This window comes from Oncorhynchus clarkii, chromosome 13, assembly GCF_045791955.1.
Source record: "Oncorhynchus clarkii lewisi isolate Uvic-CL-2024 chromosome 13, UVic_Ocla_1.0, whole genome shotgun sequence".
NCBI lineage: Eukaryota > Metazoa > Chordata > Actinopteri > Salmoniformes > Salmonidae > Oncorhynchus > Oncorhynchus clarkii.
The window spans coordinates 51,662,705-51,734,793 of record NC_092159.1 but is presented as its reverse complement, the minus strand read 5'-3'; the positions used below and the strand labels follow the sequence as shown (position 1 = coordinate 51,734,793).

General features: G+C 44.5%; 1 protein-coding gene and 1 pseudogene across 2 annotated transcripts; both read left to right on the top strand.

The window, feature by feature from the left end:
• The window catches only part of LOC139365049 (GTPase IMAP family member 8-like), a 10,272-nt pseudogene extending 8,903 nt beyond the window's left edge, over nucleotides 1–1,369 (top strand).
• A 25,142-nt stretch (nucleotides 1,370–26,511) lies between these two features.
• LOC139365047 (tumor necrosis factor receptor superfamily member 16-like) lies at nucleotides 26,512–70,360 on the top strand. Of its 2 annotated transcripts, XM_071102392.1 has the most exons (7): nucleotides 26,512–26,748; nucleotides 26,900–26,949; nucleotides 31,447–31,609; nucleotides 41,750–42,112; nucleotides 59,661–59,898; nucleotides 61,366–61,553; nucleotides 66,557–70,360. In XM_071102392.1, exons 1-7 carry the CDS (start codon nucleotides 26,724–26,726, stop codon nucleotides 66,601–66,603), a joined length of 1,074 nt encoding a protein of 357 aa, XP_070958493.1. In that variant the 5' UTR covers nucleotides 26,512–26,723; the 3' UTR covers nucleotides 66,604–70,360. The 2 variants fall into 2 exon arrangements, with proteins under 2 accessions (XP_070958493.1, XP_070958492.1); XM_071102391.1 differs by having other exon boundaries at nucleotides 26,708–26,949.
• The last annotated feature ends 1,729 nt before the right edge of the window (nucleotides 70,361–72,089 follow it).

Sequence of the window (72,089 nt, the reverse complement as noted above, 5' to 3'; positions counted from 1 at the left end):
TTAGTTCATAGAGCTTTAAATCTGACAATGTGAATGAAACACTTTGTATTCATTCATTTTATGTCCACAGCAGACGTGTTATACATGACAGTATTCTTATTTGTTTGTGACAGGGGAGCTCTACTGTCCCTCAGAGCTGAGAATAATGCTGCTGAGTGGCCGCAACACAGGCAGGAGCTCTGCTGGAAACACCATCTTGGGCAGAGAGCACTTTAAAGTAGGGTGCCATGCTACTGACTGTGTGGAAGGACAAGGAAAGGTCAGGGGTAAGACTGTGACAGTTTTGGACCCACCAGGCTGGCTGTCAGTGGGTCCTGGCTCCCTGATGTCTCCCTCAGCCTCTGGGGTAACTGTGGTCCTGGTGGTTGTGAATGTGAGCTCCTCCTTCAGCCACACTGTCTGGAGAACAGCAGAAAAACACCTGGAGGCGCTCGGAGAGAAAGTATGGAATAGAACCATGATCCTATTTACCTTTGGGGACTGGCTGGGGGACACAACCATCGAGCAGCGCATTGAGAGTGAGGGAGAGCCCCTCCAGAGGCTTGTCGAGAAGTGTGGCAACAGATACCACGTGTTGGACAGTAAGAACCAGGGGACTGGTGCACAGGTCACTGACCTGCTACAGAAGATAGAGGAGATGCTGGTGGAGGAGAGGTTGGAGGTTATACGGAGAAGAGAACAGGTTGGGAAGAGTCTCACAGTGATGCAGGAGCCAGAGATGGATGGAGTGATGGGAGAAGGCAGAGAGGTCCTTGTAGCAAACCACACAGATGCTCCCTTTCATGATGGTAAGCAAGACTGATGCACATTAGATAGAACTTACAGTGCATCATTTCATGATGTATTTACTATTTATTCTGACAGAGCTCTCTTGTGTTGCAGCGTGTGAGGTGGCTAGTTCAAAAGACCTTCTAACCCCAGATGACTCAGGAGCCCCAGACTTTGGTGGACAGGAGTTGGCACTACCAGAGGCCAGCGGAGGACGGTGGACTGAAGCAAATCACTCCATCCTTGATGTGGAGGGGTTTCTGTCCAGCATGGCCAGTGTGCTTCAGGGGAATCAGGAGGGGCTGATGTGGAACATGGGGGGCAGACAGACGCTAGTGGTGACCCTCCCAGACTGTCTCTACACTGGATCTACTCAGAGCCATCATCTGAGATGGAATGGACAGAATGGTAGAAAACCAGTCACCCTGTTCTCTCCAGGACACCAAGCTCTCATCCTGGTCCAGCAACCCAAAGAACCAGAAAGAATGCTGGTGAAGAACCAGGAAGACATAGTGGATATACAGTCCCTTGGACACCCCAGGCTGAGGGACAGGACCCTCAAGGAGATTGCCAGAACAGGAGGCCTGCAGGCCTTGATTGACCAATGGGGGAACAGTAATTTGGAGGAGCTTGAATCCTTCATTGACTCCTATTTTGAAATGGTGTGGAAGAAAACCATGGGGTCTTTCATAGTAGAGGAGGAGGACTGTCTCACCAGCAACAGCCCAGAGCTGAATGATGTTGGGAAGGATCTTGTAAATAATGGTGACCAGGAGGTGCTGTCATCCATTGACAAGAAGCTGTCTAAGCTGGACATCCTGGAAGGCATGCAGAGAGACTTGCTGGACCTCAGACAGAGTCTGGATCGCAGCTGTGACATCATACAGGAACTCAGTGACAAAAGTGAAGCAACACAGAAGCCTGCTGTTCCCTCTGATGCAGGGGAGGCAGAAGTGGAGGAAAGTTGCTAGAGAAGAGATGTTCAACAATAACATAAATGATATAAATGAAGTTATAGATTGTTTTAAAAAAAAATCTAAATATGCCCTAACATCATTGTTCAGGTAACAACTAATTAACAGTATTGATTTATTGATGGAGTTAATGCTAATGGCGAGGCAGTATATTAACTTCATGATGTCATGTGTTTCCACAAGGGGGAGCCCTCTGATAAGCAATTGTGGGGGGTTGGTCTCCTGCATAGGTTACTGTATCTATTCACTACATGAAATATTTCACTCCATTATTATGCAAGATTACCAGTCATTTTAAATCAGTCATTGTTGATCATTTCCTAGATGATTATTTTATTTATCTTATGAGGCTTGTATAAAGACATATCAGGGTCCAGATGACAGCACATGTGTCATGCCATAAAAGTAACATATTATATATCATAAAACATATCATAGGGGCGAGTCTTTTTTTGTGTTTGCTCATGAGACTTGTTTGAGTCAATGTAAAAAGAATTGACAGCAACAAAGACTGAGAGCCGTGACCCTCTTAGGTGGTGGGTAAGCTGAGGATGAAAAACTGTCTGACTGTGCTGTGATGACTGTCTGCAGGTGCTGCAGCCCCAGCCTCAGCCCACTGGCTGATGACTCATCTCTCTACAGCAGAAGCAGAACATGTACAGTAGAACTGGGCTGATTCACAACTGGAAGGGAAATACTGTAGGTCTTCACATTGGGTAGTTACTGTTCATAAATAAGGGCATGGAGTTTTTCTGCTTCAGGTCACATGGTTAGAAAACACTTCAGGTGCTATTCATAATTGCTCTCCATCTTGCAACATGCTGAGGTGTGTGAGAATGAGAGAGAAAGAGAGTGAGAGAGAAAGGGGGAGGAATAGGGAGAGAGAGAGAGAGAGAGAGAGAGATGCAGAAACAGAGCATGTCCTAAATTGCCTTCAATCTCCAGTTAATGAAAAACAGGAAGTTGGTTCAGGCAGACCAGACATTGTGTTAGCTGAGAATACCATAAAGCTGGAAGGCTACATTTCTAAACCCTTTCAGAATTTGCCCAAGAGCCAGAGAGATGAGTCACACAGACACATACAGCGGCTAATAGATTTCTGGCTGGGTAAGTAAACACTTTGCAAAGCCTAGTGCAGTCAAGGTCAATCTCTATCTACTTTTAAAGCCAACATGTAAGAACCTAAAGTGTTTTTATAGGGCAATTTTTATTGAAATCCGAAAATGGGAAGATGTTTTTGCCAAACTATTATTTTTTTGACCCTCTATTTTTTGTTGACCCTCTGAACGAGGTTACAACGTTGACAGATTGATGAAAAATAGATGTTTTATTGTCACATACACCAGATAGGCAGTACTGTAAAAAATATTGATACTCAGACATTGTAGAATTGCTGAAACTTAGGCCAAAAACCAGCCAGACAATTGTACTTTCCTCTCAATACTGTTTTTTGTCAACCTCTAGTTTAGCTCTCTACATCCAATATTCACCTTTGTTAATAGCAACACTGGGCTATTTTAGAGTAAAGAAATCCCACAGCCACAAAGTGAGGCTCTTGGGGCATAAATGTACTTGTTTTATTTTTGACACATAGCCTCGTCATCCAGTCTCTTCCCTGGCCTGGTGTGTTTTTCCCTACTCAGACTAGAAGTTCCATTCTGGGAGCATGCATTATGCAGAGATCCCCAGAGTGCTTGGAGAGAGTGAGGAGGGTCCCACCTGGTGTGTTCAGAGTGCATCTCCCCACCGCCCACCTTACTGGCCAATGGGAGAGAGGGTTGTGACTGCCATCCCAGCATAGCCTGGACTGGAGAGAAAGGAGAGTAAGTACAAAATGGTAAACAGAGAGGATATGGGATGTTTTAATATGTTGTAAAATACTCCATCCCTGTAAAGCAGTTGTTAGTGTGTTCTGGTGACGCAGCATAGGATAGTCCTCCAGTCACTAGTCTTCTTCTCTCTATCCCCCCCCCCCCCCCAATCTTACAGCTCCAGTTGTGAGTCTCAACCCTCCCCACTCATTAAAAAAGATTTGCAGCTTGGACGGAAGCTGGAGAGAAATGGATCTCTCAGCGTGATGGCGGTGCAGTGGCCGTTTGGCCCAGGAGACAGTCCTGAGCCCACATTCATCTCCATTAGTAGGACAGCCCAGCGCCCCCCCCCCCCACACACACACACATACGGGATCACGTTTCACCGCCTGCTATTTTTTCAGGTGGAGAGAGAGGATGGGAAAAGGAGGTAGGGAGAGAAGCAGGCATGGAGGGAGGGAGAGAGAGGGATGATTTAGACTTCGTGAAAAATAATCAGCCATCCTTCCCCTCTCCACGCTACAATGTCATGACCCCCCAAGGGGTCGATGTTTGTATGAGGTGGTACACTGTAGATCAGGGGAGGCATGAACTTCTATACCCCATAAAGAGTGTATCTTATTATGCTCTCTGATTTCATATGAATAAAAACAAGCTGTTTTTAAAAAGCTGCTGGACACAGCTGTCATAATGTTTATCTACTTTGTGTTGGCGATGAATCAAGTTGTGTGTTGGCGATGAATCAGCTGTGATTGGTTGGCACCTGGCCTGAAACAGACTGCTTGGCTTACCCAAGAATGCAATGGTAACTGAACTAAATGACTATCGCCCAGCAGCACTCACTTCTGTCATAATGAAATGCTTTGAGAGACTAGTCAAGGATCATAACACCTCCACCTTACCTGTCTCCCATGACCCACTGCAATTTGCTTACCACCCTAATAGGTCCACAGATGATGCAATTGTCATCACACTGCACACTGCCCTATCCCATCTGGACAAGGGGAATAGCTGTGTAAGAATGCTGTTCATTGATTATAGCTCAGCATTCAACACCACAGTACCCTCCAAGCTCATCATTAAGCTTGAGCGTTCTCAGGCCCCTCCAGTACTCCCTGTTCACCCATGACTGCGTGGCCATGCACGCCTCCAACTCAATCATCAAATTTGCAGACGACACAACAGTAGTAGGCTTGATTACCAACAACGAGACAGCCTAAAGGGAGGAAGTGAGGACACTCAACGTCAACAAAACAAAGGAGATGATCGTGGACTTCAGGAAACTGCAGAGGGAGCAACCCCCTATCCACATCGACGGGACAGCAGTGGAGAAGATGGAACGTTTTAAGTTCCTTGGCGTACACATCACGGACAAACTGAAATGGTCCACCCACACAGACAGTGTGGTGAAGAAGGTGCGACAGAAATGTGGCTTGTCACCTAAAACCTTCACAAACTTTTACAGATGCACAATTGAGAGCATCCTGTCGGGCTGTATCACCGCCTGGTATGGCAACTGCAACTGCACCGCCCTCAACCACATGGCTCTCCAGAGGGTGGTGCGGTCTGTACAACACATCACCGGAGCCAAACTTCCTGCCCTCCAGGACACCTACAGCACCCGATGTCACAGGAAGGCCAAAAAGATCATCAAGGACAACAACCACCCGAGCCACTGCCTGTTCACCCCGCTACCATCCAGAAGGCGAGGTCAGTACAGGTGCATCAAAGCGGAGACAGAGAGACTGAAAAACAGCTTCTATCTCAAGGCCATCAGACTGTTAAACAGCCATAATTAACACAGAGAGGCTTCTGCCTACATACAGACTTGAAATCATTGGCCACTTTAATAAATGGATCACTAGACACTTTAATAATGACACGTTAATAATGTTTACATATCTTGCATTACTCATCTCATATGTACAGTTGAAGTCGGAAGTTTACATACACTTAGTGTCACGACTTCCGCCGAAGTTGGTCCCTCTCCTTGTTTGGGCGGTGTTCGGCGGTAGAAGTCACCGACCTTCTAGCCATCGCTGATCCTCTTTTCATTTTCCTTTGGTTTTGTCTTGTCTTCACACCTGGTTCCAATACCATCAATTACATGTTGTGTATTTAACACTCTGTTCCCCCTCATGTCGGTGATTGTTTATTGTAAGTGCTTGTGCACCTCTTTCCTGGTGTGCGTTGGGTTATGCACCCATTTATTTTATTATTCTGTTTTCCGTTGGGTTTCGTTAATAAACTGCGTCGTTGGAAACACAGTTATTTCTCTCCTGCGTCTAACTTCTCTGCCTCCAGTTCGCACCCCTTACACTTAGGTTGGAGTCATTAAAACTCGTTTTTCAACCACTCCACAAATTTCTTGTTAACAAACTATAGTTTTGCCAAGTCGGTTAGGACATCTACTTTGTGCATGACACAAGTTATTTTTCCAACAATTGTTTACAGACAGATTATTTCTCTAAATCACAATTCCAGAAAATTATGTCATGGCTTTAGAAGCTTCTGATAGGCTTATTGACATCATTTGAGTCAATTGGAGGTGAGGATGTATTTCAAGGCCTACCTTCAAACTCAGTGCCTCTTTGTTTGACATCTGTCAATGGCGTGCGTACTAAAAGCGGGGTCAGGTGCAGGAGAGCAGAGAGTTGTGAACAGGCGCACACTTTATTTAGGCAGGAGAAACCAACAGACGGACGCCACTGCGTCGATACCTCCAGCCAAAGCAAAAGTGCAAACGCCAAACAGTCACAGTAATATTGTATAAACACAATAACATACCTCGTGAAATAAAACGCATACCAGTAAAGCGCGTCAACATAGACACGTAACACAAAACAATCTCACACAAAGACATGAGGGGAACAGAGGAATAAATACATTTAGTGTGATTGGGGAATGAATACCAGGTGTGCAGGGAACAAGACAAAACAAATGGATAAATGAAAAATGGAGCGGCGATGGCTAGAAAGCCGGTGACGTCGACTGCCGAACGCTGCCCGAACAAGGAGAGGGGCCGACTTCGGCGGAAGTCGTGACAACATCATGGGAAAATCAAAAGAAATCAGCCAAGACCTCAGAAAAACAATTGTAGATCTCCACACGTCTGGTTCATCCTTGGGAGCAATTTCCAAACGCCTGAAGGTACCATGTTCATCTGTACAAATAATAGTACGCAAGTATAATCACCATTGGACCACGCAGCCGTCATACTTTTCAGGAAGGAGACGCGTTCTGTCTCCTAGAGATTAACATACTTTGGTGAGAAAAGTGCAAATCAATCCCAGAACAACAGCAAAGGACCCTGTGAAGATGCTGGAGGAAACAGGTCCAAAAGTATCTATATCCACAGTTAAACAAGTCCTATATCGACATAACCTTCAAAGGACGCTCAGCAAGGAAGAAGGCACTGCTCCAAAACCGCCATAAAAAAGCCAAACTACGGTTTGCAACTGCACATGGGGGACAAAGATCATACTTTTTGAAGAAATGTCCTCTGGTCTGATGGCCATAATGACCATCGTTATGTTTGGAGGAAAAAGGGGGAGGCTTGCAAGCCGAAGAACACCAACCCAATGTGAAGCACGGGGGTGGCAGCATCATGTTGAGGGGGTGCTTTGCTGCAGGAGGGACTGGTGCACTTCACAAAATAGATGGCTTCATGAGGGAGGAAAATTATGTGGATATATTGAAGTAACATCTCAAGACATCAGTCACGAAGTTAAAGCTTGGTCGCAAATGGGTCTTCCAAATGGACAATGACCCCAAGCGTACTTCCAAAGTTGTGGCAAAATAGCTTAAGGACAACAAAGTCAAGGTATTGGAGTGGCCATCACAAAGCCCTGACCTCAATCCTATAGGAAATCTGTGGGCAGAACTGAAAAAAGCGTGTGTGAGCAAGGAGGCCTACAAACCTGACTCAGTTACACCAGCTCTGTCAGGAGAAATGATTCACCCAACTTATTGTGGGAAACTTGTGGAAGGCTACCCAAAACGTTTGGCCCAAGTTAAATATTTTAAAGGCAATGCTACCAAATACTAATTGAGTGTATGTAAACTTCTGACCCACTGGGAATATGATGAAAGAAATAAAAGCTGAAATAAATCATTCTCTCTACTATTATTCTGACATTTCACATTTTTAAAATAAAGTGGTGATCCTAACTGACCTAAGACAGGGAAATGTTACTAGGATTAAAGTCAGGAATTGTGAAAAACTGAGTTTAAATGTATTTGGCTAAGGTGTATGTAAACTTCCGACTTCAACTGTATATACTGTATTTTATACAATCTATTGCATCTTGTCTATGCCGCTCTGTCATCTGCTCATCTGTATATTTATATGTTCTTATTCCATTCCTTTACTTAGATTTGTGTGTTTTTGTGAAATTGTTAGATTACTTGTTAGATATTGCTGCACTGTCAGAACTAGAAACACAAGAATTTCGCTACCCTCGCAATAACATCTGCTAACCATGTGTATGTGCCCAATAAAAAATATATATATATATTTTTACTATCCAGCTTTTCAAGAACTGAACCTTCCCCAGCCCATCCTGTCCCCCCTACCCCCACCTGCAAATCCCAGTTCGAGGGAAACCTCAAGTAAAAAGTTGCAGGAAACAATTAAGGCTAATAATTGGGCACCAGTGAAATTGAGTTCCAGTTCATTTTGAATCTGCGTCTGTTTCTCAGGGATTGGTACCTGCTAAATCATGAACCTCAACCACTGCTCTGCAACATGCTGTACATTAACAACTTATGACAGGGTTGATGCTACAAATCCACTGAGAAGAAGGCTATGAGAAGACCTTCTCCTAGCCGACGAGGACTGGGTTTACCTCTTTCTGACCCTGAGCTCTATTGAACCTTCATACATTTTAATAAACTCTTCTCATCATATAAACTACTTCTCATGTGTTGCTGGATGAAGATGCAGTGGGATGGAACAACTTTCCCTGTTGCCTCAAGAGCTGTGGCCACAGATAGAGTGCTCTTATAAATAACCTAATACAAATAACCAAATAACCTTACAAATAACTTAATATATATTCCTTCCTGTTATGAAATGGCATGTCTGGATATTTCTGTGATTGTTGTTGGACGGTCTTTTTCACCTGTAAACAATTCTGATACGGATGGGGTTTGTATAGAGTGGGCACTGTGATGATATAACAGCAAGGCTATTGCTTTGTGGCTGGAATGATAAGGGACACAAAGAGCAGTATATATATAGCCTGTAGGGATGCAGTATGTAAGGTTGTCTATGATGAGGTTTATTGGGCTGCTGATTGGAGAGATATATGATGAAAATACAGCAAGTTAGAGAGAGGAGGAGAAAGGAGGAAGAGAAAGGGGAAAGAGTTAAAGTGCAAATTCTAGCATCCATTTGCAAAAACATAGAGACATAAGCATGCCACACACTGCCATAAACACATCCTGTATACACACTTGCATGGCACGTAATGTACAAACACACGCAAACACATCCACACGCACACAAACACACACACACCCTTGCAAACGCACACACACACACACAGAACATTTATTTTCTTCTTGTTTGCTTGTTGTGGATTTCTAGGACATTAGTTTGAAGCCATGTGTGCTGCTTGACTGAACCTGTCCCAGCCACACAAGGTTAAAGGCTTTGATCACTGCCAATGAGGCAAACAATATGGTCAGACTGACCCGTGCAAATAAGCATATGCACAACACAGACAGACACAAGCACACTTTTATCTTTCCACATCTGACCTGGGTGGTAAGTAAAATTACACACAAACAAACTAAATACATATTGAAGCACACACATCAACATAATGTAGGCTTCATAAGTAAGCATTCTTTGGATTGCCATTTCACAATTGGTGTATTATTTATTTATATGGTTTATTTAATTGGATCAGGCACACACTTTCATTATCCTACTAAATGTAATAATTCATGAGTAAATATTATTCAATAGAATGGAGCTGAGGAAGTCCTGTGCCTGCAGAGTTCAATGAGAGCCTGAGCTCAGATCACATTGTGGAAGGGAAGGAAGCAGGGAGGAAGAGAGAGGAGATCAGGTTATCACTGATGGCTATTCAATACCAGGCCACCAACCAATCAGATTAGACCCTCTCTGTGCCTGGCTGTCAATACTCATCACTAAGATCGTCTGTGTTAACAGTTCTCCTTTCCTCCTTCCCTCGTTTGCTTTTTCTTTCAGTTCCTCTCCTCTCCTCTCCTCTCCTCTCCTCTCCTCCCTGGTGCTGTCCATTTAACAGATACGAAGAAGACATCCAGTGGAGGTCTTGGTCTCAGTGGTTGTTAAGGATCCCAGGACACTCATACAGAGGATGAGAGGTTTAAACGATGATCTCCTGGCTTAGTTCCCATGCACTCTCACATACACTAAGACACTTTGATAATTTTACTGTTTGATATGCTGAATACATGACTAGCTGCGTGTGTCCAGAACAAAATAGCTCCAATGCCTTAACCCCCCCTGTAAAAGGTCTGGGTGTAGCTGGTGCAGAGGAGTCAGGTGCAGGACAGCAGAGATGAGTAATAAAAGTATCAAATACATGTAGTAATACCAAGCCCACACAATAGGACCGAAATACATAAAACAAACACATACAAAAACCATGGGGAAAACAGGGTTAAATAATGAACATGTAATTGGGGAATTGAAACCAGGTGTGTAAAACAAAGACAAAACAAATGGAAAATGAAAAGTAGATTGGCGATGGCTAGAAGGCCTATGACGTCGACCGCCGTACCGAACGTGACACCACCCCCTCCCCTCAATACATATTGTATATATTGCGAGATATAAATGAAACCATATCATAGTGCAAATAGCAAACTACTGATACTGATATACTCATAGTAAAATACATTACTGACCTCAACATTACTGACCTGACCTCGACCAGCACAAAAACATCCTGTGGCGGACTGCAATAGCATCGAATAGTCCCCACGATATGCAACTGTTCAGGGAAGTCAGGAAAGCAAAGGCCAGCTTCTTCAGGCAGAAATTTGCATCCTGTAGCTCTAACTCCAAAAATTTCTGGGACACTGTGAAGTCCATGGAGAACAAGAGCACCTCCTCCCAGCTGCCCACTGCACTGAGGCTAGGTAACACGGTCACCACCGATAAATCCATGATTATCGAAAATTTCAACAAGCATTTCTCAACGGCTGGCCATGCCTTCCTCCTGGCTACTCCAACCTTGGCCAACAGTTCTGCCCCCCCCCCCCCCCCCCCCCCCCCCGCAGCTACTCGCCCAAGCCTCTCCAGGTTCTCCTTTAACCAAATCCATATAGCAGATGTTCTGAAAGAGCTGCAAAACCTGGACCCGTACAAATCAGCTGGGCTTGACAATCTGGACCCTCTATTTCTGAAACTATCCGCCGCCATTGTCGCAACCCCTATTACCAGCCTGTTCAACCTCTCTTTCATAACATCTGAGATCCCCAAGGATTGGAAAACTGCCGCAGTCATCCCCCTCTTCAAAGGGGGAAACACCCTGGACCCAAACTGTTACAGACCTATATCTATCCTGCCCTGCCTATCTAAGGTCTTCGAAAGCCAAGTCAACAAACAGGTCACTGACCATCTCGAATCCCACCGTACCTTCTCCGCTGTGCAATCTGGTTTCTGAGCCGGTCACGGGTGCACCTCAGCCACGCTCAAGGTACTAAACGATATCATAACCGCCATCGATAAAAGACAGTACTGTGTAGCCGTCTTCATCGACCTTGCCAAGGCTTTCGACTCTGTCAATCACCATATTCTTATCGGCAGACTCAGTAGCCTCGGTTTTTCTGATGACTGCCTTGCCTGGTTCACCAACTACTTTGCAGACAGAGTTCAGTGTGTCAAATCGGAGGGCATGCTGTCCGGTCCTCTGGCAGTCTCTATGGGGGTGCCACAGGGTTCAATTCTCGGGCCGACTCTTTTCTCTGTATATATCAATGATGTTGCTCTTGCTGTGGCCGATTCCCTGATCCACCTCTACGCAGACGACACCATTCTGTATACTTCCGGCCCGTCCTTGGACACTGTGCTATCTAACCTCCAAACGAGCTTCAATGCCATACAACACTCCTTCCGTGGCCTCCAACTGCTCTTAAACGCTAGTAAAACCAAATGCATGCTTTTCAACCGTTCGCTGCCTGCACCCGCATGCCCGACTAGCATCACCACCCTGGATGGTTCCGACCTAGAATATGTGGACATCTATAAGTACCTAGGTGTCTGGCTAGACTGTAAACTCTCCTTCCAGACTCATATCAAACATCTCCAATCTAAAATCAAATCTAGAATCGGCTTTCTATTCCGCAACAAAGCCTCCTTCACTCACGCCGCCAAACTTACCCTAGTAAAACTGACTATCCTACCGATCCTCGACTTCGGCGATGTCATCTACAAAATAGCTTCCAATACTCTACTCAGCAAACTGGATGCAGTTTATCACAGTGCCATTCGTTTTGTTACTAAAGCACCTTATACCACCCACCACTGCGACCTGTATGCTCTAGTTGGCTGGCCCTCGCTACATATTCGTCGCCAGACCCACTGGCTCCAGGTCATCTACAAGTCCATGCTAGGTAAAGCTCCGCCTTATCTCAGTTCACTGGTCACGATGGCAACACCCACCCGTAGCACGCGCTCCAGCAGGTGTATCTCACTGATCATCCCTAAAGCCAACACCTCATTTGGCCGCCTTTCGTTCCAGTTCTCTGCTGCAAAAATCGCTGAAGTTGGAGACTTTTATCTCCCTCACCAACTTCAAACATCTGCTATCTGAGCAGCTAACCGATCGCTGCAGCTGTACATAGTCTATCGGTAAATAGCCCACCCAATTTTACCTACCTTATCCCCATACTGTTTATATTTATTTACTTTTCTGCTCTTTTGCACACCAATATCTCTACCTGTACATGACCATCTGATAATTTATCACTCCAGTGTTAATCTGCAAAATTGTAATTATTCGCCTACCTCCTCATGCCTTTTGCACACAATGTATATAGACTCTCTTTTTTTCTACTGTGTTATTGACTTGTTAATTGTTTACTCCATGTGTAACTCTGTGTTGTCTGTTCACACTGCTATGCTTTATCTTGGCCAGGTCAAGATAAACTTGTTCTCAACTAGCCTACCTGGTTAAATAAAGGTGAAATAAAAAAATAAAAAAATAAAATGTTCTTGAAATGTTATACACACCATTTTACACAATACAATAGTAACAGTATTGTGGCGGAAAATTCTAATTCTGCCACAACAATAGGCAATAATAATCTCCCTCCCCCCGAGAAGACCCCAGGGGAGGTTTCAAGGTCCCCACCTCCCAACATCATCAATATTCACCCAGAGCAAACCATCCATTTAGCTGATTAGATCTAGTAGCTCAACCAGACTGATTAGAATGGGAGGGGAGAGCAGGAGGGAGACTAAAGAGAATCACTCCTCTCTTTTCTGTGGCCAGTATGTGGTGGTGAGTGTCCAGTTGCAAAATACTGCTATGCATCCATCCACCAGGTTGGGTTCCTACATGTGCCCCCATGTGCTCTACGACACTCTGGGCACAGACGTCAAATCAACATCTATTCCACATTGGTTCAAAGTAATTCAATTTTAATGACATGGGAAACAACGTTGATTCAACCAGCGTGTTCCCAGTGGGGAGTTTTCAATTCTAGTCTACACACACAACATGAACAACCTAGCATCTATCCCACCAGTGGAAACGGGATGCTGTGTTTATTAGCTGACCTGCATGCTTACAGACAACATCCTTCTCACATCTGGGGGATGTCAGGGGCACACTGGACTTCCATCCTGTTTGCTGAATTCTCAGATCACATCCTCAGGGCCAATAGAGGACCACCATGTCTTTATTTGTCTGACACCCTCTCACTCCTCAATGCTCTCATGGCCAGATAAACCATACTGTAATAGACAGGTCTGTCTCTATCACCTGTACAAATACAGGGAGCCATGGCTACTTCCCTGTGACATCCTCAGGATCATCCCCTCTAACAGGTCAGGTGCTTTACAACCTGGTCTCCCCAGCCGCAGTGCACCTTGCCACAACCCTGACCACTGATTCTGTTTGGCTTTGTGCTGCTGCCTTACGAGATGACCGCAGGGGAGCAGGCCTGAGCCGGAAGGGTGACACGGGCCTGTCGCCAGCCTTGTAACCAGGAACAGGGTCGAGGGACTTTACAACCACTCAGTACCATTACATAACACCTGCCCATTGTTTATGTTAGTATTGTGGGTGCTGGGTTAGTGAGCTGAGAAAGGTGGTGTTAGTGGGTGCGTGGGTCGAGTCAGTGTAAACACATTGCACCATCACGGGCTGTGTGGAGACAGTGGTTGGGCTTGGACAGTGGTTGGCCCGTGGTTTCCCTTGTCTCTTCCCAGATAGAATGAGCATCTCAGGGAGCTATAATATGACCCATAACTGCACTAGCTTTCCCTTCTGAGCCACAGTCAAGGGGTAGATTGGGTCAATGTCTGGTCATGGTTAGTGCCTCCTACCAGCCCCAGCCCAACTCCCACTGGCCTCAAAGATGTCAGAGGAGGACTGTGACTCGAGACATGAGGTATGAGTTTACACTTTGAAGATACAGTATAGCCACACAATGCATGACGAGGGGTGCTGTATAACATGCTGTATGCGTTTAGCTTTTTCCCTTTGATTTTATACAGAGCTGTCATTTGAATTCACTGTCCATGTCAGTTAGAGGAATTCAGCATAGTACAAAGCATAGTAAACATGACTCAATCTAGCAAAAACACTCACAGGGGAGAGTTATGCATGCACACACATAACTAGAACAAAGGATTGTTCCCTAAAACACTCACAGGGGAGAGTTATGCATGCACACACATAACTAGAACAAAGGATTGTTCCCTAAAACACTCACAGGGGAGAGTTATGCATGCACACACATAACTAGAACAAAGGATTGTTCCCTAAAACACTCACAGGGGAGAGTTATACATGCACACACATAACTAGAACAAAGGATTGTTCCCTAAAACACTCACAGGGGAGAGTTATGCATGCACACACATAACTACAACAAAGGATTGTTCCCTAAAACACTCACAGGGGAGAGTTATGCATGCACACATAACTAGAACAAAGGATTGTTCCCTAAAACACTCACAGGGGAGAGTTATGCATGCACACACATAACTAGAACAAAGGATTGTTCCCTAAAACACTCACAGGGGAGAGTTATGCATGCACACACATAACTAGAACAAAGGATTGTTCCCTAAAACACTCACAGGGGAGAGTTATGCATGCACACACATAACTAGAACAAAGGATTGTTCCCTAAAACACTCACAGGGGAGAGTTATGCATGCACACACATAACTAGAACAAAGGATTGTTCCCTAAAACACTCACAGGGAGAGTTATGCATGCACACACATAACTAGAACAAAGGATTGTTCCCTAAAAGAAACAGGCAGAGATTACAGTCATCTAAATAAAGGTAAATAAATAAAGGTGAAATCTGTGATGTTGGACTTGTTGCCCGCAGGCCCCAAAACAGCATGGATATCATTAGTCAGCCCATTAACGAGAGAGCTAATTAACACATAACTAATGCACTTAGCATCACATAATGAGTGAGGGGGGAGCATGGAGTCTTGCACGGAGTTCCCCCCCATAACCTGATGTTCTAATGAAAACAGATTTCAGAACGATGCAGAATCTTCAGGTTTCTAAGCAATCAACAACTCCACCTGAATGTGGTTCCTATAATAACACTTTAAGGGGGAGAGGGGGCATTTATATAATGGTCCTGATGGGATCATCATTTTGTGCATCCTTTTTCTTCATCCTCTTTGAACCCTTGACATCCAATCTGAACACAGAACTCCATCAACCTGTCAGGGTTACGGTAAATGCCAAAGTTAATGTGACAACACAAAGATGGCTGGCCAATGAAAAATGCTCCCCTGCTGCCGTCCACATTTTAACATTTCCCCCCCGCCTATCTATACTTACAAACTATTTGAACCGCCGCTCTTTTATGTCAGGGAACCATATTTCTTGTTTTTAGATGTTGGTCTTTTCTGTAACCATTCTCAGGTGATAACCTATTCCCTTAGCAATAGATACATGCATGTGGTGTCCACTCTCTCCACTCCATGCTGAAATGCACACCAGGCTGTGACCTCATAAGGAACAGTCCAACTCTTAGATCAGCCTCTACCTGCCCGGTCCCAGCCTCAGTGCACACTGTGCTGATTGGCCCTAACTCATCATTTGTCTGTTAATGTTCTATATTATGTCATGTTTCATGTTTTGTGTAGACCCCAGGAAGAGTAGCTGCTGCTTTCTCAACAGCTAATGGGGATCTTAATAAAATATAAACAATTCTAAATACTGTGCTGATAGGCTCTAACTCCAGTATACTGTGCTGATAGGCTCTAACTCCAGTATACTGTGCTGATAGGCCCTAACTCCAGTACACACGGTGCTGATAGGCTCTAACTCAAGTACACTGTGCTGATAGGCTCTAACTCAAGTACACTGTGCTGATAGGCTCTAACTCCAGTACACTGTGCTGATAGGCCCTAACTCCAGTACACTGTGCTGATAGGCCCTAACTCCAGTACACACTGTGCTGATAGGCTCTAACTCTAGTACACTGTGCTGATAGGCCCTAACTCCAGTACACACTGTGCTGATAGGCTCTAACTCCAGTACATTGTGCTGATAGGCTCTAACTCCAGTACACTGTGCTTATAGGATCTAACTCCAGTACACTGTGCTGATAGGCTCTAACTCCAGTACACTGTGCTGATAGGCTCTAACTCTAGTACACTGTGCTGATAGGCCCTAACTCCAGTACACTGTGCTGATAGGCCCTAACTCCAGTGCACTGTGCTGATAGGCCCTAACTTCAGTACACACTGTGCTCATAGGCTCTGACTCAGGTACACACTGTTCTGATAGGATCTAACTCCAGTACACTGTGCTGATAGGCTCTAACTCCAGTACACTCAAATCAAAATCAAATCAAATTTATTTATATAGCCCTTCGTACATCAGCTGATATCTCAAAGTGCTGTACAGAAACCCAGCCTAAAACCCCAAACAGCAAGCAATGCAGGTGTAGAAGCACGGTGGCTAGGAAAAACTCCCTAGAAAGGCCAAAACCTAGGAAGAAACCTAGAGAGGAACCAGGCTATGTGGGGTGGCCAGTCCTCTTCTGGCTGTGCCGGGTGGAGATTATAACAAAACATGGTCAAGATGTTCAAATGTTCATAAATGACCAGCATGGTCGAATTATAATAAGGCAGAATAGTTGAAACTGGAGCAGCAGCACAGTCAGGTGGACTGGGGACAGCAAGGAGTCATCATGTCAGGTATTCCTGGGGCATGGTCCTATGGCTCAGGTCAGTTGAAACTGGAGCAGCAGCACAGCCAGGTGGACTGGGGACAGCAAGGAGTCATCATGTCAGGTAGTCCTGGGGCATGGTCCTAGGGCTCAGGTCCTCCGAGAGAGAGAAAGAGAGAAGGAGAGAATTAGAGAACGCACACTTAGATTCACACAGGACACCGAATAGGACAGGAGAAGTACTCCAGATATAACAAACTGACCCTAGCCCCCCGACACATAAACTACTGCAGCATAAATACTGGAGGCTGAGACAGGAGGGGTCAGGAGACACTGTGGCCCCATCCGAGGACACCCCCGGACAGGGCCAAACAGGAAGGATATAACCCCACCCACTTTGCCAAAGCACAGCCCCCACAACACTAGAGGGATATCTTCAACCACCAACTTACCATCCTGAGACAAGGCTGAGTATAGCCCACAAAGACCTCCGCCACGGCACAACCCAAGGGGGGGGGGGGGCGCCAACCCAGACAGGATGACCACATCAGTGACTCAACCCACTCAGGTGACGCACCCCCTCCAGGGACGGCATGAGAGAGCCCCAGTAAGGCCAGTGACTCAGCCCCTGTAATAGGGTTAGAGGCAGAGAATCCCAGTGGAAAGAGGGGAACCGGCCAGGCAGAGACAGCAAGGGCGGTTCGTTGCTCCAGAGCCTTTCCGTTCACCCTCCCACTCCTGGGCCAGACTACACTCAATCATATGACCCACTGAAGAGATGAGTCTTCAGTAGAGACTTAAAGGTTGAGACCGAGTTTGCGTCTCTGACATGGGTAGGCAGACCGTTCCATAAAAATGGAGCTCTATAGGAGAAAGCCCTGCCTCCAGCTGTTTGCTTAAAAATTCTAGGGACAATTAGGAGGCCTGCGTCTTGTGACCGTAGCGTACGTGTAGGTATGTACGGCAGGACCAAATCAGAGAGATAGGTAGGAGCAAGCCCATGTAATGCTTTGTAGGTTAGCAGTAAAACCTTGAAATCAGCCCTTGCTTTGACAGGAAGCCAGTGTAGAGAGGCTAGCACTGGAGTAATATGATCAAATTTTTTGGTTCTAGTCAGGATTCTAGCAGCCGTATTTAGCACTAACTGAAGTTTATTTAGTGCTTTATCCGGGTAGCCGGAAAGTAGAGCATTGCAGTAGTCTAACCTGGAAGTGACAAAAGCATGGATTAATTTTTCTGCATCATTTTTGGACAGAAAGTTTCTGATTTTTGCAATGTTACGTAGATGGAAAAAAGCTGTCCTTGAAATGGTCTTGATATGTTCTTCAAAAGAGAGATCAGGGTCCAGAGTAACGCCGAGGTCCTTCACAGTTTTATTTGAGACGACTGTACAACCATTAAGATTAATTGTCAGATTCAACAGAAGATCTCTTTGTTTCTTGGGACCTAGAACAAGCATCTCTGTTTTGTCCGAGTTTAAAAGTAGAAAGTTTGCAGCCATCCACTTCCTTATGTCTGAAACACATTCTTCTAGCAAGGGCAATTTTGGGGCTTCACCATGTTTAATTGAAATGTACAGCTGTGTGTCATCCGCATAGCAGTGAAAGTTAACATTATGTTTTCGAATGACATCCCCAAGAGGTAAAATATATAGTGAAAACAATAGTGGTCCTAAAACGGAACCTTGAGGAACACCGAAATTTACAGTTGATTTGTCAGAGGACAAACCATTCACAGAGACAAACTGATATCTTTCCGACAGATAAGATCTAAACCAGGCCAGAACTTGTCCGTGTAGACCAATTTGGGTTTCCAATCTCTCCAAAAGAATGTGGTGATCGATGGTATCAAAAGCAGCACTAAGGTCTAGGAGCACGAGGACAGATGCAGAGCCTCGGTCCGATGCCATTAAAATGTCATTTACCACCTTCACAAGTGCCGTCTCAGTGCTATGATGGGGTCTAAAACCAGACTGAAGCATTTCGTATACATTGTTTGTCTTCAGGAAGGCAGTGAGTTGTTGCGCAACAGCCTTTTCTAAAATTTTTGAGAGGAATGGAAGATTCGATATAGGCCGATAGTTTTTTATATTTTCTGGGTCAAGGTTTGGCTTTTTCAAGAGAGGCTTTATTACTGCCACTTTTAGTGAGTTTGGTACACATCCGGTGGATAGAGAGCCGGTTATTATGTTCAACATAGGAGGGCCAAGCACAGGAAGCAGCTCTTTCAGTAGTTTAGTTGGAATAGGGTCCAGTATGCAGCTTGAAGGTTTAGAGGCCATGATTATTTTCATCATTGTGTCAAGAGATATAGTACTAAAACACTTGAGCGTCTCTCTTGATCCTAGGTCCTGGCAGAGTTGTGCAGACTCAGGACAACTGAGCTTTGAAGGAATACACAGATTTAAGGAGGAGTCCGTAATTTGCTTTCTAATAATCAAAATCTTTTCCTCAAAGAAGTTCATGAATTTATCACTGCTAAAGTGAAAGTCATCCTCTCTTGGGGAATGCTGCTTTTTAGTTAGCTTTGCGACAGTATCAAAAAGGAATTTCGGATTGTTCTTATTTTCCTCAATTAAGTTAGAAAAATAGGATGATCGAGCAGCAGTAAGGGCTCTTCGGTACTGCACAGTACTGTCTTTCCAAGCTAGTCGGAAGACTTCCAGTTTGGTGTGGCGCCATTTCCGTTCCAATTTTCTGGAAGCTTGCTTCAGAGCTCGGGTATTTTCTGTGTACCAGGGAGCTAGTTTCTTATGAGAAATGTTTTTAGTTTTTAGGGGTGCAACTGCATCAAGGGTATTGCGCAAGGTTAAGTTGAGTTCCTCAGTTAGGTGGTTAACTGATTTTTGTCCTCTGGCGTCCTTGGGTAGACAGAGGGAATCTGGAAGGACATCAAGGAATCTTTGTGTTGTCTGTGAATTTATAGCACGACTTTTGATGATCCTTGGTTGGGGTCTGAGCAGATTATTTGTTGCAATTGCAAACGTAATAAAATGGTGGTCCGATAGTCCAGGATTATGAGGAAAAACATTAAGATCCACAACATTTATTCCATGGGACAAAACTAGGTCCAGCGTATGACTGTGACAGTGAGTGGGTCCAGAGACATGTTGGACAAAACCCACTGAGTCGATGATGGCTCCGAAAGCCTTTTGGAGTGGGTCTGTGGACTTTTCCATGTGAATATTAAAGTCACCAAAGATTAGAATATTATCCGCTATGACTACAAGGTCCGATAGGAATTCAGGGAACTCAGTGAGGAACACTGTATATGGCCCAGGAGGCCTGTAAACAGTAGCTATAAAAAGTGATTGAGTAGGCTGCATAGATTTCATGACTAGAAGCTCAAAAGACGAAAACGTCATTTTTTTTTTTGTAAATTGAAATTTGCTATCGTAAATGTTAGCAACACCTCCGCCTTTGCGGGATGCACGGGGGATATGGTCACTAGTGTAGCCAGGAGGTGAGGCCTCATTTAACACAGTACACTGTGCTGATAGGCTCTAACTCCAGTACACTGTGCTGATAGGCCCTAACTCCAGTACACTATGCTGATAGGCTCTAACTCCAGTACACTGTGCTGATAGGCTCTAACTCCAGTACACTGTGCTGATAGGCTCTAACTCCAGTACACTGTGCTGATAGGCCCTAACTTCAGTACACACTGTGCTCATAGGCTCTAACTCAGGTACACACTGTTCTGATAGGCTCTAACTCCAGTACACTGTGCTGATAGGCTCTAACTCCAGTACACTGTGCTGATAGGCTCTAACTCCAGTACACTGTGCTGATAGGCCCTAACTCCAGTACACTATGCTGATAGGCTCTAACTCCAGTACACTGTGTTGATAGGCTCTAACTCCAGTACACTGTGCTGATAGGCTCTAACTCCAGTACACTGTGCTGATAGGCTCTAAATCCACTAGATGTTGGAACTTTGCCACGGGGACTTGGTCGGTCACTGATGTTGGGTGATTAGGCCTGGCTCACAGTCGGCGTTCCAATTCATCCCAAAGTTGTTAGAAGGGGTTGAGGTCAAGGCTCTGCGCAGGCCAGTCAAGACCTTCCACGCTGATCTCTTCAAGCCATTTCTGCACGGGGGCATTGTCAGGCTGAAACAGGATAGGGCCTTCCCCAAAACGTTGCCACAAAGTTGGAAGCACAGAATTGTCTAGAATGCCATTGTATTCTGTAGCATTAAGGGGCCTAGCCCAAACCATGATAAACAGCCCCAGACCACTATTCCGTCTCCACCGTATTTTACAGTTGGCACTACGCAATGGGACAGATAGCGTTCTCCTAGCATCCGCGAATGCCAGATTCATCAGTCGGACTGCCAGATGTGAAGCGTGATTTATCACTCCACAGAGCGCGTTTCCACGACTCCAGAGTCGAATTGCGGCAAGCTTTACACCACTCCAGCCAACGCTTGGCATAGCGCATGGTGATCTTAGTCTTGTGTGGGGCTGCTCGGACATGGAAACCCACTTCATGAAGCTCACCACGGACAGTTATTGTGCTGATGTTGCTGCCAGTGGCAGTTTGGAATGTCGTAGTGAGTGTTTCAACTGAGGACAGACGATTTTTAGGAGTTACACACTACAGCATTCGGGGGTCCTGTTCTGTGAGCTTGTGTGGCCTACCACTTCACGGCTGAGCCATTGTTGCTCCTAGATATTTCCACTTCACAATGACAGCACTTACAGTTGACTGGGGCAGCTCTAGCAGGGCAGAAATTTGACAAACTGACTTGTTGGAAAGGTAGCAACCTATGATGGTGACACGTTGAAAGTCACTGAACTCTTCAGTACCGGCCATCCTACTGCCGCTGTCTTTTTATGGAGATTGCATGGCTGTGTGCTCGATTTTATACATCTGTCAGCAACGGGTGTGGCTGAAATAGGTGAATCCACTAACTTGAAAGGTTGTCCACATACATTTGGCCATCTAGTGTAGCTCTATATTATTGATGGGAGTTCAATGTTCTGACTGCTGCGGGATAAAACACTGAAAGAAGTAATTGGATAGATGGGAGGGGTTATTGATTATTGTTTCTGCACATTTGGAGGTGTGCTTGGTGTACAGAAAGCTCACAGAGGGAAGGTCCCAAGACAGCCAGAAATCTTTGAGGCTTTCCACACAACCCTCTCTAGTCTCTTCTTAGTGAGACTGTCCATGTTACCATACCAAACTGTAACAGACTGTATGAGGCAAAGATACAGGTACTTTAAGAAACTTATCATGTTTCATTACTTATTCTAATGAATAGGACATTCAGCTACTTCACCATTCAGCTACTTTACCAATTCAAACCTTTAAAACGTTTAGCCCCATCAAATCTTTATCAAGACTATATTTTATGAGTGACCTTGCCGAGTGGAATGACATTGGCTTACAGTATGCTGACTAATCACAAGGACAGGAACATGATATGTGGGGAGAGAATAATGTATGACTCATAGACGGCCTTGTCAGCACACCAGCAGCATATACATAACACTACTTAAAGAGCTCTCATTCACTGGCTATTTGCTATCTATGGCCAGTTGGATAGATACATTTCAGCAAGATGTTCTATTCACCTCCAAAACCATGTAATCACCATCATATTCATCATCACCTCTTTCAATGGGCTGTTTATCCATTAGAAAGTTGCCATGACAACCATCTTAACAAACCAACCAAGTGTATGACAACAAACTGTGGTAGGCCTGCCACCTACCATAATGGATAATAATATAGTCTGAAGAGTCATATTGTGGCTACATGCATACAAACAAAAAACTACTTGAGTGACACCATCTGGAAAGGTCAGTGACACAGTAGAAGACTTTCTTACTTGTGTATTTCCTATGCAATGTTTTAGATTAAAGCGACTGGTTGGTCGGGGGTGGAAGGAGTGGGGGCTGGTCTTCTGGGAGGATGGAGGATGTGGGATCATTGATGTGTCCAGAGATCAATAAAGGAAAGTATTCAGATCTCAATAGTGAAACCCAACCAGCCTGCCAATACAAGGGGGCTTCAGCCCATAGAGTAGAGCAGACCCCCTCAGCTGATACAGTGGGGCAAAAAAGTATTTAGTCAGCCACCAATTGTGCAAGTTCTCCCACTTAAAAAGATCATCATAGGTACACTTCAACTGTGACAGACAAAATGAGAAGAAAGAAATCCAGAAAATCACATTGTAGGATTTTTAATTAATTTATTTGCAAATGATGGTAGAAAATAAGTATTTGGTCAATAACAAAAGTTTATCTCAATACTTTGTTATATACCCTTTGTTGGCAAATGTTTTCTGTAAGTCTTCACAAGGTTTTCACACACTGTTGCTGGTATTTTGGCCAGACACAGACTTTCAACTCTCTCCAAAGATTTTCTATGGGGTTGAGATCTGGAGACTGGCTAGGCCACTCCAGGACCTTGAAATGCTTCTTACGAAGCCACTCCTTCATTGCCCGGGCGGTGTGTTTGGGATCATTGTCATGCTGAAAGACCCAGCCATGTTTCATCTTCAATCCCCTTGCTGATGGAAGGAGGTTTTCACTCAAAATCTCACGATCCATGGCCCCATTCATTCTTTCCTTTACACGGATCAGTCGTCCTGGTCCCTTTGCAGAAAAACAGCCCCAAAGCATGATGTTTCCACCTCCATGCTTCACAGTAGGTATGGTGTTCTTTGGATACAACTCAGCATTCTTTGTCCTCCAAACAAGACGAGTTAAGTTTTTACCAAAAAGTTATATTTTGGTTTCATCTGACCATATGACATTCTCCCAATCTTCTGGATCATCCAAATGCTCTCTAGCAAACTTCAGACGGGCCTGGACATGTACTGGCTTAAGCAGGGGGACACGTCTGGCACTGCAGGATTTGAGTCCCTGGCGGCATAGTGTGTTACTGATGGTAGGCTTTGTTACTTTGGTCCCAGGTCTCTGCAGGTCATTCACTAGGTCCCCCCGTGTGGTTCTGGGATTTTTGCTCACCGTTCTTGTGATCATTTTGACCCCACGGGGTGAGATCTCTGGTGGAGCCCCAGATCGAGGGAGATTATCAGTGGTCTTACATATCTTCCATTTCCTAATAATTGCTCCCACAGTGTATTTCTTCAAACCAAGCTGCTTACCTATTGCAGATTCAGTCTTCCCAGCCTGGTGCAGGTCTACAATTTTGTTTCTGGTGTCCTTTGACAGCTCTTTGGTCTTGGCCATAGTGGAGTTTGGAGTGTGACTGTTTGAGGTTGTGGACAGGTGTCTTTTATACTGATAACAAGTTCAAACAGGTGCCATTAATACAGGTAACGAGTGGAGGACAGAGGAGCCTCTTAAAGAAGAAGTTACAGATCTGTGAGAGCCAGAAATCTTGCTTCTTTGTAGGTGACCAAATACTTATTTTCCACCATAATTTGCAAATAAATTCATTAAAAATCCTACAATGTGATTTTCTGCATTTTTTTTTCTCATTTTGTCTTTCATAGTTGAAGTGTACCTCTGATGAAATTTACAGGCCTCTCTCATCTTTTTAAGTTGGAGAACTTGCACAATTGGTGGCTGACTAAATACTTCCCCCCCACTGTAGGTACAGTAGGGGTGGAGCCAGACAGGGTCAGGGGGACAATAAAGTTATATTGGAGGTGGGATGTGACGGTAGCAGGTTCAGTGTGCTGCAACCTGATTGGTGGCTTCTGCTGGCCAAATTGTCCGAGCTCAATAGCCATCAACACTGGTTTGTCTGTAAGTGTAAATACCTCAATGAGCAGTAAACACAATTATAGAACTCAGACGTGCATTAGTGGTCTTTCAGTGGCCTTCCCAAATTTAGTGTATCATCAAGGACTGTGGAGCCTGTCCAAAAACTCCACATAATGGACCATGTGATCTGCTTTGATGGACAGGTTCAATACAGAGCATATCCCAGAGGTGTGTGTATGAGCATAATGGCTCAATTGTAAATTCACACTCTCTCTCACTCTATTCACTTACCATATGGCGTTGTGTCATGGTACCATAAGTACCAGTGGTAGGTTAACGGTTGTAAGCCTTGCTATGAAATTACATGACAAGAAATTATGTTAGAAAATGGATTGTAAAACATGAGTCAATATTAATTCAGTTGTTTCTTTCTTGAAAGTGCACATCCCTCATTGAACTGTCTTACCTTGATAGCCTGATTATTCACAGTAGTGTTACTTCAGGGATGACCAACTATGCAAGGGAAGTAGTCTCCCTCTTGTGGTGTAAGAGACTGTGGTGTATCATTATATTGTGTAAGAGACTGTGGTGTATCATTATGTTGTGTAAGAGACTGTGGTGTATCATTATATTGTGTAAGAGACTGTGGTGTGGCTGGTAAAAAGCCTAGCTCTTCGAGCCATGTTACACATCCCACCAAGTGGGTTAACCCTATTATCGCGATGCATAGGGTGTTTGCCTTTCACGCCGGAGACCAGGATTCGCTTGCCGCTCCCTCTGTTCGCTGCGTTGGTGTCAAGTCGGATGGCGGCCGAAGGGCCATCGAAAGGCACAGAGATACTTGTGAAGGGGTTTGAAAGAAAGTCGACGTGCCTACTGGTTCGAAAGGGGCAGTATTGCGGTCCTCGCTATATGACCCACTGTACAATTCCTACCAAGTGGGCTAACCCTATTGGCGCAAAGCGTAGGGTGTTTGCCATTCACGCCTGGATTTGCTTCCCACTTTTGTTCGCTACATATACTGTTTATATATTTTTTGGGGGGGTGTGGGTGGTAAAATATTGCAGGCTATAGGCCTAGGTACCTTACTACGTGACCATGTAGAAAACGCAAGAATCAAGCTGTGTCTAGAATGATGATGTGCTTGACACCAGGCCCTGAAGAAGGCACAGTGATGCCAAAACGTTGGTGGGTTACCCAATACATTACTGGGAGCTTGTATATGGAGTATGCAACTCTCTTTTTTTGTTGTATAGTTTGTTCGCCATTGGTCAGCACCTCTACCAACTTTTGGGGTGTGCACCAGCTCATAAAATTCATTCATTAATATACAGTTGACGCAATAATACAGACCACATAAATGAGAAATTATCAATAAAACTGCATGTAAAAAACGCATCTACCTAGTAGATTTCAAGTAGATTTCCGGTATGCTTTTTTTGGCAAACAACATGCAATGCAACGCTTTGGAGGGAAAGCGAGAGAGCGCGATAGAAAGAAAGAGAGAGAGAAAGAGAGGGACAGAGAGAGCGAGATACAGATGATGTGTCAGAAAAGTGACTCCAGTTGATCCTTGTCTCTTGTCTATGTAGATCAGGGTCCCCCAACTCGCGGCCCGAGTGCCGAATTTGTACCGCAGGTGTTTTTGTGTGTTTTTTTGTTGCATTTTCATTGTTGGACATAAAACAATGTAAATCAGCTCCAAGTTATTTTAATTTGGAATATCTGTTCCCAAGTATGTCCATGCATAATATAGAGACGCATTACCATATACAAATGCAAGCAAGGTTTGGAATTATTATGTTTTAGTCAAATATTATATCTGTTTGGGCTTAATGCGGTCTACAAATTATTTGTCATTATGTTCTTGCCCCCCAACCATCTACTCAAGAAAATAATGACGCGCGTCTGAATCTAGTTGATGATCCCAGGTGTAGATCGAGCAAGTCGACTACTGCAGAAGTCACAGGGTAAATCGGGAAGGAGTGGACGTGCCTCTCTTCAGTTCGTGCACGACTCTTGCCTCCGCAGTGCACTGCTGGATAGCGCTCAGTACAGTCAGTCTGCGCCCGGACGCTTCACGCACGCACCAGTGACCTGCCAATGCGACGCATCTCACTCTCAAAAGGTCTCGAACACTACACCGCAGCGAAGAGCATGGGGAATTCACTGCGGACTCATTGATAAAGAATTGCCACTGGAATTAAAATGAACAATTCGTCCTGTATGTTCCTTTGCAGTATCCATTTAGTATAGTCTATTTGTTTATGACACTGTAGGAAACCGAAGCATGGCGGGTACCTTATCATTGGTGATGTTGTTTGGAGTGGTGAGTAGTGGCATGATTTATAACTCTGATTTCATAAAGATATATTTCATTTTGATTGAATAGGTAGCATGGGAGAAACGTGTTCATTGTTTGCATTTTATTACTTTGCGTTATAACACTGTAGTTGTATTGGACTGGGGATCCCTGCACTGTCCCTCGTATTTCTCCATCTAATGCTGGCAAATTAGTCACGATACTAATCTGAGGAGAGCTGCTGGAGGGAAGGTGTTTACCCCCCCCCCCCCCCATCTCAGAACTGAGCATAATATACCCGAATGTGTGTTTTATAATAACAGTTATAGTTCCCCATGCTCTTCATCTGAATCCTTTATAGAACAACCATCCTAGAAGGTTTTCATAGGCAGGTGCCAGAGCCCAAGGTTCCTTTTACAATGTAGGATTTCATAGCATGTCCATCCATTTAAAACTGTGGTAAGATCACATACGGACTGAAATGAAAGGCTTGCTCAGTCATCGGTAAATATGCATACTCAGTGTTGGGGAAGCTACTCAGAAAATATAGTTTACCAAGCTACCAATTACTTCACACTGGAAGAAGTTAAGCCTCACCAAAGCTCCCCTTAAGACAAATATATATTTGACTTAAGTAAAGTTACTTTGAAAAAGTAGTTCACTACATCCAAACTTGTTCTGAAAAAACATCAATATGTGCACCTGAAATACCATAGTTAACAAATTGCAATTGAGGTCATATATTAAGAGAATGTGTAATTTAGCATAAGAAACAAAAAAACTAACGTTTCAAGTGAGAATTAGGCAGGTCTAATGCTGAAAATTTGAAAATGATTGCCTACTTCACCCATATACCCAGTTTAACTTCTTCCAGTGTGAAGTAATTGGTAGCTTGGTAAAATATATTTTCAGAGTAGCGGAGTGGTCGGAGGCTCCGTATGGATGGTGTAATGCAATTGTGGAGTCTACGGAGGGGAGGCACCGCGTCGCTATGCGCGTCTCAAATCAACACTTTATTTTAAGAATGTGACATGTGACATTCCTAGTGGGTCAGAAGTTTACATACAGTCAATTAGTATTTGGTAGCATTGCCTTTAAATTTATTAACTTGGGTCAAACGTTTTGGGTAGTCTTCCACAAGCTTCCCACAATAAGTTGGGTGAATTTTGGCCCATTCCTCCTGACAGAGTTGGTGTAACTGAGTCAGGTTTGTCGGCCTCCTTGCTCACACACACTTTTTCAGTTCTGCCCACAAATGTTCTGTAGGATTGAGGTTAGGGCTTTGTGATGGCCACTCCAATACCTTGACTTTGTTGTCCTTAAGCCATTTTGCCACAACTTTGGAAGCATGCTTGGGGTCATTGTCCATTTGGAAGACCCATTTGCGACCAAGATGAGATGTTGCTTCAATATATCCACATAATCTTCCTCCCTCATGAAGCCATCTATTTTGTGAAGTGCACCAGTCCCTCCTGCAGCAAAGCACCCCCACAATATGATGCTGCCTTCCCAGTGCTTCACAGTTGGGATGGTGTTCTTTGGCTTGCAAGCCTCCCATTTTTCCTCCAAACATAATGATGGTTATTATGGCCAAACAGTTATATTTTTGTTTCATCAGACCAGAGGACATTTCTCCAAAAAGTACGATCTTTGTCCCCATGTGCAGTTGCAAACCAGAGTCTGGCTTTTTTTATGGTGGTTTTGGAGCAGTGCCTTCTTCCTTGCTGAGCTGCCTTTCAGGTTATGTCGATATAGGACTCGTTTTACTGTGGATATAGATACATTTGTACCTGTTTCCTCCAGCATCTTCACAAGGTCCTTTGCTGTTGTTCTGGAAATGATTTGCACTTTTCGCACCAAAGTACGTTCATCTCTAGGAGACAGAACGCATCTCCTTCCTGAGCGGTATGAAGGCTGCGTGGTCCCATGGCGTTTATACTTGCCTACTATTGTTTGTACAGATGAATGTGGTACCTTCAGGCATTTGGAAATTGCTCCCAATGATGAACCAGACTTGTGGAGGTCTACAATTGTTTTTCTGAGGTCTTGGCTGATTTATTTTTATTTTCCCATGATGTCAAGCAAAGAGGCACTGAGTTTGAAGGTAAGCCTTGAAATACATCCACAGGTACACCTCCAATTGACTCAAATGATGTAAATAAGCCTATCAGAAGCTTCTAAAGCCATGACATCATTTTAGGAATTTTCCAAGCTGTTTAAAGGCACAGTCAACTTAGTGTATGTAAACTTCTGACCCACTGGAATTGTGATACAGTGAATTATAAGTGAAATAATCTGTCAACAATTGTTGGAAAAATGACGTGTGTCATGCACAAAGTAGATGTCCTAACTGACTTGCCAAAACTATAGTTTGTTAACAAGAAATTTGTGGAGTGGTTGAAAACGAGTTTTAATGACTCCAATATGAGTGCATGTAAACTTCTGACTTCATCTGTAGGTCAGGAGGTCCTGTATAAACACAAACTCACTTCCTTGACAACTTCCTTCACAACAGTTCTGCGCTGCTCCGCTAAGCTCAAGAAGTATGAATACCCTGACTTCTGCAGAGGCCATATCACCCTAAATGCTGCACGGCCAATGCAGATGTCAGATTGACCATGCATCACCTTTCAGTCACTCAGATCATGTTGAGAGTAGCAGGCTCCTTATCGGAGATGAACCTGGTAAATTGCCAGTTTATAAACTTGGGGGTTTGGGCGGCATTCCAAGTTCACATTCACGACCTGGTGATTATAGTGTAAGACCATATTCAAATAAAAACACAGGTTTTGAGCCAAGGTTTGCATAAATTAGTAAGGATAAGAAAATATGCTTATGTGTGGTTTAACAATGCTTTGGGCAATTCTCCAACAGAGGGGGACATGCCAAGAGTAGAGGGGTCACAGGCGCAACTTTCACTGGGGACGGTGGGGGGGACGGACGGACAAATGCAATCTGAAATTGCATTTTTGTCCTCCTCGGATTTATCGTTGGATTGTGGTACAAAACGAGGCAACGGTGTGCTTTAGGACCATGCAGATCGATCCAAGCGGTCGGGTAAACTGTTTGGAGTGTTTATCTGACTGGATAAAAATTAAATAAAAAATTTTCGCCCTTAAGAGGGTTTGAGATTATGTGGGGGATATCACTGGGGGGGGGGGCACGCACGCACACACACACACACACACACAGACACACACGCACACACAGAGAAGATAGAGAGAGGGAAGAGAGAGAGGGAGTAATGTACAGAACGGATGAGAGTCGATCGACAGAGAGAGAGAGCTGTGCTGGCGGCTGCTCTCAGTGCATCTGTTTCTGAATGAAAGCAGGGGCTGAGGGAGGGGGAGAGAGGGAGACAGTTAAATAGAGAAAGAAGGCATTTCAGTGAGAGAGAGACCAGCAGTTTTTCTTAGTAAAATGTGAGGCATTAAACATTAAAGCGTTTCAGTCTAATGGTTTTGATGATTATGACTTCAGAATGTGCTTCACATGATTGTTTCCTTATTTAAATGTATTGTATGTATGAAAACATGCTTTAGTCTTGTGCCTGTGAAGCTGTTTGGCATTTATATCAGAGTGAGAGAGAGGAAGTGACAGAGAAGAGTGGAGAGAGGCAGTGAGAAAAAGACTGGAAATAAAGAGACAGAGAGAAGATTGTGTGTAACAGGAAGCAGCATGTGTGTATGCCTTTGCGTGCGTGTGTGAATTTATAGTTTTAAGTTGCGCAATATGAGGACTTGTTATGCAAATTCCAGAGAGGAATCTGTCTTTTACCACACCTAGCAATTAGAGAGAAAAACAAGGACGTTAACTCTCCCAGGCCCTCCATCAACAGTACGGAGTCTGACCAATAGCCCCGTAGACAGCTCCGTTGCAGTATGCTCCAGCCAGCAGTTTTCAACTAACGTTTGCACTACAAGCGAATAAATAAGGAGGAGAGTAACCCCTATGGGGAAGAAAACAAAAATCAAGTATTAGAAAAACAAAGGTAGATCTTCTCCTTATAAATTAATGGGTTTAAGAGTCTTTGTAAACACCCTGCAGACTGACAACTTCAGTGTGAAGGGCAGTGGGCTGGACATGGATGATCGGAACAGGAATTCTGGGGGGAAGTGTGTGTGTGTGTGTGCACGAGTGTGTGCATGCATGGGTGGGTGTGTGTGTGTGTATGGGGAGGATATATTGAAGTGCTAACATGCAACATGAGGTTGTGCATTAGGCACATATGCTTATAGGTGTTACTTGGACCAGTCATGGGTGAGCACCTTGAGGCTTGCCTTTATGTGCCTTTAAAGGCTCTCTGAGGGTGGGACAATGTATTGCTCTGTAGAATAATTTGTCTCTGATTTAGATGTAGACAAAATTATTTATTGTGAATCATGATACGAGGTTAGATTAGGAACATGATTGTAATACGCATCTGGCTGTCATTTTTGCCTTCAAAACGTTCCCCTCTATGAGCCAGTATTATGGGTGACCTCTGCTTTAACACCCTTCTGTCTGTTCCTCTGTCTGTGCCAGGTTGGGGTGTTGGTGGCTTCTAAGACGGAACGGGCGGTGCAGGTGCCCTGTGACTCAGGCCAGTACACCAAGGGTGGAGAGTGCTGCGAGGTGTGCCCACCTGGAGAGGGGGTGGTGAGGAGGTGTGGTGCCAACCAGACCGTCTGCGCCCAGTGCCTAGACAGTGAGTTCATCCTTCAAATGTACAAGTACACATCTATACAGGCATACTGTATTATGCACATGCACACAGGCACGAACACACAGCTATTTTCAGGTGCACAACTAGAGGTTTTCTTCTGGATCAAAAAGGGGCTTAGGTGGTGGGCATGGCAGGGGGCGCGGTTGGCTCGTTGGCGCGTCATAATTTTAGAAGCCCCCATCTTGGCGGGGTAAAGAATGGCTAATGTTGTGTTCTTTTGCTCAAACATAATAACAAAATCTATAATGGTAAATTCATTGTTTTTAGAATTTTCAATTCTCCCTGTCTGTCTAGTTTTTATTTTGGGGATTGTTAGTTCTCAATGATTATGTTATCAAAAAATATATAGGTCCATTATCTTTTTTACACACTTTATGTCTGGTTTTAGTCGTTTAAGTACACACTGAAAGTGTTTTTATATGCCGAAAATGTATTTAAAAAGTACATATACAGTATATTAGAACTTTTCTTTACACTGTTTGGACTTATCCACCGCAATGATTTCAATGGCAGAAAAATCGCTGAACTATACAATTCACCTTATATGCACTCATTTACACCATCAACAGGAATTTACACATTAATACCCCACCGTCTAAAACCATCCAATCAAAACAGAAAAAAGCCTGAACAAAAATGTTACTGTCCAATTTGCACATAACAACAAAAATCCTTCTGTCTCTGCTTTAATAACAAAGTGTTCTTTAGAAACAAGCATGGATTCCTATGTTTGATGGCTGTAAGTGGGGCCAAATGTGTTCACTTACAACTCAGGCTGAAACCCATTAGCACTGATTCAGAGGGAGGATAAAACGGGACGGGAGAGATGCCAATGTTGTGCTACAACGTCCTACAGAGAGGAAGAGCCTTTATGCAAACATACATATGCACTTCATCTTAGGGTTTGCTTCACCATTTTCCCTCTCTTTCTCTTTCACTCTCTTTCTGTTGTTGTCCTTTACAGTAGTTAAGATGCATAGTAGAAGTTAAAGTGTAGTTCTCACAGGTCACTGCATAGCATAGAAATAGAATCCAGAGAGAGAGAGTCAGCTGGATTCTACAGCACTTCTATAAGTCAAAATGTAGTTCCCAAGGTCACTGCATGGTTGTGGTGGATGAGCAGATTGTCAGAGTGCATTGTGACTCATGACTGGTGTCAGGTCTGCTCTATTGACTGAGTCGTACAAATAGGATCTTCTTTCACAACTGTGACAATTCACAGACAAAGTATTCTTCAGTTGAGGTCCTTTACAAATCCCAGGAATGCCAGTGTCTTCCAACACTATTTGAGCAGGACACAGAACAGACGAGGTCTAAAATTAGATCAATTAAGTAATTTAGTCAGAAGATGGCCTGTGTTGCTGCTTGATATAGTATTACCATAACAAGCTCCTACAGACACAACACTGGCCTGGGATGCCTGTGAACTGCTGCCCAACAATGTGTAAAGACATGGTATGCACATATTATTTAATGTAACCTCCAAACATTCCTGGAGCTTGGCAGTTTAAGATCAAAGTCTCATCCACAGCAGCTGGTCAGTTGGGGAACAGCCAACCAGACAGTGTACATGGAGAGGTAAAAGAACAACGGGAAGGGAGGGGAAATGGAAATGGAAGAGGAGGGGATGAGGAATGGAGACTAATTAATCATTATTATTAGCAAATTACACGAAGTGATGGATTACAGCAGGAAACTGGAGCCGCTTGGCTTCTCTGCAAAAGCAGCAGAGACATCCTAATATGGACTTGTATTCTAAGGTTTTACTGAACCCTGCCCTCAGAGTCCTTAATTTATAAATTAAAATGTATAAATGCTGTCACTTTTTTTCATGGGAAATAATAAACCACTACAGAGCGCTCCACTCTCATTCCCTACCAGTCTTTATGTGACTCATCGGCTGTAACGGGGACAAAAACTGGTCTGAGGGAGCATCAGGCACCAAAGAGCAGGGTCTGCTCATTCATCTTGCATGGTGCTATATGACTGCATCTTTACACATTTAAACAGACTAATTATACCAGTGCGCCATGCCCATTTGATATCCTACACAGGGATGCAGAAAACAATGTTGTCAGTGTTGTCCCATCGCTGCAACTCCTGTACGGACTCAGGGGAGATGAAGGTCGAGAGCCATGCGTCCTCCGGAACACGACGCCACCAAGCCGCACTGCTTCTTGACACACTGCTCGCTTAACCTGGAAATCAGCCGCACCTCATGGGTCTCCCGGTCGCGGCCAGCTGCTACACAGCCCGGGATCGAATCCGGATCTGTAGTGACACCTCTAGTACTGAGATGCAGTGCCTTAGACCGCTGCACTCGGGAAGCCCTAGAAAACAATTATCGTGAGCCACGATACAGACATGGTATCAATAATGTGGTAAACATTCCACAATTTAGCAGAATTGCATTGTCACGTTTGTGACAATTTGAGTCAATTTACAATTGTTCTCTGCCTGTCCATTTTTGTTTGTCCCAATAAAATCTTATTGTGCTTGATGCATCCCTGAAACACTAACAAACATAGGGCCTGAGAGTGTTATAAATGGATGTCAGTGGCTGAAAGCACGGAGCTTAATCCTGAATAACAAAAGCTATATACGTAGATAGAAGCTGTATTTCATAAAGCGCAGGTATTAATATTTTAAAAGGTGAAAAAACATTCAGAGCATCCATTTCCTGTTTCATGGTAAATATGGGTGCATCTTTGTTTACCTCTTCTTCCTCTCTGGATACTCTACTTCATGTCCCGCTAACACCTCCCCTCCTCATTGCCCTATCCTTTCAGGTCTAGACGCCTGCCAACGTCAGCACCGCTAAAATATTGATCAGTCCTTTCCACTTTCTCTCTCTCTCTGCCTGTCATGGGACACAGCACATACAGAGCTGCTTCTCAGTGAAGCATCACAAAGGGGGCTGCAACTGACTTAGGATCAGTGGGGATGGAGAGAGAAAAGGCCAGTCAATGAAGCATTTAGAAAGTCCTCTGACTGAATGGGGTTCAGTTGGGGATTTAGAGAGAGAGAGAGAAAGAGAGAGAGAGACAGAGAGAGAGAGACAGAGAGAGAGAAGGACATAGAGAGAGGAGAACCACAGCTATCTTAGTCAATGGAGTGTGTAAAAGAGGACTGACTGATTGTGGATCAGTGGGTAATGGGGGGAATGAGGAGAAATTAGTTTGAGAGTCCTCTGTGGCTCCTACAGCGGAAACTACTGCATTACTCCACTGACCCCAGAACAGCACTAGGTGAGCTAATGAGGGATAACACATAACTGTCACCAGATATGACTTCTCTTTTTAACATCCTAATAATAGAATTATAGGAATGTTAATAATACCCTAAACAGATGTTGTAAACCTTGGGGTCGAGCCAAGCAGACCACTGAAGCGTGGCAATAATTACACACTGTTAAATAAATGTTTCAAGTTTTAAAAGACAAATAGAAACCGGCATGCAGGTTTCAGAACGTTTAACGTATAGCCCTACAGAGAAACAAGAGCCAGTGAAAGGTCAGTGTGTTATGTTAGCATAGCAGAAAGAGAGAAAAGAGTTAAGGAAGGAAAGCTGTCTGACATTAGTGGGGAAATGGCCATTGGCCACGGTCCCCTAGAATAACACAGCAGGATAGTGCTGACAATGGAGAAGATGAAAGAGGATGGACACAGGAGAAACTTAAGGATGTCCAGACCTGCATTATTAATGATGCTAATCTAATGGGGTCGAAACACTTCGATGTGAGAGGAGGAGCCTTCTCAGGCTGAATTGGCACATTTACACTACATCCCTCAGCCTTCAATCACTAACTGCTGACAGGATCATACTGCTAGATATCTAGAGGAGGTGGTCGGGTTGAGAGGAACCATGAGGATCATACTGCTAGATATCTAGAGGAGGGTGGTCAGGTTGAGAGGAACCATGAGGATCATACTGCTAGATATCTAGAGGAGGGTGGTCAGGTTGAGAGGAACCATGAGGATCATACTGCTAGATATCTAGAGGAGGGTGGTCAGGTTGAGAGGAACCACGAGGATCATACTGCTAGATATCTAGAGGTGGTCAGGTTGAGAGGAACCACAAGGATCATACTGCTAGATATCTAGAGGAGGTGGTCAGGTTGAGAGGAACCACGAGGATCATACTGCTAGAAATCTAGAGGAAGATGGTCAGGTTGAGAGGAACCATGAGGATCATACTACTAGATATCTAGAGGAGGGTGGTCAGGTTGAGAGGAACCATGAGGATCATACTGCTAGATATCTAGTGACGGGCATGGTAACTGATTTACTGAGAGACAGTGTGGTTCGGAACATCATCCTTCACACACACACTCTCTCTCTCTCTCTCTCTCTCTCTCTCTCTCTCTCTCTCTCTCTCTCTCACATGTGCGTGGTTCTGGAGCATACAGTCACGTTTAGACATGTTTATATACAATGATCGCATAGGGGTTTATGCATGCGAGCTAAAATTAGGTAGAGGCCTGTTGCACTGCGGGATAATTGGGGAGGTTGAGGAAAGGTTGTACCGTCAAGCCTGACTGAAAAGAAAACAAAGGCTCTGAGTCCTACTTCAAATCATTATTTACCCTAAGGTCAGTTATTTATCCACCAGATCGAAGGCCCCACTCACTCAGTCAATGTCAGAGCTGCTCTGCTACCTCTAGCCAGAGCCATATAAAGAGACCAGACCACCATCTGAACCACTCACTGCCAAATGCCTGCTGAGAGAAATGTAAGAGAACAATAACACTGGACCTGGGCTACCACCTGTCAGTGAAGGGAGCTCAACCTCAGGTCTCTCCATTGCCCTGTCACATGTTCCCTGATTGTTATGAAACATATTAATTTATATTTACTATTTGATCGTCTTTTTGATGGTCTGTAACATGTTGTCATGTTTGGATCATCCAATTTTGGACCATCGTCAATGTTTTTCACTGTGTTACCTCAAATGGTTGGAGTTGGAAACTCAGAGGAAATAACATCCTGTTCTCACAGTATGAGCCTGTTTTATCCAATCCTGTTCTCACGGTATGAGCCTGTTTTATCCAATCCTGTTCTCACGGCATGAGCCTGTTTTATCCAATCCTGTTCTCACAGTATGAGCCTGTTTTATCCAATCCTGTTCTGTTTATCCTCCACTAATGTTTCAATGCCGTTACCTCTCACATTCTCTGTTTACAGTGTGTTTAAAGTAAGGGAGAGGACACCCTGTGTTGTCAGGTAGTAAGCTGTGCTGCTGTTTACAAGGTGTTAGAGATATTAGGCTCAGCCTGTGCTAGTGTTTACATGCTGGAGGAGCTTACAAGGCAAGGCAAGTGCTGGGACATTGCTGCAGGGCTTTTCACACCAGCAATACGCTCTCTCTCTCTTACTGAACACAACAACTGCAATCCAACACTTCTCACTGCTCGTCCTGACACAGACACACACACACACACACACACACACACACACACACACACACACACACACACACACACACACACACACACACACACACACACACACACACACACACACACACACACACACACACACAGTACTCTCAAGCAGATGTAGACACACAAAAACATGCATCACTTGTTGTTTCTAATAGCAAGGGAAGCCTCTAAAGCTCTACATTGCAGAAGATGCCTCCTCTCTCCTGTTCCCCATTTAGAAGAGCATCACACAGGAGTAGGAGTACAGAGGGATTTGGGGAACCCTATACCTGGTGGGGATCCCGCTGTTCTGTTACTCAAACCAGCCTGCCCCTCCTCTCCACCGTCTCCTCCTCTCCTCTCTTATCCTCTCCTCTCCTCATCTCTTCCCTCTCCTCCCTCTCATCCTCCCTCTCCTCCTCTCCACCCTCTCCTCCTCTCCTCTCTTATCCTCTCCTTTCCTTATCTCTTCCCTCTCCTCCCTCTCCTCCTCTCCCCTCCTCTCCCACCAAACGTCACTCTCATCTCCTACAGCCACAAAAATAACAGACTATATGAATAATTCAGCAGGGTTCCAATTATATCTGAAAAAAAAATCTATAAGAACATGCAATATTAATGAATGACTTTGTACCGCTAAGAACTCTCAGCATGAGAATAACCCAGTTTGGGGTCAACACCTTCATGGCTCAACTTCTAGCACCAACATTCCTGAAGAGCACATTCTACTAATGGAACTTCATAAAGACTACTACAACTGGCTCAGCAAATAGTCATAAACATTGCTTAGCTACAAGATATAACACAAAACATGTGTGTACCAGTTGTCATTTATAAAAAGTGAACTTGGCTTGAGAATGTGCTTTCCTCCACGCACATTTTCTATTGGTTGTAGTATTGTATTGCAAGCAGGCAAGTAAGTATGTTGTGCAAATGGGGGATATGAGGACATGCTTATTCACAAAAACACAATAACAAGATGCAACCATTTGCTGTTAGTGAGAAGAACGAAAATCAATTTGTTTTATTTTTGGAATTGAAATCAAAACATTGTTGAAAAGTCCACAACAATTGGCCACTGTTTTCTCTGTCTGAAAGTGTCAGTCCTTTACAGCCAGATACAGCATAAATGATTGTCCTTTACAGCCAGATACAGCATAAATGATTGTCCTTTACAGCCAGATACATCATAAATTATTGTCCTTCACAGCCAGATACAGCATAAATTATTGTCCTTTACAGCCAGATACAGCATAAATGATTGTCCTTTACAGCCAGATACAGCATAAATTACCGTCCTTTACAGCCAGATACAGCATAAATTATTGTCCTTTACAGCCAGCTAGAGCATAAATTACTGTCCTTTACAGCAAGATACAGCATAAATTATTGTCATTTACAGCCAGATACAGCATAAATTACTGTCCTTTAAAGCCAGATACAGCATAAATTACTGTAAATTACTGTCCTTTACAGCCAGATACAGCATAAATTACTGTCCTTTACAGCCAGATACAGCATAAATTATTGTCCTTTACAGCCAGATACAGCATAAATTACTGTCCTTTACAGCCAGCTACAGCGTAAATTACTGTCCTTTACAGCCAGATACAGCATACATTACTGTCCTTTACAGCCAGATACAGCATAAATGATTGTCCTTTACAGCCAGATACAGCATAAATTACTGTCCTTTACAGCCAGATACAGCATACATTACTGTCCTTTACAGCCAGATACAGCATAAATTATTGTCCTTTACAGCCAGATACAGCATAAATGATTGTCCTTTACAGCCAGATACAGCATAAATTACTGTCCTTTACAGCCAGATACAGCATAAATTACTGTCCTTTACAGCCAGATACAGCATAAATGACTGTCCTTTACAGCCAGATACAGCATAAATTATTGTCCTTTTTCAGCCAGCTACAGCATACATTACTGTCCTTTACAGCCAGATACAGCATAAATTATTGTCCTTTACAGCCAGATACAGCATACATGATTGTCCTTTACAGCCAGATACAGCATAAATTACTGTCCTTTACAGCCAGATACAGCATAAATTATTGTCCTTTACAGCCAGCTACAGCATACATTACTGTCCTTTACAGCCAGATACAGCATAAATTACTGTCCTTTACAGCCAGATACAGCATAAATTACTGTCCTTTACAGCCAGCTACAGCATAAATTACTGTCCTTTACAGCCAGATACAGCATAAATTATTGTCCATTACAGCCAGATACAGCATAAATTATTGTCCTTTACAGCCAAATACAGCATAAATTACTGTCCTTTACAGCCAGATACAGCATAAATTACTGTCCTTTACAGCCAGATACAGCATAAATGACTGTCCTTTACAGCCAGATACAGCATAAATTACTGTCCTTTACAGCCAGATACAGCATCAATTACTGTCCTTTACAGCCAGCTACAGCATAAATTATTGTCCTTTACAGCCATCTACAGCATACATTACTGTCCTTTACAGCCAGATACAGCATAAATTATTGTCCTTTACAGCCAGATACAGCATAAATGATTGTCCTTTACAGCCAGATACAGCATAAATGATTGTCCTTTACAGCCAGATACAGCATAAATTATTGTCCTTTACAGCCAGCTACAGCATAAATTACGGTCCTTTACAGCCAGATACAGCATAAATTATTGTCCTTTACAGCCAGATACGGCATAAATGATTGTCCTTTACAGCCAGATACAGCATAAATGATTGTCCTTTACAGCCAGATACAGCATAAATGATTGTCCTTTACAGCCAGATACAGCATAAATTACTGTCCTTTACAGCCAGATACAGCATAAATTATTGTCCTTTACAGCCAGCTACAGCATACATTACTGTCCTTTACAGCCAGATACAGCATAAATTATTGTCCTTTACAGCCAGATACAGCATAAATTACTGTCCTTTACAGCCAGATACAGCATAAATTACTGTCCTTTACAGCCAGCTACAGCATAAATTATTGTCCTTTACAGCCAGCTACAGCATACATTACTGTCCTTTACAGCCAGATACAGCATAAATTACTGTCCTTTACAGCCAGGTACAGCATAAATTACTGTCCTTTACAGCCAGGTACAGCATAAATTACTGCCTTTTACAGCCAGACACAGGATAAATTACTGAAAATGATTAATACATTCTTCCTACACAGTAAATATATCGGTAGCTTGTGTAAAAGACTTGACAGTATGGGTTTAGGCTACAGAATTGCTGTGTGATAGGAGTGCGACATCTCAGAGACCCAAGGCAGGAGATACTGAAGAAACACAATAATATATTGATAAACAAAACAATTAGTATTTTGAAAAGAAGTGTGGGCTGTAGTATTTTAATTAAAACATTTTTGAATATACAATCAATAGGGTAAGTGTTTGGCACTCGGTATAGGCAGCATGCATGTTTAGTTTGAAAAAGTCACTGTAAAAGTCTAAAACATTCTGCCCACACCTCTATAGAAATGTGATCAAATTGGCCATTGCTCTTTCTTTTAGAAACTGCCGTCCCCTGGCCCAATTCCAATAGTTCCACATCATACAGCAAATAAAGTGTTTTGAAGGGTGTTATAGTCAGGTGAATGGAGGGCGTTTTCCTGGCAGAGTTATAATGCTTGTTCACACACGCACAGTTTCATGACAAGTCTGATTTACAATGAGAAACATGCATATGGCGTGCGCTACGTTTATACATCTCAATATTGTTAGACGCACCCTCCCGGGTGGCGCAGTGGTTAAGGGCGCTGTACTGCAGCGCCAGCTGTGCCATCAGAGTCCTGGGTTCGCGCCCAGGCTCTGTCGTAACCGGCCGCGACCGGGAGGTCCGTGGGGCGACGCACAATTGGCCTAGCGTCGCCCGGGTTAGGGAGGGCTTGGTCGGTAGGGGTGTCCTTGTCTCATCGCGCACCAGCGACTCCTGTGGCGGGCTGGGCGCAGTGTACGCTAGCCAAGGTGGCCAGGTGCACGGTGTTTCCTCCGGCGCATTGGTGCGGCTGGCTTCCGGGTTGGATGTGCGCTGTGTTAAAGAAGCAGCGGCTTGGTTGGGTTGTGTATCGGAGGACGCATGACTTTCAACCTTCGTCTCTCCCGAGCCCGTACGGGAGTTGTAGCGATGAGACAAGATAGTAGCCACTACAACAATTGGATACTACGAAATTGGGGAGAAAAAGGGGTAAAAAAAAATAATAAATAAATAAATAAATACATTTAAAAAAAAAAATATTGTTAGACGCATGTATTCTTTTCAGAAATAGCTTGAAACATACTTTAAAATGATGAAGAGTGGCCAAGCATCAAATAATCAGTGATCATTTGTGCCAAACCCAGCTTGATTAACTTTGAATACAGGCCATCTCATCGTCTGTTCAGAGCAGTAGAGAGCTATATCATTACAGTACAGTCGGTACAGTCCACACAGAGATCAATCTAGTAATGAGCGCGGCGGGCTTCAGACTCCTTCCTTAACAAGAGCACCTTTCATGTCTCAGAACACAAATCATCCAGAGCCCACTGGATCACTGTGTCCCCCCTCTCGATGAACACAGCAGCAGTAAACATGATTCATGTCATTAGACTGACTGTCTCTCTCTCTCCTCCATCCCCCTCTCCCCTCTGTCTCATCCTCCCCTCATTGTTCTCTATCCCCCTCTTCTTTCTTCTCCTCCAGGTGAGACCTACTCAGAGACCTACAGCCACATAGACACCTGTATCCCCTGCACCATGTGTACAGGTCTGATGCGCATGCAGACGCCCTGCACCGACTCCAACAATGCCATCTGCGTGTGTGACTACAACTACTACCTGAATGAGGTGTCTGGGCGCTGTGAGCCCTGCACGGTGTGCCCGGCGGGCCAGGGCGTGTTGGCACACTGCGAGCACAACCACGACACGGTGTGTGAGGAGTGTATAGACGACACCTACTCTGACCGGGACAGCTCCCTGGACCCCTGCCTGCCCTGCACCATATGTGATGAGGGCATCGAGGTGGAGCTGAGCGCCTGCACCCCCGTCAGCGACTCCCTCTGCCATAGTAAGAGAACCAACGCACACTCACAGCAACATACACACACACAACCTGCACGCTAGTCAGTAGCAGTAACGTCTGGGAACTTATGGTAACCTAGGTTTATAGTAATGTGTTGGCTCCACAGGCTGGGTTAGGTTTATAGTAATGTGTTGGCTCCACAGACTGGGTTAGGTTTATAGTAATGTGTTGGCTCCACAGGCTGGGTTAGGTTTATAGTAATGGGTTGGCTTCACAGGCTGGGTTAGGTCTATGGGACCTGGGTTGGCTCCACAGGCTGGGTTAGGTCTATGGGACCTGGGTTGGCTCCACAGGCTGGGTTAGGTCTATGGGACCTGGGTTGGCTCCACAGGCTGGGTTAGGTCTATGGGACCTGGGTTGGCTCCACAGGCTGGGTTAGGTCTATGGGACCTGGGTTGGCTCCACAGGCTGAGTTAGGTTTATGGGACCTGGGTTGGCTCCACAGGCTGGGTTAGGTCTATGGGACCTGGGTTGGCTCCACAGGCTGGGTTAGATTTATGGGACCTGGGTTGGCTCCACAGGCTGGGTTAGGTTTATGGGACCTGGGTTGGCTCCACAGGCTGGGTTAGGTTTATGGGACCTGGGTTGGCTCCACAGGCTGGGTTAGGTCTATGGGACCTGGGTTGGCTCCACAGGCTGGGTTAGGTTTATGGGACCTGGGTTGGCTCCACAGGCTGGGTTAGGTTTATGGGACCTGGGTTGGCTCCACCAGCTGGGTTAGGTCTATGGGACCTGGGTTGGCTCCACATGTTGGGTTAGGTCTATGGGACCTGGGACCTGGGTTGGCTCCACAGGCTGGGTTAGGTCTATGGGACCTGGGTTGGCTCCACAGGCTGGGTTAGGTTTATGGGACCTGGGTTGGCTCCACAGGCTGGGTTAGGTCTATGAGACCTGGGTTGGCTCCACAGGCTGGGTTAGGTTTATGGGACCTGGGTTGGCTCCACAGGCTGGGTTAGGTCTATGGGACCTGGGACCTGGGTTGGCTCCACAGGCTGGGTTAGGTCTATGGGACCTGGGTTGGCTCCACAGGCTGGGTTAGGTTTATGGGACCTGGGTTGGCTCCACAGGCTGGGTTAGGTCTATGAGACCTGGGTTGGCTCCACAGGCTGGGTTAGGTCTATGGGACCTGGGTTGGCTCCACAGGCTGGGTTAGGTCTATGGGACCTGGGTTGGCTCCACAGGCTGGGTTAGGTTTATGGGACTTGGGTTGGCTCCACAGGCTGGGTTAGGTCTATGGGACCTGGGTTGGCTCCACAGGCTGGGTTAGGTTTATGGGACCTGGGTTGGCTCCACAGGCTGGGTTAGGTCTATGGGACCTGAGTTGGCTTCACAGGCTGGGTTAGGTTTATGGGACCTGGGTTGGCTCCACAGGCTGGGTTAGGTCTATGGGACCTGGGTTGGCTCCACAGGCTGGGTTAGGTTTATGGGACCTGGGTTGGCTCCACAGGCTGGGTTAGGTTTATATTAATGGGTTGGCTCCACAGGCTGGGTTAGGTCTATGGGACCTGGGTTGGCTCCACAGGCTGGGTTAGGTCTATGGGACCTGGGTTGGCTCCACAGGCTGGGTTAGGTTTATGGGACCTGGGTTGGCTCCACAGGCTGGGTTAGGTTAATGGGACCTGGGTTGGCTCCACAGGCTGGGTTAGGTTTATGGGACCAGCAGGTTTGAGTTCCAGTAAATATACTCTATGAAGGAAATGATCAAATTTATAACAGAAGTCCTTAATGCCACCTCCAGATGACCTTTGGTACAGTAGGACTAGAATGTTCCAAGGTTTTGTAAAGGTGATCAAATTAAGGCTTGATATTGGTTTTGGATCATGGACATAATTTGGGGTTTTGGAAACAAGATTTCCGTAATGGTTTTGGATATTCGGTTCGGATTTTGGAACTTGGACACTTACTAGGATTAGTTACTTTTTGGATGGGTGACTTGTGTGAGGTTTTTGTGCTGGGCTTGGATGCTGCCTGGGCCAGAAATGCCACGTTGCAAATGCAAGTGGGATATCCGTGGACACCTGCTGCACTGTGCTGGAGATGCTTGTCAGGCAGATGGGGGGTCATAAATCACTCTTCTTTTAATGTTCTGTCATCTCTTGGCCGCGGCTGGCAGTTCTCAGTTAGTTGTGAAACAGACTGAGAAAAGATAAATCCAGAAAGATCAGGAGAGGAGGAACCACTCTCTCACCTACACATAGGCTATGTCCAAAATGGCACTCTATTCCCTATATAGTGAATTGCTTTTAACCATAGCCTGTAGCGTGTCCTGGTCTAAAGTAGTACACTACATAGTGAGTAAAGTGTCATTCAGGAGGCAAACTGACAGCTGTTTCTGGGTTCTCAAAAAGGCAGAAACACCTGCTTCTGATCAGCCAGAGACATCTCTGTTCAGAGAGAGGGAGATTAAACTGAGAGAAGAGAGAGAGAGTTAGAGAGACAGATAGACAGAAAGAGATCAAAAGAGAGAGAGAGACAGAGAGAGAGTAGAAGGTAGTGAGGAAAAAAGAGGACACATGTCCCAGCACCATAATCACATGAACAAGTCCAGAACCTTCCCAATTCATAATCACATGAGCATGTCCAGAACCTTCCCAATTCATAATCACATGAACAAGTCCACAACCTTCCCAATTCATAGTCACATGAACAACTCCAGAACCTTCCCAATTCATAATCACATGAACCAGTCCAGAACCTTCCCAATTCATAGTCACATGAACTAGTCCAGACATGAAAGTGTAAGAAATTGTGTCCTCTCTTCCCTTCTCTGTTTTTTTATATACAGTGTTCTCTCTCTTTCTCTCTCTAAATATGAGAATTGGGAATATCACTTATATCACTCATAAGTTGTGTGAGAGTCAGAGTCATATGGACTGCAGAAATCCAGTCAAACTGCACCATGTGTGCCTCATACAGTGAGTGAACATCTATGTCAGGCCTTCTATTATGAGTGATGTACAGTAGGGTACAATGCAGCCTTGTGCTGTACCATATAGAGGACCACCAGCAGTGGAGATAAAGACAGCACACAACCAGAGTGCCTCTCACCTCTGACCTCGGGGCTCTGTCTTCTTCTCTGTGACCCTGTGTTGTGTTCCGCTGGCCACGGACAGGACTAGGGACAGTGCTAGGGACAGTAGTGGCAGTATGGGGTGGCTCTGGGTGACCTTGCCCTGTGTGGTGTGTCAGGGGGACTCTGGCATGTGAAAGGAGCCACAGTCATACACCCATAAGGTCACACGGAAACATGTGGATGCCATCAAACCATTGCCATGACTGTTCTGTTCCCAAGAACAGAACAGGACAAATTGAGGACAAATTTGGTGCTCACCAGATTAGTAGCAACAGTGCATGAGGACAAAAACATCTACAAAACAAGCAGTGGTGACAAAACATTTGAGAACATTTACAGCATGCAGGTTTTAACAGCATGTCTCTGTTATTTCTAGATCAGTTAAATCAGCAGCAAGAGGTGAGAAATGGTCTACAATGCTGGCCATGTCAATATTTAAAATGTTGACATTTCTGAAGTGATATTTGGTTGTAAAGGCTAGCATGAGGGACAAGAAGTAGCTATCCACAATGACCCATGGCATATAGGATATACCCTTAGTCTCTTGGAACATTCACTGGGGCCTCTCTCTTCATCGGCAAACTATCACGTTTAGGTAAGACGCAGATGCAGACTGTGTCGAAGCAACAAAAGTGTATTTCAACAACAGGGGCAGGCAGTCTCAGGGTCAAGGCAGGCAGTCTCAGGGTCAAGGCAGGCAGTCTCAGGGTCAGGGCAGGCAGTGGTCAATAATCCAGAGAGTGTGTAAAGGGTCCAGAACGGCAGGCAGTCTCAGGGTCAGGGAAGGCAGGGGTCAATAATCCAGAACGGTGGGGTAAGGTACAAAACGGCAGGCAGTCTCAGGGTCAGGACAGGCAGAACGGTCAACATCGGGAAGGACTAGAAAACAGGAGCACGAAAACAGGCAGGAGCAGGGGAACAAATGCTGGTAGGTTTTATGAACAAAAAAGAACTAGCAACAAACAAACAGAGAACACAGGTATAAATACACAGGGGATTATGGGGAAGATGGGCGAAACCTGGAGGGGGGTGGAGACCATCACAAAGACAGGTGAAACAGATCAGGTTGTGACACAAACAGGCTTTCACAGCGTTCCATATTTGAAGACAGAAAACATCACAAAGAAACAGGCTTCATCATACTTCAATTACAGAATATTATGTTGTAATTATCTTGCTGTCCTCAAACTTTTCCTCTCTAGGTACTGGAACTGGACAATCTTTTCATAATGTCCTGCCACAAAATGACCTGCCCTGTCCAGTAGCCTACACTCTCCCTTTACTGACAGCTGGATATTCAATTTCACCCTCTTCCATGGTTATGGTTATCAAGATAGCTAGCTAATAGGAAGTTTGCTAGCTGATGACATTTAATTCACTTGGCTTAACAGTGTGTAAAGTCAGCTAATTCTTAGTTCAATTGAGTTATGCAGGGTGTACACTACACAATTTTAGCTGTCCCTGAAATCTGAGACAAAATCCCCATGTCGTTGCCTACTCAGGATGTACGGCCGTTACCAACGCTCATTTAACTTGAACGGGTCAGAGACGCAATCTGAGGGCTACCGATCTCGTCTTCGAGCAGTCCCAGACATCCCGATATTTTCAAACATGTTTGATTTTATCGGAGCAAAATCTGCAATGTTCTTGTAGTGTGAAATGTGCAACAACAAGCTTTTAGAACTGTGATCAGCAATAGCCAATGAGAGCTCGCCAGAGAAGAAGCCAGTGAGATGTTGATATTGTTTTGCGTCACCCAGAATGTGTAGACTCTCCAGCAGGAACGATGACTACTACTAGTATGCGTTTATACTTGCCTTTAAGCCTTTAACCAAAACGTTAAATCGTTACAGCTCTGAAGTGCACAAGCAATGTTATTCAATTCAAAATGTTGGCTAGACATTTCAACTGTGTGTGGCAAGCATGAATGTCTGACTGAAAACATTTATGAGGCTGCTTTGAGCCAAAGCTTGTTGTAGCTACGTTAAATGAAATGACATCATTGTTGCAATGGAAAGTCTAGTTCATCAACTCTAAATAGCAAACCGCAGCTTGTGTAGATCTATAAAACAACAGAAACATCACTCATACCAATATCAATGAGTAAAATGGGTCAATACATGTGTTGGTTTATCTGTCATCTGAGCAGATGATGCAACGTTTACATGTCCACTTTCATTTCAATGTGTCGACTAGAGTGTTCGAATGTTCTGAATGGAGAACAGTAGTTGAAATAGTCTAAAATTGGAGTGGAGGATACGTGTGTGAATGATAATGAATTGCTTCTTGTTGGGATGCGTTTGTTGAGTAAGGATGCATATGTGGGAAATCCGTTTGAGGTGTCTAAAATGGCGTATTTTGATTCATTGTATTTCTGAAGAGCAGAGGAAGATTGCAGTAAAACAAAAGTTTTATGTTTTGAACTTCAGAGTAGAGCACCCGTTAAAAGAGTCATCTCAGGGCCACGACGGATGTTCAGGTTGAATACCTGAAGAGAATTCCTGGTGTGGTTGGTGCCCGGCGTCTGAACCGCTGGAGGAATGGAGAAATAGAAGAAAGTCTGTCGATAATGTTGGTTTTTGATAAAGAGCAAATACCTACGCATGTGAAACTTGGTTATGTAGGAAGCTTTCGTACCCAAACCACTGCAGTGTAAGAATATTAAAGGATTTGGCCACATTTCAAGTGTGTGCAGACGTTTCAAGTGTGTGCAGACGTTTCAAGTGTGTGCAGACGTTTCAAGTGTGTGCAGACGTTTCAAGTGTGTGCAGATATTTCAAGTGTGTGCAGACGAACAGAGTATTCTGAAGAATGGTGTGTAGAAAGATGATGGTGTTGCAATTGTGGTGGGGATCATGATCCTGAGTTCCTGGAGTGCCCTGTGAAGGTGAAGAAGGTGGCAAAAGTTAGAGCTGTCAATCAAATCTCCTATGCGGAGGCGATTAAAAGAATTGAGAAAACAAGTAAAATCACATTTTATTGGCCACATACACATGGTTAGCAGATGTTAATGCAAGTGTAGTGAAACGCTTGTGCTTCTAGTTCCAACTATGCAGTAAAATCTAACAAGTAATCTAACAAATCCACAACAACTACCTTATACACACAAATACACACAAATGTAAAGTGATGAATAAGAATATGTACATATAAATATATGGATGAGCTATGGCGTGCGGCATAGGCAAGACGCAGTAGATGGTGTAGAATATAGTATATACAGTGCCTTGCGAAAGTATTCGGCCCCCTTGAACTTTGCGACCTTTTGCCACATTTAAGGCTACAAACATAAAGATATAAAACTGTATTTTTTGTGAAGAATCAACAACAAGTGGGACACAATCATGAAGTGGAACGACATTTATTGGATATTTCAAACTTTTTTAACAAATCAAAAACTGAAAAATTGGGCGTGCAAAATTATGGCGTTAAGGTGGACAGGCAGTGGCTCGTGTGGCACTGTTGTGCCTTCTTCACCACACTGTCTGTGTGGGTGGACCATTTCAGTTTGTCTGTGATGTGTACGCCGAGGACCTTAAAACTTTCCACCTTCTTCACTGCAGTCCCCTCGATGTGGATAGGGTGGTGTTCCCTCTGGTGTTTCCTGAAGTCCACGATCATCTCCTTTGCTTTTATGAAGTTGAGTGAGAGGTTATTTTCCTGACACCACACTCCGAGGGCCCTCACCTCCTCCCTGTAGGCTGTCTTGTCGTTGTTGGTAATCAGGCCTACCACTGTAGTGTCGTCTGAAAACTTGATGATTAAGTTGGAAGCATGCATGGCCACGCAGTCATGGGTGAGCAGGGAGTACAGGAGAGGGCTGAGAACACACCCTTGTGGGGCCCAAGTGTTGAGGATCAGCGGGGTGGAGATGTTGTTGCCTACCCTCACCACCTGGGGGCGGCCCGTCAGAAAGTCCAGGACCCAGTTGCACAGGGCGGGGTCGAGACCCAGGGTGTTAAATGCTGAGCTGTAGTTAATGAACAGCATTCTTACATAGGTATTCCTCTTGTCCAGATGGGATAGGGCAGTGTGATGGCGATTGCATTGTCAGTGGACCTATTGGGGTGGTAAGGAAATTGGAGTGGGTCTAGGGTATCAGGTAGGGTGGAGGTGATATGACACTTAACTTGTCTCTCAAAGCACTTCATGATGATAGAAGTGAGTGCTACGGTGCGATAGTCATTTAGTTCAGTTACCTTATTTTTCTTGGGAACAGGAACAATTGTGGCCATCTTGAATTCTGTGGGGACAACAGACTGGGATAGGGATTGGTTGAATATGTCCGTAAACACACCAGCCAGCTGGTCTGCGCATGCTCTGAGGACGCAGCTAGGGATGCCGTCTGGGCCTGCAGCCTTGCGAGGGTTAACGCGTTTAAATGTTTTATTCACGTTGGCCACGGAGAAGGAGAGCCCACAGGAGAGCAAAGAAGTTGTTTAGTTTGTCTGGGAGCAAGACGTCAGTGTCCGCGACGGGGCTGGTATTCTTTTTGTAATCCATGATTGACTGTAGACCCTGCCACATTTCTCTCGTGTTTGAGCCGTTGAATTGCGACTCTACTTTGTCTCTATACTGACGCGTTGCCTGTTTGATTGCCTTGAGGAGGAAATAGCTGCACTGTTTGTATTCGGTTGTGTTTCCGGTTGCCTTGCCATGATTAAAAGCGCTGGTTCACGCTTTCAGTTTCACGAGAATGCTGCCATTGCTAATAAACTCGCTCACAGAGTCAGCGTATGTTACAATGTTATTGTCTGAGGCTATACGGAACATATCCCAGTCCACGTGATCAAAGCAATCTTGAAGCGTGGAATCCGATTGGTCAGACCAGAATTCTATTGACCTGAGCAGCATAAGGGAAGATATGGTACTGGATACACCACAGCCTGTAGTAAATGTTTTCTGCCAGACAAAAGATACCCTGTGTGTTAAAAGGGTGGAATTTGTTGCATTTATTTCCACAGTTATAAGCTATACAGGACAAGTCTCAAAGAAGTCTAAGAAACTGGACAAACTGACGTAAGGCTTTTACATCTGAAGACTTTCAAGGGGTACTGGCGCCGGAAGACCTACCCTTCCAGGTTCCTCTTGAGCCTGTGTAGGGATCAGATCTGTTTTTATATTTTAACAAAAAAGTTTTGATTTACTTTATTTATTTATTTTGGGTAGTTTGTTTTTTGGGGAATCCTGTTTCCCTCCGGCATAGTAGGTTGCGGGATGCACATTCAATTGTGTGATCACCAATATACCATAGAACGTGCAATCAACAATCCTCACGACCAAGTGAGGAATCTTGTAGTGTGTGACCCCTGTCTGTGCCACATGGTTTAGTGTGTGAGCCCTGTCTGTGCCACATGGTTAGTGTGTGAGCCCTGTCTGTGCCACATGGTTTAGTGTGGCACCACTACGTTGGCAAGACAACAAAATACTACAGGAAAGACGGTCGTTTAGTGTGAGTGTAACGGCTGTCGTGGGTTGAAGAAGGTGAGGACCAAGGTGCAGCGTGGGACGTGTTCATCTTTATTTATGAATTGAACACTGAATGAAAAAATAACAAAAGAGAATGAACAAAACCGAAACAGTTCTGTCTGGTACAGAATACAAAAACAGAAAACAACTACCCACCAACACAGGTGGGAACAGGCTGCCTGAAAAACATAGAATGCCCACCCCAACTCATGCCCTGACCAAACCAAAATAGAGACATAAAAAAGGAACTAAGGTCAGGACGTGACAGTACCCCCACCCAAAGGTGCGGACTTCGGCCGCAAAACCTGACCCTATAAGGGATGGCGGCTCTGGCAGCGCCGGACAGGCAGGAGACTCTGGCGGCGCCGGAGTGAAGGGTGGCCCTGGCTGCTCCGGAGTGAAGGGAGGCTCTGGCGGCTCTGGAGTGAAGGGCGGCTCTGGCAGCTCCGGAGTGAAGGGCAGCTCTGGCAGCTCCGGAGTGAAGGGCGACTCTGGCAGCTTCGGACTGACGGGCGGCTCTGGCAGCTCCGGACAGACGGGCGGCTCTGGCAGCTCCGGACAGACGGGCGGCTCTGGCAGCTCCGGACAGATGGGCGGCTCTGGCAGCTCCGGACAGACGAGTGGCTCTGGCAGCTCCGGACAGACGGGCGGCTCTGGCAGCTCCGGACAGGAGGGGAGACATACAGGCGGCCTCCTCCTTGGCCGAGGCACCGGATGCACTGGACTGTGGAGGCGCACTGGAGGTCTCGAGCAACGAGCCTGCACAACCTGTCCTGGCTGGATACCCCTTGTAGCCTGGCAAGTGCGGAGAGTTGGAACAGGCCGCACTGGGCTGTGCTGGTAAACCGGGGACACCGTGCGTAGGGCTGGTGCCGTATAACCAGGGCCGAGGAGACGCACTGGAGACCAGATGCGCTGAGCCGGCATCATCCCTCCTGTCGTGGGTTGAAGAAGGTGAGGACCAAGGTGCAGCGTGGTACGTGTTCATCTTTATTTATGAATTGAACACTGAATGAAAAAACAACAAAAGAGAATGAACGAAACCGAAACAGTTCTGTCTGGTACAGAATACAAAAACAGAAAACAACTACCCACCAACACAGGTGGGAACAGGCTGCCTAAGTATGGTTCTCAATCAGAGAAAACGATTGACAGCTGCCTCTGATTGGGAACCATACCAGGCCAAACACATAGAAATACAACACACAGAACAAAACATAGAATGAAAAACATAGAATGCCCACCCCAACTCACGCCCTGACCAAACCAAAATAGAGACATAAAAAAGGAACTAAGGTCAGGACGTGACAGTGAGAGGCTCAGCCATGTTAGGATTTTGAAAGTCCTATAGTGCACACCTGGCATTACCCTACAAGTGGCCTACGGTAGCCAGCTAGCTAGCTAATAATACATTGTTTTTGTATTTACTTTCTAGGTTCTCCCACTACCTCAGTTTTTTGGGTCCTTACAAAAACAAATATAATGAGCAATTTTTGTGTCGGTGAGTGTACAGACTGTCGGCCACCTTTCATAACTTGAAACTAGCATAGGCCACAACTACTGGAGAGATATCAGTGACGCACATAACACACAGCACCCCTTCTACGGGAGTGTGGGGGAGGGTTCTTGAAATGTAACATCCAATCAAAATCTTGCCTCTGGGAGCCAGTGGACCATTCAAACCGTTTTTGCAATAAAAAATGATCCAGACTTCGGCGGTTAACGCTTGATCTGATTTAATCTAGGCCTAACTCAGTCAATGTGTGTGATACTAGATTTCAATCTTGCTGACACAGTGTGTGTGTGTGTGTGTGGCAGGCATTTTCACATACTCCCTTCATATCCAGCTGTTTCCAAGTGGCAATCACTCACAATGAGAGAATGATTAGAGAGAGGGGGAGGGGGGGGGGGGTGCATCAGATGTGCTGTGCTGTTCTGTGTGGACTGGAGGGTCGATAAGAGTGCTGGGGTTTCTCCTGCTCACACTCAGGTTTCACTGAGTGACCTTTATGAGCACCGAACACTCTGCAGCAGGACCCACACAGACTTAGACACTCTCTCTACATCTCTCTCTCTCGCTCAGCTCACACCTCTCTCTCTCTCAGCTCACATCTCTCTCTCTCAGCTCACATCTCTCTCTCGCTCAGCTCACATCTCTCTCTCTCAGCTCACATCTCTCTCTCAGCTTTAAATCTCTCTCTCTCTCAGCTTTAAATCTTTCTCTCTCGGCTCACATCTCTCTCTCTGTTCACATCTCTCTCTCATCCTCTCTCAGCTCACATCTCTCTCAGCTCACATCTCTCACTCTCTCAGTTCACATCTCTCTCTCGTTCAGCTCACATCTCTCTCTCTCAGCTCACATCTCTCTCCCCCTCTCTCTCTCTCTCTCTCTCAGCTCACATCTCTCTCTCTCTCTCAGGTCACATCTCTCTCACTCAGCTCACATCTCTCTCTCTCTCACTCAGCTCACATCTCTCTCACTCTCTCAGCTCACATCTCTCTCTCTCAGCTCACATCTCTCTCTCAGCTATAAATCTCTCTCTCTCAGCTCACATCTCTCTCTCTCTCAGCTCGCATCTCTCTCTCTCTCTCTGTTCACATCTCTCTCATCCTCTATCAGCTCACATCTCTCTCTCTATCAGCTCACATCTCTCTCTCTCAGCTCACATCTCTCTCTCTCAGCTCACATCTCTCTCTCTCAGCTCACATCTCTCTCTCTCTCTCTCTCTCTCTCTCTCTCTCTCTCTCAGCTCACATCTCTCAGCTCACATCTCTCTCTCTCTCTCAGCTCGCATCTCTCGCTCTCCATCTCTCTCTCAGCTCACATTCTCTCTCTCTCTCTCAGCTCACATCTCTTTCTCTCTCTCTCAGCTCACCTCCCTCTCTCTCTCAGCTCACATCTTTCTCTCTCTCTCTCAGCTCACAACTCTCTCTCATCCTCTCTCAGCTCACATCTCTCTCTCTCCTTCCCTCTCTGTTCATCTCTTCATCTCTCAGCTCAGCGGTCTCTCTCCTCCACCATGCGGTTAGTTGTGTGTGTCGGTGAGTGTGCAGACTGTGTGTGTGACAGGTTTTATTGCACAATTCCTTAAACACTAAAGTTTAGCTTTTCATGACTCAGTTTATCACCTACAGACCCTTCTTAGATAAAGATGGAGAAATGATTTGTCTCTCCCTCCTTATCTCTTCCCCACTCTCTCTTTCTCAGCCTCTCTTCTCTCCTTCCCCCCTTTCTCCCCGAGCAGCCTTGAGTGGTTAGGCCGAGGGAATAGAGGGGGAAAAGGGATGAGGGGAGGAGTGGGTCATTCAGTGCTTCACTGCTGCAGTGTAATTACTCCTGCTAATCAGAGCACTTTACAGCAGTGCTTCTGTTCCTCTTCTCCTCCATCCTCTCACCTCCTCTCTCCCCCACTCTCCCCCTCGCTCCCATACACTCTCCTAATACTGTCCCTTTCTGACTCTCTCTACCCCCACTCTCCCTATTAACTCTCACTCTCTATGGAAAGCAGAACGCCAACTTGAATCATTTCATCCGAGGAGAGTGTGTGTGTGTGTCTGTGTGCGTGTGTGTGTGTGTGGTGTTTACAAGAGGCCTAGGCAGATAGAGATAGGCCGCAATGAGACAGTGGGAGAGTGTTCTCTGATAGATAAAGAGGTCATTGTGCGTGTGGTGTGTTTGATAACTGTCCTCCACCCCAACTTGACTGCAAGGAACCAAGGAGGGAATACAGTGCCTTGACTTTTTCCATGTTTTGTTGTGTTACAGCCTGAATTTAAAATGTAGTCAATTGAGATTGATTCAATTGTCACTGGCCTACACACAATACCCCATAATGTCATAGTGGAATTATGTTTCTATACTTTTTTTGTTGTTGGACAAATTAATTAAAAATGAAATGCTGAAATGTATTTGAGTCAATACGTAGTCAACCCCTTTGTTATGGCAAGCCTAAATAAATTCAGGTGTAAAAACATGCTTCACAAGTCACATAAGTTTCATGGACTCACTCTGTTCGCAATACTAGGGTTTAACATGATTTTTGAATGACTACCTCATCTCTGTACCCCACACATACAATGATCTGTAATGTCCCTCAGTTGAGCAGTCTATTTCAAATATAGATTCAACCATAAAGACCAGGGAGGTTTTCCAATGCCTCGCAAAAAGAAGGGCACCTATTGGAAGATGGGTTAAATATCCCATTGAATATCCCGTTGAGCATGGGGAAGTTATTAACTACAACTAACTCAGTTACAAGGGATTTCAACAAGAGGCCAATGGTGACATTAAAACAGTTATAGCGTTTAATGGCAGTTATAGGAGGAAACTGAGGATCGATCAACAACAGTGTAGTTACTTCACAATACTAACCTAATTGAGTGAAAAGAAGTAAGCCTGTACATAATGCAAATATTCCAAAACATGCATCCTGTTTGCAACAAGGCACTAAAGTAATACTGCAAAAAATGTGGAAAAGAAATTTACTTTTTTCCCTTAATATAAAGTGTTATGTTTGTGGCAAATAAATACATCACCTGTAACACTCTCCATATTTTCAAGTGTAGTGGTGGCTGCATCATGTTATGGGTGGGTTTGTAATCAATAAGGACTGGGGAGTTTTTCAGGATAAAAAATAAATGGAATGGACTAAGCACAGGCAAAATCCTAGAGGAAACTTCAGTCTGCTTTCCACCAGACATTTGGAGATGAATTTGCCTTTCAGCAGGACAATAAACTAAAACACAAGGCCACATTTACACTAAAGTGCCTTACCAAGAAGACAGTAAATGTTCCTGAGTGGCCTAGTTACAGTTTTGACTTAAATCTACTTGAAGATCTATGGCAAGACCTGAAAATGCTTATTGCTGCGAATGGTGCTTCTACAAAGTATTGACTCAGGGGTGTGAATACTTATGTAAGTGAGAATTTTCTGTATTTCATCTTCTAATACATTTGCAAAAAAATTCAAAAAACATGTTCACTTTGTCATATTGTGTGTCGAGGAAAAAATAGACTTAATCCATTTTGATTTCTGGCTGTAACAACAAAATGTGGAGTAAGTCAAGGGGTACGAACACTTTCTGAAGGCATTGTATAGGGTTAACTTTACAATAAATAAAAAATAAAAAACAAAAAAAATAAAATGCCAAATAAAATACAATTGAATAGCATTTCTCTATCCTCCTCCACTCCCCCTAATAAACAGTTTTTCACCAGCCTGGGCTCATAAAAGCTCAGGGAAGTTTTATTTGTTTCAGAGACGTTTAAAATCCATTGAAGCTGAAATAAAACAGTTAAACCACGGCTGCCTTTGGGTAACACGCTTAGCCGACCGAGACCGGCACTGGAGCCGCAGGTTTATTTCCCGGTTAACTGCCTTACTTTCTAGATCAGCACAGGGCTGATGCATACATGCAGGTAAGCATGAGATATGAGAGAAAAACAGAGAGAAAGAGAATGGGGAGAAAGAGAGAGAGAAAGAGGGCAAGGGGTTCAGAGGAATATAGAAAGAAGGAGAGTAAAGGAGATACAGCTAGAAGGAGGAAAAGAGCAGGTTTGTGTTGGTGACAGTGAGTGTTGAGTCACTCTGACTCACTGTGATCACCCCAGATTGCCATCCGTAGGGTACTGGATGAAATGGACACGGCTATCAGAACTCACACACACCGTCTCCAAAGATGTGAATAAATGGTGTGTGTGTGTGGTCATTGTAGAATTATATGGCTGACGCAGTCGCTGCATGCACTGTATGACTCACACAGTGGAAAAAGTGGAAAGAGGGGAATTTGAAGTGATTGTGGAAATCTCATCTTTGGGATCCTCTTGTTTTACCACCATAATGCTAAACTGACTGTAACTGATTGGTGAATAGAGATGGAAGGAGAAGCGCACTTCCTGAAAGTTCAAGCATGTTCTGTTACACCTGCACTGGGACTGACAGACTGGAAACGTGACTACCATTCCTACTGGCAACATCACTTGTGACCTGACCTTGGCCTAACATAATTCCCTGAAATCGATACCATGCCTTTAAATAGGTTGAGTTTTATTTTTGTGTCTTGGTGTGACGTGGCTGTGAGCAGGGAGTGTCCAGTGTGGAACGGTATTCTCTACAGTTTCAGTAAACCTATCCCTCCCTACGGACAAAGGAATGTCCTGTCATCGCCAAGGATCGCCAAGGAAACAGCCAGGAGATATCTTAACAAGCTGCAGAATTTAACAAATGTACCCTAAGATTCCCATCAGTGTCCATGGGGAGCGTAAATAAATATGCATTCAATCAATGTGGAGAAAAAAACTGAAAAATAGCCTTGTCAGTAATAAAAAAAAGTGCTGAATTTCGACAGTTCGTTATTATTGTGATGGTCCACTGCTTAACTTTGTGTCAAACTGTCAAGAGACCACATCACTGACCAGGACTGCCATTTCACTGTGTTCTTAAAGTTCCATTGCAGCCATTTTTATCTCAATATCAAATCATTTCTGTGTAACGATTAAGTACTTTACAGTGATTGTTTTGAATTAAAATGGTCAAAAATAAAGAAAAATAGCTTCTTAGCAAAGAGCAATTTCTCAAGTGGTTTGGAACTCTTTCTAAATTGGTCTATTAACTAATTTACGGCCTGGTGATGTCAAAACTCCATCAAAACTCCATCCCACCAAAACAGGCAGAAATTTCGGGCAGTATTTTCAAAGCTCTTTCACTAAAATGGCATTATCATTTTCACAGTATTATACCAACCTCACTCATAGCGTGGAAATATCCACTCACCAGACAGTTTATTAAGTACACCACCACGTTTCACAAAAATGGATCGCTCCTACAGACAGTGAGTCACTTGGCCATGGCTTGCTATCTAAAGCAGGCTGCCAGGCATCGAGGCATTCAGTTCCTGTTCGATTGAATGTTAGAATGGGCATAACGAGTGACCTAAGTGACTTTGAGTCTGCTTTGATCGTCGGTGCCAGGCGCGCCGGATCCAGTATCTCAGAAACAGCTGGCCTCCTGGGCTTTTTACGAAGAGAATGGTGCAACAAACACAAAATCCAGTCAACGCCAGTCCTGTGGGCGACAACAACTTGTGGATAAGCAACGACGAAGGAGAATTACAAGAATCGGGCAAGCTAACAGGAGTGCCACAAACAGACAAATAACGGCGCAGTACAACAGTGGTGTGCAGAACGACATCTCGGGAATGCACAACTCGTCGGTCCTTGTCACGGATGGACTATTGCAGAAAACCACCAAACTGGGTTCCTCTCCTATCAGTTAAAAACAAGAAGAAGCGGCTCCAGTGGGCACGCGATCACCAACACTGGACAATTGAGGAGTAGAAAAATGTTCCCTGGTCTGACAAATCCCGGTTCTTGTTGCTTTATGCTGATGGCAGAGTCAGGATTTGGCGTAAGCAGCGTGAGTCCATGGACCCATCCTGCCTGGTGTCAACAGACCAACATCCTTGTGGAATGTTTCTGCCTTTTAGGTCTGACCCAGTGTTTATAAAACACAGGAAAATCATATTATTTGAGGGCTGAGGAAGCCTGCATGGGGTTCTGTTCTGTTGGGGATTACTCCTTCATAATCACACCACCACAGAGAGAGACAAGGCCCATCTCCACCATCCACCACACTCCCCTCGGGGTGTGGATACTGGCAGACATTCTGTAACTACATCTAATGCTTGAAGCATAACAGTTTTATTACACAACACACACAGTAGGAGTGCGTGACACAGCAGATAACAGGGTAACCACTACAAAGAACATGACTGAGTTGTCCTGTGCTGTATGTACGTTGCCAAGGGAAGCAGAAGCAAGAAGGCCTCTGGGCAGCCATGGTGAATGGTGCTGCTGGCACACTGGAAAATAGCAGTTGTTCATTAATGCAATTTACAGAGAAACAGAAAGAGAGAGAGGAAATGGGACAATTTCTAAAAATGTCTGCTCTTTAGTGAGTTAAGCCTGATGAAAACCAGACCCCTCCAGTAGCAGAGAGAGAGAGAGAGAGAGAGAGAGAAAGAGAGAGAGAGAGAGAGAGAGAGAGAGAGAGAGAGAGAGAGAGAAAGAGAGAGAGAGAGAGAGAGAGAGAGAGAGAGAGAGAGAGAGAGAGAGAAAAAGAGAGAGAGAGAGAGAAAAAAAGAGAGAGTTCCTACTGCTGCCCTCCCAGGCCTGGCCTGCAGCACCAGAGGTTAAGCTGAACACACTGACCCTCTAAAGCCCCTGACTTTGTACTGCGGTTACTCCACATGGTGTGTGTCATGTTATGTACAGAGATCACAGTCATGCTCCCATATAGAGAAGAACTTGGATTGCGTCCCCAATGGCACCCTATTCCCTCTATAATAGTGCACTACTTTTGACCAGAGCCCTATGAGTTCTGGTCAAAAGTAATGCACTATGTAGGAAATAGGGTGCCCTTTGGGATGCGACCCTGGTGAGAGAGTCATGATGTGCTGCTGGGCTTGAGTTATTGTGTGGGTGAGTGACAGTTTTCTCCCATCTCCTCCTCCTCTAGAAGCATTCCCCCCTTTTCTCCAGATAGCATCTTAGCCGGAGCCCATCTGCCTATAAGAACAAGCATTCACATGTGTGCGTGCACTGTCACTCAAACATCTGCTTAGAGACATTGTCGTGACTAAACCCAGGCTCAGAACTACTTGAAGAAGGATGTATACAGTTATAGTTCATGAAATGTTATTTTTACATTATGGGGAAACGTATCTTTTTGGTTTGTTTTTATTTCCCTGGTCCCCATTGTAAATTCCCTTTTTGATATACCGGTGTGCTAACTACAGTACCATGTGCTGGTTCCAAGGAGACTTGATGTAGGTTGCTTAGCCAATGATAATGTATTCCTAAACTGGCTATTATTACTGCTTTTTTAAATAAAACATTCTTACCGTAAAATAATGACCTCATACGAAAATGTCCTCTTCCTCTCTTATATAATAGCATTCTCTCCATTTCCTCTCTTCCTTCACTCTCCTTAGATCCTCTCCTCCCGTCCTACACTTCTCCCACCTTTCCCCTGGACCTGTCTTCCCCCTCTTTCACAGACATCTTCCCACCAGACAGCTCCAGCAGCCCCTCCCCGGGGGGAGAGAGCACCACGGCCCAGCCCAGCCCTCACTTCATCAGACCGGGCTTCAACGAGAACCTCATCCCCATCTACTGCTCCATCCTGGCTGCTGTGGTGGTGGGGCTGGTGGCCTACATCATCTTCAAAAGGTGAGGGGCCATGGAGTGGGAGCATAGACAAAGCAGGGAGATAGGATATGAGCACAGGTAGAAGCAGCTATCACACAGATAGAAGAATATATCACACAGATATAATAATATATCACACAGATAGAAGCAGCTTCACGTAGATATAAGAATATATCACACAGATAGAAGCAGCTTCACGTAGATATAAGAATAAATCACACAGATAGAAGCAGCTTCACATAGATATAAGAATATATCACACAGATAGAAGCAGCTATCACACAGATAGAAGCAGCTTCACGTAGATATAAGAATATATCACACAGATAGAAGCAGCTATCACACAGATAGAAGAATATATCACACAGATAGAAGAATATATCACACAGATAGCTGCTTCTATCTGTGTGATAGCTGCTTCTATCTGTGTGATAGCTGCTTCTATCACACAGATAGAAGCAGCTACCACACAAATAGAAGCATCTATCACACAGATAGAAGAATATATCACACAGATAGAAGCAGATATCACACAGATAGAAGCAGCTATCACACAGATGGATGCAGCTATCACACAGATAGAAGCAGCTATCACACAGATAGGACCAGAGACAAAGCAGGGAGGATGATACATGTATGCAGACAGTGGGCTCAGGCTGGAGGAGGGAGAGAGAGTGAACTAGGACAGAGAGGTTGACTTGTCAGGGAAGGGGAATGACAGGCAGGATGGTGTTTGAGTGATGTAGCCCATGGCTAAAGAAAGGCAGGGAGCCCAATAGAGAGCGACTGTATGGTGAAATATTCAGGCCTGTTGTGGAATGGCAAGATATTGACCCAGTTACACCACATGATTACACACACACACACACACACACACACACACACACACACACACACACACACACACACACACACCATAATGCATTTCAAAGGTCACACACACAAAGGTCACACATACACACACAAGCATTTGCACACAACACATACACACACATGCCGATTCAAACACACCATGTACCACGTTAACAAGCTCATCATCAAATCCAGTATTGATTGTAAAGTGCAGTCCAGTTGAAATCCGAGTGGCTACTTCGTCAACACAAACAGTTACGGGGCTACTTTAATATCTGTCTCCTTCCACTGTATAAACAGGTCCAACACGGTCTGTTAAAAGGCCTTGATTGACTGATTGATTAGATTGGATCATTACGACTAGGAGGCTGTTCCAGCCAGAGACAACATTACAGTAAAAATGACTGAGGATAAAACCACTATGAAGCCAGAAGGCTTGTTTCCCTGCTGGTCCTTCATGTTTACTGGAAGACTTTCAGAGATGTTTGATGACTGATCTCTCCTCGTCCCTTCCACGTTTCCTGATGACCATCCCAATCACAAAACGTCCATTACTTGTATCACATCAATTAAACCACTTCTGGGAACACAGTGTTGTGGGCTTGACTCACTTCTTCTCCGTTCACACCTTCCCAGGTGGAACAGCTGCAAGCAGAACAAACAGCCGGCTAACAACCACCAAGCCACAGCAGCCAATCAAACGGTGACGCCGGAGGGGGAGAAGCTGCACAGCGACAGCGGCATCTCAGTGGACAGCCAGAGTCTGCAGGAGCAGCAGCATGCAGCCCAGGTCCAGACACAGACACACAGACAGGAACAGATTGGTGAGCTCTACAACACACACTGTACACTTAGCTAGATGCTGTAATGGAAGTCTGTATGAGTGTGTGTTCACCTGTTGGGTCTGTATGGAGATTCTATGCTAGCTGGACTAGGCATATACAAGTGAGAGATGAAAGTGGTAACAAAGTGAATTTAGGATACATATTTTATTATTGTACATAGCGAGTCTCAGATATTATCCCGTTGTGTGTACATACTTAGACACGACTTTGGAAATGTCACCAAATAAGTCTTAACATGGGAGGTTATGAAGGTGGGAAGGATGAGTAGTCTACACAATTTACATCTGATATCTGTGTTTTACCAATGTACAGTATACCCCTTTACCTATGCTACATGTGACCCAGCCTTCAATATTTGGGTGAGAGAGAGAGACCGAGAGACAGAGACAGAGAGAGAGAGAGAGAGATAGAGAGAGAGAGAGAGAGAGAGAGAGAGAGAGAGAGAGAGAGAGAGAGAGAGGACAGGGTGGTCCAGTATTCGGTGGGAGACAGCACCACTGCCTTGTGGGAAATACATGATGAATGGTCGTGAAGGAGCAGAGCAACTTTTTAAACGGAACAAGTGAAAACAAAAGCAAGAGCTTCAGGAATGTGAAGTGGTCTCTCTATAGAGCCTGGAGCAACCTATCTTCCTTTCATTTAAAAATCCATGGCAGAGACACAGTCAGTCCTCTTATACTGAGGAGAACCATGCTCTACTTACTCCTCTCTCCATCTCTTTAGCTCTTTCAACTTATCTCTCTCTTTCTGTGTCTCTCTACATATCTACTCTTTCTCCCTCCCTTTCTATCTCCCCTTTTCTTTATCTCTCTCTCTCTCTCTGGAGTCTCAGTGGCGTGGCACAGTTTCTATCCACTCAGAGGAGTGATAGAGAGAGCTTTGTCGTCAAAAGGAAGAGAGGAGACCAACTACAGAGTGAAGAGTTTGTTTTTCCAACCTCCTAAATGCTGAGCCAGAGCCTAAGGGGCCCCACACATCCAGTGACTCAGCATCTCTCTCTATGCAATCATGAATGCATAACTGAAGAGGTTATGAAGTAGTAATGAGGTAGTTTAGAAGACAATTATAAAGTTATGTTCGTGAATCGTGAGTTAACTTATGCACCATCACCTGATCTGACCCGGGACCTCTGCTGTTTTGGATCTTACCCACAACCTAAATGCATACCCATGCCCATGTGATGTCTGGGAAGCCTGGGAAATGCTGCTATTGTTTTGTTTTGTGTTGTGGGAATTCTATTCATTTCCCCCCACTCAGAAATGCAAAGCCTCAGTATAATGGAGAAAAGGGGGCATCTTTTCCTGGGGATTAGCATGTGATTGGGTCATTGAGTAGATGCCCGCCCCTTTAACCCTTGTCTCTTTGTGTGATTGGCTCATTAGCAGGTGTTGTGTGATGGAGGCCAGGCCCGATCCCCCTGCTTGTTTAAATCTGATCCAGCAACAGTGTTTAATGTCTGCTAATTAGCGTCAGCACTGTCTTCTGGCGCAGAAGCCATTAAAATACAGTACTGCACACAGCATGCTGTGGGCTGGGCGGCTACTCCACTAGTAAATGGGGACTTGTTAAAATATAAAACACCCAAGGGGGTGAGAATATGTACAATAAATCCATAAAATCATATGGATTTCCCTTTTCAAATGAACCATATTTTACACATACAGTATGACTGAAAGCCCACAGCAGTCTTTGTAGACGGTGTCATACCCAGTCAAAACAAGTCAATTAAGATTTCAAGTGAAATATGAAAATCTATAAAAGATACCCTGTGCTTTGATTGACAAGCTCAAAAGGACTCCCCGCGTCCCTGCCTTGGGGTAAGAACTCCCAAAAGACTTACAGACATCTATAATAAGTCTTCTCTACTCTCCAGTGCAATCTGGTGATCTTTTAAATAGCAATCTGTCTTTTACCTCTGAGGCCCCTTCCCCTTTACGCTGGAGTATTCCTTCCTCAAGGGGCAGAGGGGTGTTTAAAACTTAAATGGGACTCAAACCTCTCACTCATCTCTCTCATCATCGTGCCTCTGTCCTTAGTCTGATCCCATTCTATACCTGAACGATAGTCACGGAAACTGTCAATCAAAGTCTGCTCATCCCAGGTTAGAGGGGCAGTGGGCTAAAGCTAGTGTAGTACAATGCTAGTGTAGTAGGAGAGTAGCTAGTGTAGAAGGAAAGTAGCTATTAGGGGTAGGAGAGTAGCTAGTGCAGTATGAGTAGCTAGTAAGGTAAAATTGTAGCTATATGGGTAGGAGAGTAGCTAGTGGGGTAGGAGAGTAGCTAGTGGGGTAGATGAGTATCTGGTAGGGTAGGAGAGTAGCTAGTGGGGTATGAGAGTAGCTAGTAGGGTAGAAGAGTAGCTAGTAGGGTAGAAGAGTAGCTATATGGTTAGGAGAGTAGCTAGTGCATTGGGAGAGTAGCTAGTAGGGTAGGAGAGTAGCTAGCTAGTAGGGTAGGAGAGTAGCTAGCTAGTGGGGTAGGAGAGTAGCTAGCTAGTGGGATAAGAGAGTAGCTAGTGGGGTAGGAGTGTAGCTAGTAGGGTAGGAGAGTATCTAGTAGAGTAGGAGAGTAGCTGGTGGGGTGGGAGAGTAGCTGGTGGGGTGGGAGAGTAGCTAGTAGGGTAGAAGAGTAGCTAGATGGTTAGGAGAGTAGCTAGTGCATTGGTAGAGTAGCTAGTAGGGTAGGAGAGTAGCTAGTGTAGTAGGAGAGTAACTAGTGGGGTAGGAGAGTAGCTAGTAGGGTAGAAGAGTAGCTAGATGGGTAGGATAGTAGTTAGTGGGGTAGGAGAGTAGCTAGTGGGGAAGAATAGTAGCTAGTGTAGTAGAAGAGTAGCTAGTAGAGTAGGAGAGTAGCTAGTGGGGTAGGAGAGTAGCTAGCTAGTGGGATAAGAGAGTAGCTAGTGGGGTAGGAGTGTAGCTAGTAGGGTAGGAGAGTATCTAGTAGAGTAGGAGAGTAGCTGGTGGGGTGGGAGAGTAGCTGGTGGGGTGGGAGAGTAGCTAGTAGGGTAGAAGAGTAGCTAGATGGTTAGGAGAGTAGCTAGTGCATTGGTAGAGTAGCTAGTAGGGTAGGAGAGTAGCTAGTGTAGTAGGAGAGTAACTAGTGGGGTAGGAGAGTAGCTAGTAGGGTAGAAGAGTAGCTAGATGGGTAGGATAGTAGTTAGTGGGGTAGGAGAGTAGCTAGTGGGGAAGAATAGTAGCTAGTGTAGTAGAAGAGTAGCTAGTAGAGTAGGAGAGTAGCTAGTGGGGTAGGAGAGTAGTTCGTGCAGTAGAAAGCTGGTGTAGTAGGGAGTAAAGCCCTTTCTGTTGAGGAGGCAGCCCTGGGATGTGGATGAGGTAGACAGCAAGAGCTTTAGAGCAGGACAAATACTAACGTATTGCGTTGTCCAAAGCACTTTGAGACTAAATGAAGAGCTATATAAATGCTAATCCATTATTAGTATTAATCATGAATAAATGTAACATATTGCAGTGAGGACCTCTGTATTGAGTAAAATAGAATAACTTGAGTCTGTATTGACTCAGTTCTAAAAGAAAGAGGGATGTCAGTGGTGGGAGGGGTACAGTGTGACAATCAGACAGAGAAGCTAGGGCCAGGTCATATTTACATTTTGCATGTACACTTTGGTAATTTAGCAGATGCTCTTATCCAGACAGACTTACAGTCAGTGCATTCAATTAAGGTAGGTAAGACAACCACAAATCACAGTCCCTGTTTAAGCAAAATCACATCACAGAGAGGGTAATCAAATGTGAGGAGGAATGTGAAACGCAATGACGTACATGTAATTGCCGGCTGATTGACAGGTAGTGTATGTGGGGTCTGGTTAGGGCTGGTCAAACGACCCTGGGGCATCAGAATGTAATCAGCATGTCTCCTGTATTCCATTCTTGCCATTAAGAGGAGAGCAGTTGATTGCCTATTCACTACCGATCTCAATCTCAGTCTTAATCAGCTATCTTTAAAGCTTCAGAGTGGCCTGAAATCAAATCAGCATCGGCTGAACATGCTAATGGAAGATCGACTGTTAGATCGACTATTCTGAACATGCCCAGTAGAATTTAATCTGATAAAGACTGGTCAATAGCTTAGAAATGGAATGGGTGAAACAGTGGTTCCCATTTAAAGCAACCATTAGATTTTCTGTGTCAACAATATTTATCAAGGAAGCCACCAACTGACTCAGTAGGTTTACATTTGCAGTCTAGGGAGGGCTGCATGAACCATTCAAAGTGGAGTTCCTGAAGAGGAACACAAATATTTTGCTGCTATCATGAAAAGACAGAATGATTCAGCAAGACTGCTCAGTGTCTGTCTGCAGTGTCTGTCATGCCTGCAGGATGGCTGTCTGAACAGGAAGGAGAACAAGTCACAGACTGCATGACGTGCTCTGGAGAGAATCAACATGAATAACGAGAGCTAAAGGAGAGCCAGAGGAAAAAGAGAGGATTTCAGAAAAAAATGGAATGTGTGTAGAATGAGAGAAGATCGACTGTAGCAGAAGCTCCGCCTCTGTGTGCACCACATACACTTAAACAGGCCTGATGATGTCATAGCGTGGTTGATACAAAAAAGCCCTTCTTGTGAACCTTTAGAATTAGAGCTCTCTTCTGGCTGGCACAGGGGTGCATTGATCAAGACAAGAAAACAACCAGTGAGCTCAGAGCTCCTCTAAAAAACGCCTCTGTATTCCGGAAGCGTTTCCATGGCACCCCTCAATTGACAACAGGTTGAGGACTTATGGGAAAAGGGGACATTTGTCCCTCTCCCTCACTCCCTGTAGTAATGAGTTCAGTGAAACAGTTGGAGGGGTTGATGAGTTTGTGACCTCACAAGGCCCCCTACAGGGCAAAGTGTATCAGAGTGGACACAGCGTCATAGACCGTTGACCACTGATACTGTGTTACTTCATACGACCAGAGAACATCTGCATGTTTCACCACTGATCATATATGTTTTTAACATGTTTCTCTCTCTCTCTCTCAGTGGTGAGTGTGGATGGGGGACCTGACTCACCTCCCCCCCAGGTATGAGGAAGAGGAGAAGCCGCTGACAGGAAGGAGGAAAAGGAGGAGAGGGGGAAGTGGGGTTGCCATGGAAACCTTGATGTGGGAATGGACATACAGTATAAGAGTACAGACTGAGTGTGCTTCTTGGGATACAACAAGGAAGTTGACGACATTATCGCCCCTTTTCACCGAGTGTGGCCACTGGTTTCTGACTGGACTCTTGTCCCAGTATGGACCCTTATTGGACAGACTGGAGCATCAGAGGCTGACTCAGTATCTCTACACAGAACTCAACTCTGCCAGTGTGTCTTTGAACACTAAACCTCTCCGCCAGTACCAACCCTAACACCAACCCTAACACCAACGCCAAACGCCAAACACCAACCCTAACACCAACCCTAACACCAACCCTAACACCAACCCTAACACCAACGCCAAACACCAACCCAAACCTAAACCCTAACACCAACCCTAACACCAATTGTCTGCCTCAAGTCACTAAAGTTGCAATATCACTACCACCCATAATCCAAGAAGCATCACTGTGTTAGATATCCTGGTCTTTTCTGTCAGCTGGTGAGGACCAATCATTATGAAAAGTGTGTTAGTATGTTATCCCATGAAGGAGTTTCATCCTGTGTCCCCATAAGTTCACTGACAACTTCCTTTGACCATTTGCTAAAATTATTATTCATCCACCCCCCGATTCCCCCCTACTCACTCACATTATCAAATGTTTGTGCCTCAGAGGTAGATAAACTTTCTGTCCCCTCTCTCCCCTTGTCTGTACTCTCTCTCTCAGCATGTAACTATCTGTCCCTCTTTCCATCCCTCCATCTATACCTATCCTATCCTAGTGTGTTCTCAGGGCAAGTCCTGCAGTAGTCTCTCCGTCACACCCCCAGACTGTCTTCTCAGACCTCAGCAGTAGCAGCTTGTTGTAATCCTCCATGTGAACCTGTCTGATAGTATCCCACTGTTATCTATTCAACACAACTCAGTGGGGGAACGGTTACGCTGCGTTTAGATGGTAGACGGTGGGTAGAGGTAGACGAGGTAGACGGTGTCCGGATGTCATTGTTTTCAATGAGAGCACAACGGTAAATGCTGTTGAGGTCACGGTAGACGGGACTTGCCACCAGAGTTAAAATATTTAAACTTTTGTTGTCTGTCGTAGCGTTGTTTTCTACCAGATGTTGATTTGCACTGTTTGTTTACCAAAATCACCACAGCAACCATACCGTCGTGCTGGCTTGCTTTCTTCTTGTATGATGGTTTCTGCGTCCCTCGTCTAAATGCAGCATTAGTCGCCCATTCCAAAATCTCCTATCCTTTTTCTTTACCACAGACACAGACATTCCTTAGGTGTACAGGGACGGACACATTTGTGTTGTTGTTATACTGTTGCCTCTGATTACTGCTCTCCTATTCTCATTGGCTGTGGATCATTCCATCATTTCGTCACCGCAACATGATACACCATCTCTCCTCTGTTTTCTGACACACTTGACTCCTTTTCTCCATCCAACATGGACTCCAGGATTCTGTTGGAATGATTCATGCTTTGAATTTAACAGATTCTAGATGTTTCTCTCATGTCTGTTTGTGGCGCATCCGCCTCTCTTAGTGGTTTGAGTTACAAGGCCTCCTCAGCAGTGCAGCTCCATTACCCCAGGAGCTGTAATATGCAATGTGAGGAGCATTTTTGGACTATTTAACATTCCTGACTCATTGACCTGACGCATAATGTGATGTCCAACTGCCAAAAATGGAACTGTGACATCATCAGAAAGAGGCTCTGCCGTATCAGTATTCGAGGCTGTTCCATGGTAGCCTGACGAGAGTTGTCTAGAAATAGTATACAGTTTATATACAAACACTGTATAGTAGGCTATACTCAAGACTCCCCTTAATTATCCATTATATTGTACTTGCTAATGAGTGGAGACATGGGACACTCGTCAGAGACTTCCGTCTCACTGAAATAAACACAAGCACTTGCACACACACACTCACGTGCAGATATGTGTGTGTGCTAAAGAGTGTGCGGTGGCGCTAATGTGTCTGCTGCGGTATAGTATGGTAGGGGTATGGGTGTAAACACAGGGGCCATTAGGGAGACATTCCTGACAGGCAGGTATAATTACCTCAGGATTTCAGGTTCATTTAGCTTCACTCAGTCAGCTGGCTCTCATCTGAATCCCTCTGTTATGTACTGCACAGAGACATACAGAGCGCTTTTAAAGTGGCAACAATGTGACATTACCATTACTCACCTCTCATGTGTCTGAGAGAGCAGTGACATTTTACTGTATCACAATAGTGATCTGAAGCATACTGAAGCATACGCAGCATACTGAACACGCAGTAGGTATTAGATGTTAGCAATGTAGCTACGCTTACTGTAACTGTACTGCTTTGAAGTCCAGGTTTGATTCCCAGGGACATGCGATTACTCAGGGTCCCTTTGGTGTGGTTTGAAGCTTGAATTTAGATGTAGGTAGATAGCAAAGTAGAGATATTAGCAGAGATACTTTTGTGTGTGTGTGAGAGAGAGAGAGAGACAGAGAGAGAGAGAGAGAGAGAGATAATCTGGCGTAGCAAAGATACAGTAGGGAAGACGCTCTCATAGTAGTGAGTTTTGAGGCTTTTGAATAGAAAACAGACCAACACACCCACACTATATTCCCCCTGGGGGCCTCCTTGTGACATATCCAGTGGCTTTACACACACAGTGTTTCACACAATATTATTGACAGCAGTGTGATTCATATTGCTCCACAATGGAAGTGCAGTAGGACCCAGTGGACCAACAGATTGGCATAATACCACTGACTGACAGGAGGGATTGTCATCAACGACTAGTGAACAACTGAACCTTTCACTGTGGCTGGCGGCCCCACGGGCCCAATCTAACACTGTGCTGTCTCACAGGTGAATAGAGGTGTCAATATAGAATCTACAGTATGACTCAATCTGTACTGTTCCTCCACAGCAGGGGACACTGGTAGAGTGGAGGAAGATAATATAAGAATGTAAAGCTGAATAACGTTACAGACATAAATATGCAAAACATTCAATGTTCTTCTATTGTTTTTGTTATGAATATTATTCTCTTTTTTGAAATCAGTATTTTTTTGTAAACGGTTTCTTGTTTTAGCACTTATTAGATGTAATAGGCACACTCAAAGACTGTGCTATACAAGTGCCTGTGTACAGAGTCAGGTGTGTTTGAGTTATGTTCAGAACACTTTATGTTGTTCTTCTTCTTCCGTTTTTATTCTCACTTGTTGTATGATCTGTGTTTTGTTTCATCATTTGAGTGTTAATGAAGGTTTCAGGAAGTATAGGCCATAGGTTAAAACGTACTACTAATGTTGTTGAAATCCATATAGCATCATCTACGTACATGCCATCTGCTGTGGTTCTATTTTACCGACCACAATATACTCTACCTACAGTGCAAAAGTGGCAATATGTGATGAGCATGACCAGTATGTTTTTACATGTTCAGTTTGTCCAGAGGTTGTGGACAGACATGCCATGTATGAGGAGGATTCACTGTGATTCTCTATGGTAATATCCAAGATATAATAAATCCCCACAGACATTTCAGACCCCTCCCCCCCAAAAGCTGAATGTTACATGTACTTACCTACTAGTGTAAAATGCATTGTGTAAATGTGAATTTCTTAGAGTTGTTACAATATATAAATACACTATAAAATTGAAATAGCAAACAAATTAATTATCTGATAGAATAAAAACAAATGTAATTGCACCTTTGTCAAGTCATTTGTCCTCAATACTGAATGTTGATAATGTAGCAAGTCAGCTGATGGATTCTCATTCCCTACTGTGAATTCATTGTTGTTTGGGAAAGAAATATAGTGGACACAATACACTGAAATATGCTTCTTCGCTTAAAACATCTAAAATTGCCAATGTTTAACACTGGTAGTCGGCTATCTCTCCCGGGGAATCCTTGATTACAACAATATTGGACAGCACCCAGTACAAACTCTCCCGACCCTCATCTATAACTGATCTTTTATCAACAGTTACAGGAATAATCTCTGTGGGTTTGTCTCATTGACAGTTTTGGCTTTCTGTATGAAAATACCTAAAAGGTTCCCCCTTTAGAATTACCCCCAAAGTATTTCTGAAAAAGGCCTCAAGCTAATGAAAATAAAATGTTAAAACCACAAAGTATGGAGCATGTGACCTTAGCCAAACCACAGTTAAAAACAGGACCATATGTGAGGGTTCATTGGACTGTTGGAGCCTAGTTCTCCATTATATTATCATCAGGTAAGTGTTCAATAACATGGAGATGTCTGGTAGATATGGTTCACACACACACACACACACACACACACACACACACACACACACACACACACACACACACACACACACACACACACACACACACACACACACACACACACACACACATACACACACACACCAGATATGACATAGTGTGATGAATTGCTGAATCATCAGAATGTGTGGTTGAATCCCAAACCAGCAAACCAGATGGGAGCTAGACACACTACATAGTTTAATTTGATTAGCCAGGACCGTTCAAACAGAGGCGCTAATCAAATGCTGAAATGTATTTTTTTCCTACCTGAACATTAATCAAGAGCATGAGTCAGCTGAAATTGCAAAGAAAGGAACATCTTTAAAGAGAAAAAAAGAACAACCATGAATAAAATGGATATATGTGGAGATCGGGGGAAAAGCGTTCAGAAATCAATGTGGATGATGTCATTAATTATGCTTACTGTATAAAGTATATGCAAACACTGACCTTCATAAGTCTAACCTCATTCACATGTTTGGTGTTTTGTGTAACAGATGTCTCTGTCACGTATGCTCGCTCTAGGTCATCAGGCTGCTGATTATCCCACACACCTGTCCCCATCGTCTCGCGCACCTGCGCCTCATGACACTCACCTGGACTCCATCACCTCCTTAATTAACTTCCCTATATCTGTCACTGCTCTTGGTTCTTTCCTCAGGTGTTATTGACTCTGGTTTCATGTCGGTGAGTTGTTTGTGTTTCGTGTTTATTGTTTCATGTGTTTATTAAAACACTCACTCGTTACAGTCTCTTTCCATACACCACTGTTTGGAGGCTGGAAATGCATGTACAGTGCATTCAGAAAGTCTTCAGACCCCTTCCCCTTTCCCACATTTTTATACATTACAGCCTTATTCTAAAATGGGTTAAATGCCAAACTGAGCAATCGGAGGAAAAGGGCCGTGGTCAGGGAGGTGGCCAAGAACCTGATGGCTACTCTAACAGAGCTACAAAGTTCCTCTGTGGAGATGTGAAAACCTTCCAGAAAGACAACCATCTCTGCAGCACTCCACCAATCAGGACTATGGTAGAGTGACCAGACGGAAGCCACTCCTCAGTAAAAAGCACATGACAGCCCGCTTGGAGTTTGCCAAAAGACACCTAAAGACTCTCAGACCATGAGAAACAAGATTCTCTG

Coding starts and splice junctions, on each gene's coding strand:
- LOC139365047 (XM_071102392.1), top strand. CDS start 26,724: ATGCGACGCATCTCACTCTCAAAAG. Junction 26,749..26,899: donor ACGCATCTCACTCTCAAAAG/GTCTCGAACACT, acceptor ATGACACTGTAG/GAAACCGAAGCATGGCGGGT. Junction 61,554..66,556: donor ACACAGACAGGAACAGATTG/GTGAGCTCTACA, acceptor TCTCTCTCTCAG/TGGTGAGTGTGGATGGGGGA.